The sequence below is a fragment of the Lissotriton helveticus genome, chromosome 12, assembly GCF_964261635.1.
Source record: "Lissotriton helveticus chromosome 12, aLisHel1.1, whole genome shotgun sequence".
In the NCBI taxonomy this organism is placed as follows: Eukaryota; Metazoa; Chordata; class Amphibia; order Caudata; family Salamandridae; genus Lissotriton; species Lissotriton helveticus.
This window is the reverse complement of record NC_136073.1, coordinates 198,705,296-198,777,384: the sequence shown is the minus strand read 5'-3', so window position 1 is coordinate 198,777,384 and position 72,089 is coordinate 198,705,296.

The window sequence follows — 72,089 nt, the reverse complement described above, 5'->3', positions numbered from 1 at the left end:
ATAATTAAATTACTTCCCACCCTATTCCCCTATAAACCCACAACCCGCTACAGAATAAAATGACACAATAATTTAAAAAAAATCATTAATTAAAAATAATTATAACATAAAATGACACTTTTCACACATATTATAACATAAAAACACTATAAATAATTACATATTATTTAAAAAACGATATTTTTTACTATCTAGATTATATACTTGGATATTTTCACTTTCTATATTATTTACAGTCGATATTACTTCACTTACCTTAAAAACGATATTTTGGCTGTCGATATTCTGTCCTATCGATATTTTCTCCAAACGATATTTAAAACTCGATATTCTGTCCAAACGATATTTTGGAGTCGATATTATGTCTGTGCACCTATTTAAATGTGCCTCCCTTCATTTACTTCATAACCCTCTTTAACTACTTAATTGATATCAAACATAGCAAAATATAAAGCTAATACAATAACATGTTACATTTCTTTTTTTCAATTTCTCATTAAAGATTATCTGGACAGAAGAAAGAAAGGGGACAGATATGTAAAGAAATGTGAACCTAATCACATAGAACTTATGCCTTTTTTATCATGCAATACGAGGGGCAAAATGTAGCCACAGATGGTAAAGCAGGATGAGCAGTAATACATAAGATATAATAAATGGGGAGAAGGAGTGAAAGAAGTAACACAGTATGAAATTCAAATTGTTTAGAGAAAAGTTGATGGAAGGTAAATGGTGGATATCTCCCTGAGCACTATAATCTTGTTCCAAATGAGAGAATACACAGGGGTGAGTACATAAGCTTGTCTGTCGAATCCCAAAGAAATAGTTAGAAAATTGAAGTAGGATTGTAGAGTGAAGATTAGGAGTTGCAGTGCATTTGGTTATTCCCCATAAGTGTACAAAAGCAGCTAAAGGAGAATCAGTAAAAATGGTAGAGGGAATGGGAGATAGTCAAAATGCTAAGGTAGTAGAATGGGAGAGGTAATAAAGTTGAGGTTATGGTCATTTGAATAGCCAGAAGTGGTAATCAACACAGTGGCCCACACCAAATTTTGTAGGAGGTGCTGGAGGTATTGTATGCAAAGGTTGCAACATAATTTTTTCCACAAATGGCAGTTGGAAGAAAGTGAATTACTAATTGGGCTGGATAGAAGCCACTACAAGTAGTGAAGTCACTAACCTGACCTAGGACAAGTCAAACGTTTCAGTAATTTTAAACTGAGCTCATCTCCGGGTACCTATGCATAAAACCGACAAGCGTTACTTAGAAAAAATGTCTAAAGCATTTAGAAGTAGCAAAATAGCTATAAAGAACGAAACGCATATTAATGAAAATCTCATTCCAACTTACAAAAATAGAAAAAAATGTATAAACTTAATGACACCAAAATAGCAACAATTCATTAAGGGGAACGAAAGATATGAATTTTAAAAGAATTAGGAAAAAATATCACCAAAGAGCACAACACACCAATGAAAGTCTTCAGTCACGGTAGACCAGGACCACGCATGATTTCAGGCTGACCATCAGAACCAGGCACGATTTCAGGCTGACCATTAAACAACCATGCCTGTCCTGGTCAGACATTTTTACTTGCACCGTAGTCTCTGAAATTAAAGTATAAATCCTCTAACATGACAAGGTTGCAGGCTAAATCTAAGTAAATTCTCTCGATGTCAGTCAACTATTGGATGAGGTCTTGCTGAACCCATTGGTTTAGGCACAAAAAGCACGGAGTGGAAAGTTTCTAATTTCATGCCCAGTGAAATCCTCATGTCTATCAGATACTTTTGGCAGATTTGCCCAGGCAAGATTTTTGCATTCAGACTTAGGGGCCTATTTATCTCTAGGGGGGCAAGCTGATGGTCATTTCTAAAGCTTTGGCAGGAACAGCCATCACAGCAATTCCTGGCAATGATGTTTACAGTTTGGTGCATGGCTCTGTCAGCATGACAGATCCCTGCACCAAATGCATTTACTTCTTTATTCTTTTCAAAGAAAATCAAGCAGTGGAATTTATTTTTTGAAAATGAAAAAAAAGTTTCCCTCGCCTTGAGAGTCCCTTCCCCGGTGGGCGGAGCATGTAGCAGTTTTCTGTGCCCTCTACCAACAGGTAGAGTAGTCTCTGGTGTGATTAAACCAAAGGTCCTCTGATGGGAAGCCCATTACCTTAACGGTATGATATGATCTATAGCAATAAAGTCATAGAATACAATAAAATTGTACCCGTAGCCTCTTTTTAGGATCTCAGAATCATCCAGAAGGACAAAATTGCATGCTATATCGGACACTGAGTTCCACAAGGCGGGATACATTCTCAACAAAGACCCGCTGAAACTGATTTGCTGCCATGAAGGAGCTCCAAGCGGGAGGTACCTCTTTCTTCAGCCCTGCAACGCCATCCCTTGTGAGTATTAACTTGGGTGGTTGGTTACAGTCCTCTGGAGGTTTGGAAGTCCATAATTTTCTCACCTTTCAGAAGTCCAAGTAGCCATAGTGTGCACAAGTCCCAAACACCAGCAAGCAGAATTAATATTTTTATCTGTAATCTAGTTTTCTTTTTTGTACAGCTAGAGCCTGTTACTGTGAACATAGTTTTAGGGGATTGACAGTGTACAGGCATGGTAACATTAATTTTCCACGTCTCACTTTTAAATACATACACCATATCTTGTGGACTACAAGACCTGCTTAGGGGTGACTTATCAATATGTAAGAAATGTCAAAAAGGGTTATTTTAGTAGGTCGGACTGCAGGTTTAAACTCCAGCATTCAGGCTATACTAGTGAGTCTCAAGCAATGTTTCCCAAGACACAGCCTGTGTACGGCAGAATAAAGGCTCTAGTCCACAGGTGACATTAACTTTCAATGCCATTTTCCATGGCCTTATTAGAGAGGTAAATATGCTAGTTGAGGATTAGCCAGTTTCTACATATTTTAAGGGTTTGGGCATATACACGGTGCACTGGACAGCAGTGCCCTAGTCTTCAGACTCTAAAAACCAGAAATACAATTCTGCAAATAAAGAGGTGATCATGCAAAAAGGGCTATCTATTTTCTCACAGCAGTCTCATGGCTTTATAAGTAAGCAAGGTTATTGGGAGCTGTATGACCGATCTGTCCTTATAGTCGGTCTCTTTACCTGAGACCAAATAAAAGATTGTATGCATGTTTGCAAACATACCGCAATTCCTGGCTTGATGAAAGATTCCTGTTATGGGATCTTCTCTGATAAATGATGATAATTTGGTGTCCTTGTAGCTCTTATATTCTATGGAATAGCAGTATATTGGTTTCATCACTTTTCTTTGACAATTTATTTTTACATATGCAAACATTTTCTACATAATTTGTCTATTTATTTTAAATTTGTGGGTAATTTTTAAGGAGCTACAAAAAAGGATACTTTTCCCTTCTGAAAAAATGATCTCTTCATAAATATAGAGTTGGTTAATTTCTTAGAACTTCATAACTTCTGCATTTCCTTGCCCTGCTCTATTTATCATCCACTTAGGTAAGCATGTGGAATTGAAAACCACTAAGAATATAATCACCTGGGGCCATAGTATAGATAGAGCACACTGCTCTGGTATGCGCTGGTGTACACTTTTAAATGGGTTCATCAGGCGCAGAACAGGTGATTGCGCTCATTGCATTGAACATTGTCCAATCCTAGGGCAGCTCTAAACCTCTGGCCTGGGGTAGAATATTAGTAAAATGTTGACTTGCTGTTTGAAGCTGCCTTTCTCTGTGCAGACGCCGGCCCATCTGTTTTGAAAGGAAGGCAGAGATCTCGGTGGGCAAGTGCAGTGAATAACTATACCTTCATGCTCGGGGGGGCGGGTGCCTGGGGATCCCTGTATGCACCTCTATGTGGTCACACTTAGACCATTCCCTGGCAGCTCATTTACCTCTGCGCCTTCATTTGTAATACGGTGCGGGTACAAAGGCAAAGGGTTTCCTCTTATGCCTGGTTCAACTTCCCAATGCAAATCATGGAAGATCCACTTAGGATTGTGCTATCACAACATAAAAGTTGGCACAAACTGTACTGCAGAAGGCGTCACATGTGTTTAGAGCCCCTTTTACAATGCCAAGTGCTTCGAAGGCCAAAATAGGGTGCACATGCGTGTTGCACATTTGGGGCACTTTGGATAATATGGCCCCTAATGGACAATCAATAGCATAATGGTAATGAGGATTATTTTTTTAAACTGGTAATAAAATGTTGATGACGGGAGAACATGCATGTCCAGAGGGAGAGGTGGGAAGTAATAGGAGTGTAAGGAAAGAGAGTTTGCCATGGGGAAACAAAAATAGGTTAAATCTGCATTTAAATATGTCAATTTTGTCTCAAATTAACACGTGGAAATGTTTCACCTTTTGGAAAATCTGAATGTGAAAATTTAATTAATTTGAGTAGAAAAGTAAATCTACAACTGTTGTACATTTATTTACATACTCAAGAGATCCTTCGCATGAAAGCCAGAAATTGGTTTTAAATACAGAAGTTAACCTGTAGTAGAAAATGTCTCACTTTAAAAGCTAGAACTTTGTGATATGTGCTCACTATACACCTCAAATGTGTCCTCGGAAGTAGATCGCCCAATCTCACTACTAATTGCTGTTGGCTCTGGTTGATGTGCATGTTACATAATGTTGCTTGTATGAATTTTATAAATTCAGCTGCAATCTCACGGGCTGAAATCCCCAAAATATTTAGATGTGTAACACATTTCACTATCTCTACTGGCCAAGTTTGTCCTGCATCTTTCTAGCTGGCGTTGATGACTCAGAGAACTGAAACTATGTGGATGAGTTTGAACTCATGACCTAAAGGCCATGGACTGGGGAATTACGTTGTACCACATGAGAGAAACAAATATTTTGGAAATGTTAGAAAAAGGTCAGTAGATTTATAAACGTGATGCAGATCAATCAGAATCTTTAACATAGGGGGGCCTTTTGCACATCTTCCTTAAGAATGTCAAGTGTACAACTAGTATTAAGTGGAGATCTCATATCAAATCTAAAGGGCACCCTTTGCATCTGTATGTCTTGGAAGTGCTAACAACCACCAGATTGTGCCACCTAGTGCAATGCGAAATTCTAGATGCACAGTTCTTTTTGCTTGTCCTTACAGATTTGCTTTCATAGACAGACAAATCTGACTGAATTGATCCTAAATACTTTAGAGGGAAACACAAAAATATTTAACAATGGTATTCGAGACCCAAGTTATTGGAAACTAGGCCCCGAAATTCCTGGAAAATTGTGGGAGTAGGATAACAATGTATTTAGAGCACATTACTGGCTTTTTTGTTTTCTCGAAAACTTCCACAAGCATTCAGGTAAATCTGTGTAACATGGTCGAATGCAAAAGACATTCTTAATTCAAAATTGTAAGAGAGTGTAGAGATTTTTTATGAGTTTAATTTTGAAATTGTCTCCTTAGAACCCCTTGACCCCTTGATTACACATTCTCCTCTTACCCAGGGCTTGTGTAGGGGAACACCTCCCCATACTGGCAAACTTTCTGTTTTGGTAAATATAGGATGTAAGGGTAAATATCCAGTCCTGAATCTTTCAAAGGGCACACACAGAGTAAATAAACATTAAAATCACTATGCATTCCCGATTAATCAATGATGGCTTGTCAAACCCATCTATTTTCCGATCAAAAATGCAGGTGAAAGTGGTCGTGGGATAACATAACATAAATTGTGTCTGCAAAGCACATTCACCACTTGAGGTATCTTGGCACTGAATAACAGATGTTGATTGATGCCCATTTCAATGATGCTCCTTTTGTGTACCTTGGAATGATGAACAGCTGAGTGGACATGCTGCATCTCATATTTGTGCCCATGATATTAAACATAGATCCCTGGAGCAAAAACATTAGTGTACTTAGGTACCATCTCTTGCAGAATGCCACAATTGCTTTAATACAATCTTTGCTTTTTCGACTTAGGCTTCATTCTTTTCAAAAACTGCAGTTAGTGACCGCATTTGTACCTTGCACATGTATCCGACACCTAAAAATGGTTCCCCAAGAATATTACAAACATTTTAGACACTTGTACTTACCAGTGACTGCTGGTTCCTATTCACAGTCTTTTTGCATGATTAACCCACTAATGTTTGGACTGATTCTGTAGGTCTTTTGACTCTGAAGTGCACTGGGCCCTGCTGTCCAGACCACAGTGCCTGCGTTCTGACCACTCAAATTATATGTGTGAATTGGCTAAGAACCTGATTGGCATGTGCAACTTTCTTATAAGTCCCTAGTATATAATACAAGCTATACCCAGGGTGTATAATTTATAAGTCACTAGTGGACGGCAGCACTGATTGTGCCACCACCTCAGTGACAAAGTGAGAACATGGCTGTATCTTGGTTTGCCACTAAAGCCTAGTCAGGCGGTGTTTAAACTGCCATCCCAACCTGGCAAAATAGACGCTTTTGCCAAGTCTTAACCTTCCTTTTAACATTTATAAGTCACTTAGTATTCGATAAGTCACGTGTTCCAAACACTATAAAGAAGGGCATATTCAATTTCTGTTTTAGAAATCCCGACAGTGAAAACTTAAATGGTTGTAAAGTGTTATCTTTCTTTCCACAGAACTGCAACTTTTGACCCTAAACTAAAAGATAAACGTTTTTGGGCATTGAGTCTGAGGCCCATAGACTACTGCTATTTGATGGCTTGTAGGTAACCTTGAACGGGGCTGAGAACCAAGGCTTTACTGGTCCTCTGTATTCCACCTATTCATTGACGTCGAGCCCAACAACATCCTCAATCTACAGAGGACCCGATGACCTGGCCATTGAAGAGCAAAGAAAAACAGCCAGGTTGCTAATTGCAAAGGAAAAATCTTGATTGGGACCATCCCGAAGCCTGCATCCCATCACGAGTTCCATCGTGGTCATACTGAAACTTTGTCTTTGCCCTTGAATTCTAGGTTCATAGACTACCACTAAGAGGGAAAAGCAGTGATTTACCAAACTTTTCTGAGTTTTTGGAGTAGATTGCAGTGATTAATGAAAATCTCCTTGCAAAAATGATAACTCTGGTTTACTTCCTCAGATTTTTGCCATTTTGATGTCTATTTGAAGATTTAGATACGATTTATATAAATTGGAGTGGGGTTTTTATTGTATTTTGTCTCTTATTAACCGTTTCAGTGCGCTTATTTTCTTTAAGTTAAGCCTAACTACTATGTGTTACAGCTACCCACGGCTGAGCTAAATATTGATTTAAAGAAATCTAACTTGACTTGATGCATAATAGTCTCATTATTACTAAGGGCCTGATTTCAATTTCTTACAGCAAGTTGTCATCAACTATCCCATAACACTCAAGACATTTACTATACGTTTTAATGTTGACTCATAAATATCAACCAGCTTTTGTGTATTTTTTTATTCTTTAGAAAAGTGATCACAAGGCATGATAGTAACAAGCATGCACATGCAAATTCCTTGGTTGAATCCACACACCCTCAGAATTGTGATTAACATTACAAACTTTGTGGTTGTTGCACTTCTTTCTGATATACTGCTGTCCCAGTTACATTTACTTATTGTGTGCAAAAATTCCAGTACGTTACAGTTGTCCCAGAACAGTTGTTCGGTTGGCATTCTACATTGGGGTGCACATCCTAATTCCTCAAAAGAAAAGAAAAGTTTAATGGTGGAAGTCAGTCCATTGTTGAAAATGGCAATGTATATGCACATAAGCGGCGTTCATTTTGTGTTCACTGTACCCCTTGTTGTAAGCAGAATGGATATCGCGAAACACTGACTGTGTTATCCCGCCAGCATAGACCCATGCACACACGTACACGACAGCCATTTTAGGCACCATGGCCTCTCTGCCCGTTTGTTAAACCCCCGGCACCCCTCCCCGCGCGCACTGCTCATGCATCGGCCATAAGACCCTCTCCCTCTGCGTGACCCTGCTCTAGAAGTAACACTCCTGCTTGACCCACACCCCCCCATTTCCTCCCAAGAACACCCTTCCCCTCAGCTGACGAGCCCCCCCCCAGCTGCACTTGGCCTTTCGACCTGGTCCCAAGTCCTAAGACCAAGCCTCGTGGATGTACACCCCCCCCCTTTTTCCTGCCCAGCATAACAAAACCGTGATACACCAACCGAAGTGCCCGATTTTATAGCCTGCCCAACCTTTAATCTGATCATCCCCTCCTGCCCTCGTGTCCTGTAGGAATGTCCGGCTGAGAGATCACAATCTCTTGTTACATTCAGGAGGGGAGGATGACATCTGAGCGACTGGTATGGGAATAGGCCTGAAGCTGGGATTCCAAGCATGCTTTTTCCTACTTCAAAGCGTCTTTATTGCAATAAGGAATGTTTGTGCATCATAAACATGTGTATAAAAGACGAAGCCTCAGAGAAACTGGGGAGGGGAGCACCTCCTGAAGACACTATGCGAGTGTCCGAAATGACAGGCTCTCCTCATGAGAAATAAAACTCTGTTCTTGTTTTCCTGCTTCCAGCGCCCGTCTCTTTATTTGGTAATTGTTCAAGATGGGAACTAAGAGGCGTCCTGCGCCAGCAGCCTGGGCATCAGGTGCGATATGGGCTGACTTTTCCACAATTGGCGTCCCAACGCGGGGTCCATCAGCGACATAAGGTCCGGTAAGAGAGGTCCAGACGATGGGGTGAACATCTAAACGATTGGAGTATACCTGCCTTGAGAGGGCCCTCGTCCGGCTGCCGATTGAATGAACTTCACCGATTCCGAACGGACCTCTCTCAAGTGACCTACTGTCCTGACTGGAATCCCACAGGAATGCTGCGGTAAAAACATGGAGAAAGAGAACGATTGGGCGCTGGAAAAGGGAAGGCGAAGAATTGCCCACACGGTCCGGTCCGGGTAAGGTTAAGTAGGACGTCTTTACGTCCGATTGGTAGGATGGCTTTATCCATCTGATTGATTGATTGATTGTACTTGAAGTATTGGTTCTCTTTGAGACATTCTCTATTTGCAAACAGCGATGAATAGGAACGTTCCTCTCTCTTTGCGAATAGTGAAGGATAGGTAATGCAGACGTTTGTCCCCCATTGTAATCCGTCATGCCTATCTTTCTCCCCACTGATTGTTTGTTATCGATGTTTATCGATTATTGCTCTTTGAGATATTCCCTGTCTACAAACAGGGAAGAATAGAAATATTCTGCCCCCCTTTGCAGATAGTGAAGGATAGGTAATGCAGATTTTTGTCCCCCATTGTAATCCGTCATGCCTGTTTTTCTCCCCACTGATTGATTGATTGTCTGGACATTTTATTGTTCAAGGAATAGTTCGTTCGAGGCATTCCCTGTTTGCAAATAACGTAGAAAAGAAATATTCTGTCTAATCTTTGCAAGTAGTGAAGGGTAGGTAATGTGGACCTTTGTCCTCCGTTGTAATCTCTCGTGCCTATCTACTCCCCACTGATTGATAAACTAGTTCCACCCGGACCATTTATTAGAGGTAGGTCATCTGGCTCGACCGGAGGGCACCCCTAATAAAAAGGACATATGCAACAATAACGAAGTAATCACCGTATCCTGTTAACAGAAACTTTAGCATGAAACACGCTAGAAAGAGAAGAAAAAGAAATAAGAAAGCAAAATCAGTAGGCCACTGATGAGTTTTTGATTTCGCTACAAATAGGAAAACGTAGAAATAGCTCACGATAAAACACATGATTTTGCTAGAAATAAGAAACGTTAGAAATAAGCCCGTAATAAGAAACATGAAAATGGTGAGAGAAGCCAAGCTTGACATCGCGACGGCCACGAGGCAACTAGGCTTTGCCACCCCTCACTGCTCCAAACATGTCTGTCCCACCGCCTGCCACGCCCCAATAACGGTAACATGAGATAGATACAAGTCAGCAGATACCTACCCCCATTCTGGAAACTCCCGAAGTGCAACAGGTCCGCGGCTACGCCCATCCGGAAGACGAGATCTTCGGCACGTGTAGGGCGGGTCCTGCTGCCAGCCGTCGGCCGAAGAGGTCGTCGCATAAGGGGGGCCAGAAGAGGAGCCGAGGCCGATGGGATCCGGGCGTCCCCTCCTCTTCTTTCTTCAATAATGGCTGCGACAACACGGGGGGGGATGTCTTGCCCATGCCATCGACCCCCCCCCCTCGTATCTCCTGGTCCAGCCCCGGCTTGGTATGAGCTCCCCGTTCGGCCCTGAAGCAGCGCCTTGCAGGCCACCGGGGGGGGGGATGTCTTGCCTATGCCTCCGACCCCCCCCTCTCATCGCCTGGTCCGGCCATCATGAATGTTAACGCCGAGAAAAACGGCGTGGGGTGCGCTGGGAGGGAGAGGCGGCGCGAACGAGCCTCTCCCACCTCCCCAGGTGGAGGCCCCCAGTGGCACCCCCAACGCTCCACTCACCCGACAAGGGTTCGTCCACTCGTAAAATGGCGGTCGACCCTGCAGGAGCGGGCCCGGCGTGAAGGGATGGCCCGGTTGCTTGTTAATTAAGAAATGAGTCCCACAATCAGAAGTGTTCTCCTCGACTTTGAAGATTCTATAAGAGCCACGGGGGCCTCCGACCCCCGCAGACACCCCCAATGGGGAATGACTGCCATGATTGCCCGCGGAACGATGAAAATGTAGCCGCGAGACGTCGGCGCTCCCATGCTGGCGCCAGCCTCAGTTTGAATGACTAAAATCCTGCAGACTACAGTTCGGATCAGTTCCGGTGAAAACCCAGTATGACCCGGTAGAAAAAAAATTGTTGCCTCCCTCCCCCTTTGACTGATGGTTCATACCGCCGATCCTTTCTGTTGCCCTTTAACGGAACTTTTGGACTGCCGAAAGAGGCTCTGGGCCAACCACGAGTTGGTGGAGATTTTGACTATGCCTGGATCTGCCTGGCTGCACCCAAAATGGCGCTGGTACAAATGAAACTTTCAACTCCTTGTTGTACCCCGATTGCTCAGCCTTGGTGTCATGAGATATGTATGCAGTTTTTTTAAACACAATGAATTGATATGGGATGGGTACTGATTATGTGTTCGGACAATGAATTGACATGAGATGGGTACTGATTGAACATTCGGACAATGAATTGTTGTTAAGTTTTGGCGCATCATGATTATTGAAAGTTTGAATTTCAACACTTATGATACTCGCTCACACTGAAGTTTCGATATGATTTTATTGCACTTGTCGCACTTTTTATTATGAAATCAACGACCACCGACTCCATTAGGTTTTCCACTAATAAGTATCCCCACATGTACAGTTCCAGCCTGCTCCGTGGCCGGCCCACGGGGTTGTAGGCCCGTATTTGTGCACCGACATTCATATTAAAGATTTTTGGAAAAAGCAAACGTAGTTGTCACGCGTAGATTGGTAAGTTTCGAATAAATGACCACTATTTCCGATATAACTAAAATACAGGTGAAATGGCTCAGCTCGATTAGTTAAGGGTTAAAAAGTATAGTACGCAGAAATATTGCAAATACGAATGGTCCAGGTTTTTGTTGTATGTGTTTTTCATTTTTGTACAGCCTAAAGCAACCGCTAAAGATCCTGGTATTTAGCCTATACTTTATACGCTACCTGTATCAGGAAAGTTGTTTTAAAATGCCCCTAAGTCGCCCCGAAGGAGTGCCACCTGACCTCCCTAGTACGAACGACAACGACCCCGTACCACTGTAGGTTATCCCTTTTCCTCAAAGGAAGAGCACGAGCTCGCCCCCCACTTTGCACCGACTGCCCTTTGTTCTGACCCCCCCCCCCGCACACGATCCGTAATACCACACTTGGGCGACCTATGCTATCCACAGGCTTCCGATAATCATCTCTCCCACACTAAACGGTCCACCCGGGCTTAAACGCCAAGTTGGCAGGGACTGCGTCCCGTGGAGATAGGCCGAGTATGCAGTAAGTAAAAGCCTTTTCGGGTTTATGCGCGCTAATGTGTTTTTAAAATGCTGCCCCCGCCCCCCTCCTCTTCTTTTTCCCTCTTTCTGCAGGTCACATCGGAACGTCGATTAAAGTACGAAAAAAAAATGGTGATCTAGCGGACAAAGAGATGGGAAAAAGGGGTTCGATTATGGTGCCTACACATGACGAGCGAACAATGACTATTTCTCTCCCTGAACTTAGCGCTTGGGAGGACAGCCTGAAGCGGAAACTACAAAATATGACTTCGCTTGGCACCCCGAATAATACAACCAAGAATGACGTGCACTAATGAATAAATTCCTACGTTTAACTAAATAGGGAAAGTTTAGGGAATATTCCGAGGTGAGGTTTACCCAAGTACCCTCCGCTTGGAGGACTAGGAATGTTGCCAGTGTTTAAAAATCTACTACCTCCTTTTCGCACCCTCATAGACATGAAACTCAAAGCTGCCCCATTGTTCTCCCAACTGACACCCACTGTTGCCTCAGCCCACCGTGAGCATTAGCCCGACCAGGTTAGTTCTTGACCAATTGCCAAAGGCGTAAGTGTGTGCAACCAAAGCCACCAGTGAAGGCAGCCGACGATAAAAGAGAAGAAAAAGGTAAAAAGAGCTTAGGATGCTAAGGATGCGCAGCATACAGGAAGAGATCATTTTGGCCAATAACTGTTCTATGTTTTGTCTTGGATTTTTGTATATAATACCAATAACTGTTCTATGTTTTGTCTTGGATTTTTGTATATAATACATGTACTGTCTCCCCCGCCTGAGTTTGTGTGCACGTAATGTATGGATCTACGTCGTCCCTCTGGCTGTGTTTCCGTATTACTTGACCCCTGCTGTACCTGTGTTGTGTGCGCACTGAATGGTCCATTATTGTACACGTTTCTCTCTCTCTCTCTCTCTCTCTCTCTCTCTCTCCCTCTCTCTCTCTCTCTCTCTCTCTCTCTCCATGTCATACGTGTACTGAATGGTTCGTTTAGAGTGCGGACGACTCTCTCTCTCTCTCTGAGGGTCCCCCTGTTCCCTCCTTCCTTGTGTGGTAACGTTGTGCCCCACCGGCACAAACCTAATTGGGTCTCTTCGAACACAAAGGTGTTCGGCAAAATTGACAGGAACTAAAACGATTGTAACTTGCCATATTACTACCTCTCCTTTCTGCAAAACGATAGAACCCGAGTTGGTAATGAAAGAAAGGACAGGTAAGACGACTGATGTCCCCTAATCTGGCCTTTTATAGGGGGACTATAACGTCAATGGTCTTCTGTTTTTCAGTTTGTTAGAAATGCAATCCCCAATGCCCAGATTGCCTCACCCCTCTGCACTTAAGTGCGGATGTCCAAAGCGTCCTCGCTTCTCCCGATATACCCCAGCTCCATATCAGCTATCCCCGAAGCGTAATTGATGACCTTGATTAGCCGTCGCTACCCAAGAAAAGCATGTTTAACCTCTGCCCCCCCTCTCATGATGATAACCCCCCTGCTTGCAAGAGTTAGCCGACCCCGAAGGGAAATGTAAGATTGTCAGTACTTGGGTTAAAAAAAGGGGCGAGTCTCTACCTAAGGACTCGATTTCGAGTTTGATAGAATACACTGTCGATGGGAGTCCGATTTCTCTCCACGTACGTCACAAATGAACGCCAAATAGGCTTACGAATTCAGTGGAAATGCCCTCCTACATACTCCATAAGTGATGACTTCTGACTGTGACCGATGAACCTATCCCCCACCTACTTAGGATTGGGGACGGAATTGAGATGTATAAATGTCTTCCCTGCCAGTTTTTCTAAAACTTGTTTTGTACCCATTCAAAGATACAATCACCGGAGGAGAGGAGCTGGACGTGACGCACAGCCTGGCCACAGATCATGAAGCACGTGTGACCTCAACCAAAGGTGGAGTCGCTGAGCAACGAGACGCGGTACGAGGCACCACTCTCAAACTCGGCAGATGAAGGAATGAAGGGCTGCCTTGAAGCCCTCGATTTGCTGATCCACTCGTGCCTGAAGTCCCCGTCCCTTTTGAGCCCGACTGATGGGCCTGCCTGCTCGTCGTCCTTTGCTCCTTTGGTCTCTTGGTGTGTTCAAAGATCTGATCCCACTCCGCCCTCTCTTCCCTCGATTATTCAACAACATCACCCTTTTCGCATAACTTTTGACTCAGAAAAGAAGAGCAGCATTTAGATAGAATAAGGTTTTGCCACGGAAGAAGAAAGACACGCAGGTGCCCAGCATGAGGCACCCCTAAGAAGATCAGTTAGGAAACAGGACTGTGATCTAACAGCAGAGGACTGATCGCACCCTGCAACGCGTAAGGATGAATCCGAGCTGGACCTATAGCTCCACCGCCGGTGCTCAACAGCGCCAACGAAAGAAGACGGACTACCAGAGCCTACCAGTGATGGCTCGCTGTTAAAAAGACATTGTGACGAAGACCCCCCTTCCTGAACTTTCTACCCACCCCTTGACTAATTGCTTGTATCGAGCTGAATTCCTCCCTCAACCATTTTTGTATTGCTTTCAAAAATGTTTCATCAGTCACTCATGTATTTAGTTTTCCAAAAGTCTCTTATAGCACTGACAAGACCCGAAGGTATCAGAGCACTTTTTACTGTATGTTGATGTCACCAGAGAGAAAGTCAGAACGTGATTCTATAATGTGTCGGAACATTTTTCTTGATTGACCCCGACTAAGTATTATGCCGATCTCTAGACTTGTATGAAAAACCCAACAAATGTAAACTCATATGTACCGCATTCCGCCAATCGTATCGACTGTATATGGTTACACGCAATCTGCTAGTATTGACAAACGCTATTTCATTGGCCACACATGGCTATATGTACACTCCGTCAGTTGAGGTAAACACCGAAATGAACTTACTTATGTAAAAAAGCGGCGACTGTTGAAAATGGCAATGTATATGCACATAAGCGGCGTTCATTTTGTGTTCACTGTACCCCTTGTTGTAAGCAGAATGGATATCGCGAAACACTGACTGTGTTATCCCGCCAGCATAGACCCATGCACACACGTACACGACAGCCATTTTAGGCACCATGGCCTCTCTGCCCGTTTGTTAAACCCCCGGCACCCCTCCCCGCGCGCACTGCTCATGCATCGGTCATAAGACCCTCTCCCTCTGCGTGACCCTGCTCTAGAAGTAACACTCCTGCTTGACCGACACCCCCCCATTTCCTCCCAAGAACACCCTTCCCCTCAGCTGACGAGCCCCCCCCCAGCTGCACTTGGCCTTTCGACCCGGTCCCAAGTCCTAAGACCAAGCCTTGTGGATGTACACCCCCCCCTTTTTCCTGCCCAGCATAACAAAACCGTGATACACCAACCGAAGTGCCCGATCTTATAGCCTGCCCAACCTTTGATCTGATCATCCCCTCCTGCCCTCGTGTCCTGTAGGAATGTCCGGCTGAGAGATCACAATCTCTTGTTACATTCAGGAGGGGAGGATGACATCTGAGCGACTGGTATGGGAATAGGCCTGAAGCTGGGATTCCAAGCATGCTTTTTCCTACTTCAAAGCGTCTTTATTGCAATAAGGAATGTTTGTGCATCATAAACATGTGTATAAAAGACGAAGCCTCAGAGAAACTGGGGAGGGGAGCACCTCCTGAAGACACTATGCGAGTGTCCGAAATGACAGGCTCTCCTCATCAGAAATAAAACTCTGTTCTTGTTTTCCTGCTTCCAGCGCCCGTCTCTTTATTTGGTAATTGTTCAAGATGGGAACTAAGAGGCGTCCTGCGCCAGCAGCCTGGGCATCAGGTGCGATATGGGCTGACTTTTCCACACCATGGCAAATGTGGTGTTGCATAGTTAATGTTTTTTTAATGCACTTGTCTGAGAAAGGTTTTGGCCTAGGTACAAAGCAATGAGGTATGTATATTGTCAAGATGCAAATGTTGTATGCCTTTTGCATAACACACATTTCCAAAGTGTAATATATACTTAGGAAGGGCTATGTCACCATTGTACTCTTCTGTGAGGACCTTTGTTGGTAGAAGAGTGCAACAAGTTTTCTATCTACTTTGAACTTTCTCTGAGAATCTCTGTTAGTAGAACGGTGCAACTGCAGTTTTCCTTTACCATTGCACTCATCTATAAGGACCTGTGTTGGTAATATAGTGCAACTGTAGGAAATAACAGAATGAAGGCAAAAAGTGAAGTGAATGACTTATTAAGGGCCTGATTACAACTTTTTGAAGCGTCCATCAGATTACAACTTAAAAGTATTCAGGAGGGTGGGCGACATTGCGGTTCCCATTGCAGTACCTCTTTCAAAGGCTGTGACGCCTTTAAAAAAGACACCGCAATGGGAAAGCCACATAAGGTTTCTGCCCAGCATGGGCACATGTTGTGCCCCCCTGTGTGCATACACATGGCGTGAGGCACCAGGGGCACTTTAGGGCCTGCTTTGTTTCCTCTCCACCATGGTTTTCATGGCGGTGGAACTGCCATGAAAACCGTGGCAGAGAGGAAACTCGTAATATGCTTGGTGGGAAAAGGTAGACCCACCAAACATATTGAAGCATCAGGACTGCCGCGCCACCTCCAGGGATCGGCAGTTCCATGGCAGCATTGGTGGTCCAACCACCCATGTCATAATGGGGAGGTCGGACCACCAGTGTAGCAGTGGCTGGACTACCACCTCCGTCCTTCCACAGACCGCCAGGCTCATAATTCGGTCCTAAGTATTTGTCAAGAAAGAGCTGTGACACTTAGAAAAGGCTGCATTCTACTGAATGTTATCCCTCCTTCTGCCTTTCTTCTGCATTAATCTTTTGTTAAAGACTGTTTAGTGCAGCTCCATTTCTCTCCTACAATAGAATTTTATGTAAAACTACCTCTCTTCCCTTTAATGCAACTGCAGTCCACCATTTTCTATGAGGCCATCTGTCGGTAGTATATCACAACTGCAGCTTTCCATCTCTTTTATTTTGTGAGGAAATCTTTTGGCCAAATAATGCAACTTCAGCTTTAAAGCAATTGTATTCTACTTTGAGGGCATCTGTCAGCTGTAAAGTAAACCCGCAGCTTTGACAGTTCTAGCCTAGTTGCAAGTAGGAACCTCTGGCTTTCTAAGTGAAAGGAGGACAGGCCTTTTATATATTTGGTGTATACAGAGACTTGTGTCTCCTAGTCTGCTGTTGACAAAATAAGTAACACATTCTTGCTGCAGTGCAAAGCAAAAAATAGCTTTGTGTATGCATACAATTTATGAATGAGATAATAAATTAAATGGGTGATGACAGAATCTGCTTTTCAGATATAAAATAGTGGTTCATGCATTCCATAATAAGCAAAAGGACACATCCAAGCTGGTAGAAAGATGTGAGAATAAAATGATACTGTGGGATGATCCACAATGTCCCAACCAATAGTGGAAGAAGGCTCACCTGAAGCCCCCTTGTGTATGTATGGAGTATGTATTAAATACAATATTTTTGCAAAAATAGTGCAAACATCATTACATGCCAAACTCATATTGGTACAAGTATCATTATAGGTGAAACCTGGACCCATATATACATTCTCATTATTGTATTAAATGCATAATACATTATTACAATATAAAATACACAGTCCAAGCCAGATCTATTGGCTTTACAAATGTTTATTTGCAATACTTTGAGTTTGCAATGATTGCTCACTTAAGGTCTTTAAAAACTCTGCCAAAATGAAACATATAAAATATAAAGTCTTTATGAGACAATTAAGGACCCCATACTCTTCACTGCTTTTATGTGGCCAAAATATTTCTGGACCAATGGAGACTTCTGATCAAGGACGGCATAAATATTCATGGAAATTCTGTCAGCATTTCACAGAAATACAGTAAATGTGTAGCTTTATAAGATTGCTCAAGAACCTTTAAAAGTGTGCCACAAGAATGTCTGTAATGGAAGGACAACTTCATCTTAGACTAAACGAAGACTGAAAAATAAAGGTCTGCAAAAAATAAGCATCATATAAGATGATCTACTTTCAAAATTATTTCTATGCACCTAATTCCATCATCAAGTACCTGTTGTCAAAGATTCTGATCTGATGTTACAATATTGCATTAACACATGCCTACAATAATTGGAAAAAGAGTTGGCTACATTTGGGAATGTTCAACAAGTCAACATTTTTTATGCTGATTGTTTTTTCATCTATATTTTTTAAGTCTGTAATTTCAAATGTATCACTCGAGGTTCCTTCTCTCCCAGTTCTCCCAAAGCATCCCCAAAACAACCCTGATAACTGACACACAGTTAAACTTCAATTGGTAACAAATTGCTCTTAAAAATACTCTTTACTGCTGACTATAGCATTCAATGGAATTTTTCACCTTATAATAAACAGTTGAATATCATAAGTAAATAGAGCTTACTTCAAATTTAAATAACCAATCAGGATTCACTCACATTCTACCAAGATCACATCTTACAACTCAGTTAGGGACAGGAATTATAGTATTGCAACTTATAATGCTCGGAATGCTAACTCAATGATATCTTGTTAAGAGGAAACAAGTGTTTAAGATTTGAGGACTTTGAAATGTTGTTTAATACATTGTGTGGTTAAAACACCTTTCAATTGGAAGTAACAGGGAATACTGGAATTCATGCACTTAAATAATGGGTTGGGATTTGCTATGTAGAAATGTTTATCTCTTCAAAACACAACGTTATCTCATCTTAATTATGTTAGCGAATATCACACAGTAGTTCTGATTTTTCAGAATTCATTAGAGCAGAAGAGCAGAACATACATATGATATGGGCTATGCACAAAAGAACTGGGAAATATTACTACAGCAGTACTCTCACACACTCACACATGCTTTTGGAAATTGCTCTGAAACTTCTACATTTTATTAGTATCAGTGCAAAGAGTCTTCTATTTGTAATAACTATGTCAATACTACTTGGCATTCTCAAGATTGTCATTGTGAATAGGCACTAATATGTATTTTTATTGTTTTTATTTTCAAATGTGTGCAGAAAATGTACATTTTGAGATAAATTAATGCAGTTCACATAGCAAATCCCGACAAACTATACAGTGTAAATTTTGTTCTAATCCAAGAACATTGATTGAACACATCAAACTGTAACAAGCAGCATCTGTAAACAAACGTGATCTTTTCGTTTTTGTTTGCAAATTATTGACTGAGTGTGTGGAAGCAACACACAGATATGGACAAATACAGGTATAAACTTGAAAGGATGATTGTATGCAGCAGGATGTAAAAGGTACAGTGTTCTTTTCCATGAAATTCAATTGAATTTTGTCATTAAAATGGATTACTTTGCTGTGATATTAGAAGTAAACTATCAAGTGTTGTTTTATTTCAAAATTGGAAGAAGCTGTGATTGTGTTTCTATAAGGTCAGGATATTATTTCCATGAAACAGAAATAAAGTGATAATGAATAGCTCTTCAAATCATTTACTTAGATCGTAGGTGTCCAATGACACTGTAATTAAACAGTATCCCCACAAATGTTCAAAGTGTATGGGAACATCAGAATGGTTCCCAAGCTTGTTAAGTTAGCAACATTCATGGTCAAGAAGTCTTAGATTAAAATATTACCAAGGGTCACCAAAGATGATCCCACCTAAAGGTGTTATTTAATGAACATGTTGCCATTTGTAGACACATATTTTTTCTTCAATGGTTAAATATGAAAAAACAGGTTAAGCTTTACCAAGGTGCCAGTTGGTGTTTTGGTATTTGAACAAAATGTTGAGTTGTAAATATCAGAAATATTGGAAAAAAAAGTATTGTGAATGGTACAAAAATATCATTGTGCAGAAATATTGTTTAAAGAATATTGTTCTTTTCAAGTAATATTGGTGTTAGGAATATTGTTGTTTTAAATTTTGTTTTCAATAATATAGGTGTAAAACAATTAGCTTTTTAAATATTTTATTATGTTTTTGTTCATATATGAACTTTCTATTTTACTGTTTTTGTAAAATTGTTATTATTTTTTCAAATAAAATTTGCAATTGTAAGTGATTTTTAAATATAATTACTACTTCTAATCAATAGTGCCATAGCAGGTTGTTGTGTTTTTTTAGAAGAATAGGGTGGGAAGTTAATTAAGTAATAATTAATCAATAATTATTTGTTAGTATAAGGAAACATGTAAGTAAATTTTAAGTAGTGGATAGGTTAGTCAGTTATTTGGATTCAGAAGGATGGCAGAAGGATAGAACAGAAATAAAAGCTTGGTATTTATATAGCGTTTGTTACCCCTCATGGGGTGTTGAAGCACGCTACTCCGGAAACTCATAAACTATTAGTGGTGAATGAGTATGGTGAAATATGAATGTAATTTGAGTGGTGAATATTAGTCAGTTATTTGGAGTGAGAAGGATAGCGTAGGGATTGAAGGGGAAGAAAGGTTTGCATTCATATGGCACCTGTTACCCCGGATGGGTGTTGAAGGCTTTTCTGGCGAGTAGCATGCTACTCCGGAACCCATAAAGGATTAGTATTGAAAATTAGTATAGTGAAATATGAAGTAATTTGAGTGGTGGATATGTTATTCAGCTATTTGGATAGAGAAGAGTAGGTGGCAGGATAGAAGAGGAAAAGAGGTTTGTATTTATATAGCACTTGCTACCCCTGATTGAGTTTTGAAGAGCTTTTTTGGCGAGTAGCACGCAACTCTGGAACCCATAAGGATTAGTGTTGAATTAGTATGGTGAAACATGAAATGAATTTGAGTGGTGGATATGTTAGTCAGTTATTTGGATTGAGAAGGGTTGGGAGATGTAGAAAAGAGAAAAGGTTTGCATTTATATAGCGCTTGTAACCCTGAAGGGGTGTTGAAACACTTTATTGGCGAATAGCACACTACTCTGGAACCCATAAAGGATTAGTGGTGAATTGGTATAGTGGAATATGGAATTTGAGAAGTGAGCATGTTAGTCTGTTATTTTGATTGAAAAGGATAGTGGAGGGATACAAGAGTTTTTTTTAGGTCATAGCAGTAGGAGGAGGCTTTTGGAAGAGTCAGATGGAAGAGTTTAGAAAGGTTTGTTTTGGGGGATCGGTATAGTAAAAGAGGTGTCAGATGATGCAGGGAGGGGTAGAGTAGGAGATAGTCTAGAAAGCATTATTTTGAGGATCATAGTAGTGGTACGGGGTTTGGGATAAATGAGAGAGTCAATGTAGGGGATATGCTGATATATGTATAGGGTGAGAGATAGGCTAGTGCATTGGAAAGAGTAGTAGAAAGAAGTCTGAGATGAGTCAGAAAGTAGGGCTAGAAGACATTTGAGAGAAGTACAGGCTGAGAAATAGGGTAATGCATTGTAAATGCTAAATTAGAAGAAAGTTATACATTTATAGATCCATAAGTACATTGAAAGTATATAGATGCATAAAGGAGGTAAGTATATGTTGATTAAAGATATCGATAGAGATATAGGATGAGAAATAGGGTATTGCATTGGATATGCTTTTCAGGAGAAAAGTAACAGACACACATATCCAAGTACATGGAAGGTACATAGATGCACAATGGAAGCAAGTACATGTAGACCATATCTATAGTGAAAATAAATGCTTATATACAGAGAGATATGCTGAACATTTCTGTTTGCGTATGGTGCTTATGTTGGTAAGAGCCATTTCTTGAGTAGTTTTCTGAAGATAAGGTGGTTGTTGGTGGATCTTATGTTGAGGGTTAAAGAGTTCCATAGTTTGGCTGCTTGAACATGGAAGGATGTGCCACCCATGGTTGTTTTCTTGTATCTTTGGATTTTGAGGCGAGATACCCCTTTAGAGTGGAGGTTCCTTTGTTGAATGTGTTTGGTGATTTTACTCCTGTTGAATAGCGGTCCCATTCCATGTATTGCTTTGTGGGTGATACAAAGTAGCTTGAATGTGGATCTTCTGGCAACTGGTAACCAATGCAGGGCTTTCAAGGCATGTGAGATGTGGTCTTGCGGTTTGATATGCAAGAGTAGTCTGGAAGCCGAGTTCTGAATCTGTTGTAGTCTTTTCATGGTTGCAAAAGATGATCTGTGGTAGAGGCTATTGGCGTAATCGAGTTTGGACAGAACAAGGGAGATGGTAGCTTGGACCTTGTGTGGAAATCCCAAATGAGGGAACATTTGTCACAGTTTTTTTATAGTGGCACATCTTGATCTTGCTAGTTTGTCCACTATTGGAGTCTGCTATTCCCAGACTCCAATACGTTTCTTAAAATTTGTTAAATATTTTTATTATTAATATTTGTTTACACTTTTAATTGGAAAATGTTTATTTCCATTTTTATTTGTCTTAAAACTGTTATAATGTTTTTTGTAAATGTCTTTTATTGTTTAAAATTTTGTTTATATTTTATTTGTTTGGTAATATATTTAGGGGCCCATTATGATAGAGGTCAGAAAGCCTCTGACTGAAGGTCAGGGGCTTTCTGACCCTCCATCGTCGGTTTCAATTCTGACCAGCTGATCAAGTATCAGCTGGTCGGAATTGAAACCAGCCAATCATTCAGGCTGGCTTCCGACGGGCTCAAGGAGCCCATTGACCAGTTGGAATTACAATGCACGTTTTTCAGCATGATTTCCATGCTGGGGTGTGGGACATGAAAACCATGTCAAAACGTGTGTTTGAGGGCCCCCACCAGGGCCCCCTTGTGGGTGCAGCCTCTGGTTGGGGGCCGAGGGGGCACCTATGGTGCCGCCTGTTAATCTCTGAACCCCGTGACAGGCTCCTAGAGGTGCCTGCCACAGGGTGCAGGGTTAAACAACACCACCCATTTCTCTATTGGAGCATGTATTATGGCTGGTTTATGGCCGTAATGCATGCTCCAAAGGGAAATGTTGGAATATGACTGAACGGCATTCGGTCGCATCCTAATGAGGTAGGCAGAACCGCAGTCCGGAGGTCGGTCGGTCATGTTCATGAGATGGTCTCGGGCAGACGGAAGTGCGCCCCACATTGTAATCACCCCCTTAATGTTTTGGACTTGAATTGGTAATATTTTTGATTTATGTAAAATATATTTTCTTCCAAACAGCGTTGCTTAGATGCCACCGCTGGCCTCACAGTGCTGGTGCCGTCAATGGAGCGTTACAAAAGGGGGTGGTGATGGACGGAGCTTCTGAACCAATCAAACACTCACACCCAGTCAACAGATCTGGGTTTAATCCATCACCGTTCTTTAGCCCACTCTGCCACACCAATTCAGACATGGCCATATGCAAATCAGTCTGACCCTGTGCCTCATGGGAACAGTCCAGCCCGAACCGCCAAGCCATGCCTTCCCTGGACCGGAAACAAGATTCCTAGGACCGGTTTCTGGCATTTCAGCCGCCTTCAGCCAGGCTTGCTTGAATCCAGTGGCAAAGTGAGCAAGAGACTCACGTCTGAGCATACCCTGCCAACTTATGGCGAACAAAGCGGTACAAAAGGGGGTGGTGATGGACGGAGCATCTGAACCAATCAAACACTCACACCCAGTCAACAGATCTGGGTTTAATCCATCACCGTTCTTTAGCCCACTCTGCCACCCCAGTTCAGACATGGCCATATGCAAATCAGTCAGACCCTGTGCCTCATGGGAACAGTCCAGCCCGAACCGCCAAGCCATGCCTTCCCTGGACCGGAAACAAGCTTCCTAGGACCGGTTTCTGGCATTTCAGCCGTCATCAGCCAGGCTTGCTTGAATCCAGTGGCAAAGTGAGCGAGGGACTCACGTCTGAGCACACCCTGCCAACTTATGGCGAACAAAGCGGTACAAAAGCGGGTGGTGATGGACGGAGCATCTGAACCAATCATACACTCACACCCAGTCAACAGATCTGGGTTTAATCCATCATCATTCTTTAGCCCACTCTGCCACCCTAGTCGATGGAAGCAGAAACCATCGCTACAAAAGAGTAAATTATCATTCAGCATATGAAATGAAAAGACGGCACACTAAGTAGTTTTACACGGAAATTTATTTTCACATACATTTTAGTGCAAAACCACTTGATGTGCCGTCTCTTCAGTTCATATGCTGAATGGTAATTGACTCCTCTATATATATATATATATATATATATATATATATATATATATATATATATATATATATATATATATATATATATATATATATATATAAAATATATATATATATATATATATATATAATTACTCCATACCGTTACCTCCAGGATATCTCCACATACGGACACGGACCACTCTGTAGGTGCTCCAAAATAGATTTTTGCATTGTCGCCATTACGCGTTTCGGCTGGAACGAGCTTTGTTCACATGACATGGCAAACTGAATTCCGCTTCATTTGTAAAGTGACAAGTGCAGAGTGTGGTATCCCATGTGAGTATAGCAGCCATAGGCATAGAAAATTAATGCTGGACAATACTGTTTTGGACAAGATTGTAAAATTGGTGCCATTGTGATTGTTAAAAAATAACAGTTCCCCAAGAATCTTAGGCATTTGAGACAAGAAATAAAATAACCATTATAACAATAAATTATTTGAAAACCACCACATTATATGCTGTTATTTTGTCACATATATTTGCCTGAATTGTCATCCATGCATTGTTCTGAATAGATTACATGAGGATAGTCCTCATAAATTTGCATTTGATAACTTCATGTATAATACATGTGCATGGTAGATGTCACATTGTCAGTGACACCATTCTTGACTCTCTGTGTACTCTGTTTGTACGTCCTTATCTAGTCTAGGTTGCCCATCTTTATAAAGTGCTCTAGTGCAGTAAATAAAGTGCTTAAAGTGTCAAAGTGCAGAAATGCATATTTCTAATATAGCATACTGTAGATTCTGCATTATTCTCAACTTGCTCACACCCTATTAGTAAGATGAGTTTATAAAATTATTTTTCTTGTTGTTGGCGAACAAGCCTGGCGGGAGATGAGATGTGTAATAAATGATCTCCCTCTTTTCACCAATTGCGGTATGAATACCAGTTTACGTTCTCCGAAATTATTTCGATTTGCTATCTCATTATTAGGGATTTCTAGATTTTATGTGCAAACTTCTGCTAATAAACACAACAGTCTCCAATGTGTACAAGTTACATTTTATATATAATACAACTTAAAATTGTAAAAATGTTAATCATACTAATATTGGATAAAAATAATAATTTTATAAAATCCATACACAATGCTTTCATAGACAGGTGTATAAGTCCTCTGTTGTTTTTAATCCCCTGGTTACTTGGAGTCCATTTCCAATATGTAGTGTGTCTCGAGCTTTCTGAGTTTGCTCTCTCTATCACCTCCTCGTCTACTCGGGAGATCGCATCAATGACATAATAGTTGAGTTCCTGGCTATTGGATTTGTGATACTCCGTGAAATTACGTGGTACCGGGTAAGTGTTATCTTGGTTGGATATCGCATGCATTTGTTGGAGCACTCTTTTGTGTGCTTGGAGTTTGGTGCTGCCTATATACTGCAAACCACAAGGGCAGAGTAACTTGTAAATGGCATATATATCCAATGCACTATCCGGTCCTCTTGGAGCCTGCGACCCATGAGGGATGGTGCGCCGTGCAGGCAGAGCGCACCTTTAAATATATCAACAGCCCAAAGAAGATAGATGCACACTCAGAATACCATCAGCTGTGTAACAAGTTTACTGTATAATCTCATGACGTGTTTCGACCATCAGTGCGTTCTTTATCACATACATGGATACAGGAAGTGATAGTGTTTATGCAAAATAGCATAAAAAAAGGACAAACTTTCCCACAAGTCGGCACAGCAGCGGCCATGTTGGTCTGCTGTAAACATAGTTTCTGTAAGCACAGAAATTGTGATTTTAATATATACACCCAACTGTACATGCGTGTCATCAAATCAAAATACCAATGTGTGTCCGGGTACACAACTGTACATAGTCAACTAATAAAGGACCGGTCTCTCAGTAAAAAGCACCTTTACCTGTATCCCGGCTTGCCACCGGACTTATATAATTTGAAAAGCGTCATGGGAATATGTAGTGAACTTGCTGGTAAACTTATTAGTGTTTCACATATTTTTCCTGTGGCAGATATTCTAATCAATGATGGCAAGTGACTCTCCTATATATTAGGGTCGTTCAGCAACTTTGTTGTTGGTCTTTGAATCTTGGGGATCAAGTTGGTGTTTCTTTCTCTGGCCCAGACAATTCTAATTTGAAGTTTGCCAAGGGGGCAGCGACGTCCTGTTTTAAACCTGGAATGGAAGCCCAAAACATGCCACTTCCAAATAGCAGTTCTGAAAGAACTGCTAAACCCATTTAACAATTCAAAAACTTTTTCCGAATCGCAAGGCCACTGATTTGCCAAATGTGACTGTTTGTGAGTGTTTCACGCCTTTATACACGAATCCCTAGATGCTGTCTTTAAGTATGCATTTCATTTTGTCATTAGTTGCATTTAAACACCATCTAGAACACCGGTAACTCTAAACAGTATCACAGTTGAAGTTACACTGTTATATCACCGAATTCTCCCATTTTGGTGTCCAGGCGCTTTACGATTGTATCAGAACTGGAAGTATCGGCTGATTTGATACTTATTTTATTAACCTTAAATGTAGAAGGTAAATACCGGCGTGCCCGGGTTTGAACCCATAACATTTTGGTTGAACACATCTCTGCAGCAAGTACCTTGACCCGATCAGCCAGTCAACTGGTAGAAATGCTATTCAGTTCCAAAATTTAAATTGAACATGTGCATGCAATAGATCTGTGTGGAGGAGCTATACTATATAGCACATGCTTATCAAAACCGTGGTTTCAAAACCAAGGGGAAGTAGGACATACAAACTATTTTACATATTTCAGAGAAACTACGTTTTCCCCAAAAATACATGCTTACATCTCTAGGCTGCAAAACTGTGAAGCGAAGACATTTTTCAATGGAACGTTGACGCGCTGCTTTTCAAGTTTCAGTAAGTGATGTCTTATGCAGTGATCAGTAATAGTTTGAGAATTCATAATTTCATGTTATCAATGTGTTGCTTTGCTCTTCCACATAAACGCGACATTTAAACGTCCCTGCTTTGTGTTTTTACTAAATATTACACATAGAGGAAATTTCCTGGTGCATTTTTAGCTGTATAAAGAAAAAAAGTAAATTGTACTGAATTTGGGAGCCTGATTACTGTCAATCGTGCCTTACAATCCAATAGAGGGGCAACATAATAGTATGTTTTTTTTTTAAACCAACAAGATGTCCTAACGAAGATTAAATGACTACTAATGTGCAGGTATTTGCACTACAATGGTTTCAAAGTGTATATTTGCATTATTTATACAACTGTTTATAGCGCTAAAACCAGACAGGTAGAGGTACAGAAAGGGACATCCAGAGATGCAGCGAGAGGGAGTCTAGAGACAGAGGCAAGAGGCATTCAGTGACACATTAGAGGGTATCCATATCTCCAGACGGGCGGTGTGCCTAAGTGAAAGTGGAAAATTGGCCATCATGTCTCTGGGTGCCCCATCCCCCTATTCTGGTCATCCCTCTGACTGTACCTCTGAATGCCCCTTTCTGTATCAGTGACTGCCCCACACTTCTATATTGGGCATCAGAGATAGGGTGGCCAATTTTCCAATATCACTTGGCAAGACACTTTAAATGTATGAAAACACTTTGGAAGTGTGGAGAGATCAGTAGACATTTTTCGGAGAGCGGGTTCATTTTCACAGTTTCTTACCATAACACCCTCCTCTAAATCAGGACATCTTAAAAGATATAACTTGGACAGATAGGAGTTTCCATGAACAAAAACAAAAATCTCCTAACATCTGCATTGGTCCAATATAGACTAACAGGTAAGGACCTACCCTGTGCTAAGACAAACAATCCCCCAAAAGCTGTGGGTCACTGTTGCGGACGAAAGTACCCTTCATGATTAAAGCCTTTGGTGACTGCTCCACCCCACAGAATCAAGAAAGGCTGCACAGGGGAGGAGCCAAGATGGCGACCGAGATGGCTGCGTAACCGCTCGGCTCCGTGAGCCTTCTCACCCCGCGCATACATCCTGGCAATTATCCTGGGCCGTAACGGAGTATTTATGTAGGCGAAGGATAACTTTCGCTTACCGTTCGCTCCCGAGGCTCCTGCTTGCTGCTGACCCGTTGAAATGTCCCCGGATGCTTTGCGGCCTTCACGGCGCTGGGGCCGGGGTCTTGAGTGCGAAGAGCGGCCGGCCGCGACTGCAACAACAGCGGCCTCTGGTGATGGGGAGGAGTCGGCCGGAGGGAACTGAAGTCCTGATGGCCAATGGCGACAGTGCCGACCCAGCCCACCGAGAGGAGCACCATATGGGGAGTGCGATACAGCTGCGTTGAGGGGAGTGCATGATACTTGGCCCTCATTCCGGTGTTGTGTCCGGGCACACTAACGACTTTTCCCGGAGTCAGCGTGCGGCCCCCCGGGAGGGGCGGAGTTTTTAGCCTTTTGGTGACTCTCCGCTGAGAACCCTGACTTTTGAGATTCCCGCTGTGAATCCTGTCCCTCCCTGGTGTGGGGCCCGATCCCGGGGTGAGGTGGAGAAGGACGTGGCCGGATCGGCTAAGATGGCGGATAGCACCCTCTCACGTACACCTCATCCGGGCAGAGAAGCCGTTGTGCGGGAGAGTCCTGGGATCTGGCGCCACGAGAAAGAGCCCACGTCCAGAGATATATTGGCTGCGTTAACAACTCTGCATATGACCCTGATCCGGGATGCTCGGGATCTGGGAAGAAGGATGGCCGCCATTGTTGTCCCGCCGCTCCACATGGGCTTGGTTCAATCTCAAGGAAGCGCCGATGTGCCCGCTTCTGCGTCAGTGATGAATGTTCCAGCTGCGCCTACGTTCGTGGAGACGCCGATAGACCCGGTCCTTGATACCGCTTTGGATTGCCCTGTTGTGTATGTGAGTGACTCGTCGGGGCCCTTATCTGTACGGCGGCTGAAGAAACAACATTGATCCATAGTTTGGGCTGCCCCGGCGGCGTTTCAACGATTACCGGATTGTGTAACCCTCTCTTCCTGGCTGGTGAAACTGTATTCGGACTGGGGGAAGTTTCCGGTATCGATACTGACACGGATGGATTTCCGCCAACCGTATGCGGCTGAGTGTTGGGGGCTACAGTCCCATGGCGTAATGGCGCTGCCCGGTCCGCCCGGATCGGTTGGACCCACCACACTGCTCTGTATGCCGACTGCTGAATGGCCGCATGTGGGTACTATTGATAGGAAAGGCCAGGGGTGAGACCGTATAGGACATAGTGGAACGCATTGTTGGCTGACGGTGACTAGAGGGACATTCAACGGGGATGTCATTGATTGAATTGATAATTATTGCTGGATGTGGCTATACTGACCGTGCTTTTATGATGGTAATTGTGCGCGATGGGTGAGGGGGGGGCCGGGTGGTTTGATCGAGGGCCCTTCTCCTCATTTTTTCCTTCTTTTTCCTTTTTCTATTATTCTATATTTCGGGTTCTCATTTAGGGCGATAGGCACGCTGCTGGGGGGGGGGGGGGTTGGCCGTAGCCTTCTGCAGGGGTGCAGGGTGGGGGGTAGGCGGAAGGGGGTTGTTTATTTGTTCTTTCTTTGTATCTATGGCCCTTTGTCTTTTCTTCTTTTCGGTGTCGTCGTTTTTCATGTTTCCTACAGTCTGTTTTGTTTTAAGGGCTGGGTGCTGTTCGACAAGGCCTGTATGTGCTATTTACATTTATCCTGACTCGTATGCCTTGCCCCCATGTCTTTAATTGTTTTCGCACTCTTTGCAGATTTCTGTTTCATGTTGCTCTTGTAGGACCATGTAAGACCGTATGGCAATTATTCTGATATTTTTCTTTTTTAATTTTTCTTCACTGTAAAATGAACCCTCTTGAATCCTGATTGTCACGATGTACACTTGAATACGAGTTATATCCTGGATGCTTATCTGACCCCGACTTATGGGCTGCTGTATCTTTTTATATAGCTTTGCTGATCTTTCGAATTGCCTAGCGGCCGGCTGGGATGGTTGTAGGCCCATGCTTGTATTTATGTGAAGTGCTAATAAAGGTTCACAAAAAAAAAAAAAGAAAGGCTGCACATTCTGATGCCATTATATGAAACATAGGTTCCTTTCAAAGGAAAGCTCACTACCCTAATCTCCACTCCATTTATAAAGAAATCTGGTTACGGAAACAAATTCAAGACCACCCCTTTTTAAGTCTCACTCTTAGACAGTTTTAAGCTGTCCATTGTTCGAAACTGTTTTAAGCTGTCCGTTGTTCGAAGTCAATTGTGAATAATAGCAATACATACAGTAAGCCTTGGGTCAATCCATTGTTTACCATTGGTTGGCTGTCCTGTCACTCTCATTTGCTGGCTTCTTATTTGAGTGTTACAGCAAACAAATGATAGATAATAGCAATACATTCGGTAAGCCTTGGGTTGTTCCATTGTTTACCATTGGTTGACTGTCCAGTCACTCTCATTTTCTGGCTTCTTATTTGAGTGTTACAGCTAACAAATGATGGACAGTATGCTGACAGAGCAAACATTTTCCCCCAGTCAAAAGATCTGGGTTAAATACAGCTGTTCTTTTGTCCACTATGCTACCCCAGTTTGGACCCAGCCGGTTTCAGGGTATGTCACCCTTCTTCAGCCAGGCTAACTTGAATCCAGTGGCACAGTGAGACAGGGACCCGTGTCACCCTGAGTGGGACGAGTATGCTCAGACGTAGGTCTTGTGCTCTCTATGCCACTGGAATCAAGCTATCCTGACTGATGAGGGCTGAAAGCCCAAAACCAGTCCTAGGATGCCTGTTTCCAGTCCAGTAAGTAAGGACTGGCAGTTCAGGCTGGACTGTTCCCATTGGGCAAGGGTCAAGACCGATTTGCATATGGCTTGGTCCAAACTGGAATTGCATGGTGAGCAAAAAAACGATGGATTTAGGCCCAGATCTCTGTACTGGGGTGAATGTATGACATTGTTCTGCATTCTGCCCATCAATTGTTCTTATTGTCTTCTTATTTGAGGGATTTCTTCCACGTCATGTGTGTGTGCCTCCCCTGGAGCACAGCTTCTTATGATCTTTTTTGATTGACTGCTTTTGCTACTCTGCAGTGGGGGACTATAGTTTGTAGAGTGCACAAGGCCCCAGAAGGCGGTCTTGTTAAATGTCCTCACCTGAGCCTGGTATAGTGCTATAAAGTGCCTCTTCTTGTCCGACAGCGCAGGTTGCCAGACTTAGCTACTCTGTAGTGAAGGACTACAATTTCCAGAGTGCACAGGGCCCCAGGAGGCGGTCCTGTTAATTGTCCTCACCTGAGGCTGGCATTGCGCTATAAAGTAAATCTTCCACAGGCGGGGGCATGCCTGGGCTTACGCCCGGGTGAACACTAGGACAAGAGCGGGTCCATCTGCGCCTGTCCAACATCGGACAATGCCAGGATGAGCCCACTCTCTTGGCTTCTCGTTTTGGATGAGCACCAGGCCAAAGTAGGCCTTTTCTTGCTTTATTATGATAAATCTGTGCATCCTATAATGGTGAACAAGACTTGCTACTCTGTGGAAATCTGGAGATCAGGGGCCCAATTCCTTCATACCTCTCTTCAGCGATGGGTGTTAGCTCCACAGAATTGGAGATAGTGTAAAGCAGCATAGATGTGGTTCAAAAGTAAGTGGTAATTAATAACACTCAAGCTCCAATACGAATGTCCCTTCAAACACATCCCCTGTAAGCCTACTAGATCCTGTTTTTGTTATTGTTCAAAATCCTTGTTTCACTAACGAATCTTCCATAAATACTTCTATTAACAGCTCAAACAACTTTCCCTTACAGACTCCAATGCATTTACTTTCTAAGCAGAAAAGATGCAATGACATAACCCAGAAAGAGCCTGCAGTTGCAAAAAAAAGCTCTGTTTAAAACTTGAACCCCCAACAACAATTCCATTACAAGCATAGGCATCAAGGCAGTGTTAATGTAAGTTTGCAAACCATTTTTTGCTAACTTAGAGATCTTTATGATGTGCTTCCGCAAAGACGTTCTCTCTCAAATCAATTCATTGGGCGATAAAACGCAAGCCCTTCTAACCCAATGTCAGTCTTTCCCCCCCAAAAAAACTCACATTATAACCCAGTCTTTTCCCCCCCTAAACACAGACTCTCCTCTACACACAAACGGTCCACTACCCTTAGAGCTTGCCAGTCAACAACCCCCAAAGTTGGGCCAATTAAATTACCAGATTTTTTTTCCATTCAAGACACACACTTAAAGTCCTGCGAATCATCTGAACTTGCTACTAGGACTGTTCCAGTAGAAAAGTCAATCTTAGGTGCAACCCGGCCCATAACAATGAGTGCAGTCTGGCTGCAAATTCATCCATATATCATCATACTGGAAGGGGTGCCACCTGTGCCTCTGGAAGGGCATGAGGAATGGCAAGGTTTAAAAAAAGGGTTGTTCAGTGGTGTCATTCAAACTCGGGTTTGCCAACCAACCTTGCAAATGAAATCAGTATGATAAGGAGTGTAGGTTGGGTGGGGTATTCCACGAAGACCTCCAGAGACAACTATGTTGTGATAAAGTTTAGAAATCACCACCTGGTCAGCCGATTGTTACGTCCGCTGGATCACCATACGAAAGGCCCTGGTTCGATCCACGCATTACCATTGGGCTTCTTTTACCAACAGTCCTCGTTTCAGTCATTGGCCCAGCAGTCATCTGGCCGAGGCTTCATTCTTTTTACTCCTTCCTTTACACATGTGAACTGTTTTGCTGATCCTGAGGGTATGTCAGATGTTGATAGACTGGGTGAGCCCATGGTTCCATCACCTTCATCCGTGCCTTTTAACCCTGACTTTCAAGAGGGAGAAGTACCCCGCACACCACCCTCCCTGAATGGTACACCAATTAGGAGAGCCTTTGCATCATGTCATGGAATGTTGGCAGCATAAGGAATAAACTGGACAATAAATACTGGTTGGAGTTGAATAAGGATTATGACAGAGTTTGTTGCCAAGAGACCTGGGCCCTTGGGGGCTTTTATATTGATGGTTTCCAATCTTTCTGTTTACCTGCTTTACCATCTGCCTCAGGCAGATCTGAGAAGGATTGTGGGTTTTGATCTCCCTAAGGAATGGGTACATAAAAGCTGAAATCATATCATATACTTCTTGTCCCCAAATTTTGCATTTGGTAAGGCCAGGGACTTGGGACGTTTTAATAATTATTTTTATTTCAGCTATTTTGTTAACCATTCTATTGTTTCTAAGGCTTTCAGGGAAGTTATTAATAGGTCTCACTGATGATGTGTATCCCCAAATTTTAGCAGTGTCTACCCCATTCCATCTCCAAAACCATTGCCCTAAGCAATGCCATCAACATTAGTGCTGAATCTAGAGCTATTCTAAAATTATCTACCAGAAAGACGCCTGGCCCAGATGGGGTTCCAATAAATGTCTACACACAGAATCCCTCTTTTTCGGCGCCTCTGTTAACAAATGTCTTTCGTAATGTGGAAAGCGGAAAGATTCCTAACTCTTGGAGGGATTCAATTGCGTTCCCCATTTTTAAGAAAGGCAGTAGAAAGAGCCATCTTTTTACAGACCCATTTCCCTCCTGGACTCTTCCATTAAGATCTTAAGGTAGGATTCTCCAACTACTGGAAAACTGGGATGCCGACAATAAGTTCTATTCGGAGGCCCAATACAATTTCCATCCAGGAGTTGGTACAGTCAAGAAAACTATGATCTACCTTATGATCTCTGGGAACTACGTTCATGCCAGGGGTGGGGCACTTCATATTGCCTTCACAGACCTTTCACACGCTTTTGATCTGTAGGATAGGGGCAAGCCATTGTCAAAGATAGGGAAAGCAGTGATTTACCCTGCTGTGATTGACACATTAAAACAACTGCACTAGGGATCCAAGGCTTAGGTCTTTTCTGATACAAATGGTGATTGTACTGCCTACTTTTAATCAAATAAGGGTGTAAGACAGGGTTGTATTTAACTCCTTTTTATTTCTCTTTTATGTTAATGCTCTTGAGAAGGAGCTGGCTACTACAGAAAAATGTCTTAATCACTCGCACAGCCACCATCTTTAATGATTTTAAGGGGGAGCTTAATCTGAAAAGTAACCATCAGAAATCCCACATGGTATGTGGCCCTAAAAAACCCACTCTCTCTCCCATAATATATAGGGGATCCTTATTTTACAAGTGTATCATTTTAACAATCTGTGGGTTTTGTTGTCAGGGTACCTGAGTTGGGACAAACGTCTGAGTCAGAGAGCCTGTAAACTTGAAGGGGCAATAGAAACAATATTTAGGTTCTCCAAGAGACTTGGGCACAAGCCTGTCAAAGAACTTATCACTCAGTATAAGAGTGAATGCCTTTCTCTGGAGTTATAAGGGGCTGGTGTTTGGGGCTGCATCTCTCTTAGTAGCCTCCAAACTATTGACAACAAATGTTTATGTAGGCTATTTGCAATACCTACGAGCACAGCTAGCATTATTACTCATTTGGAAGTCTCCCTCTCTTTTTTGAAGGACATAGTTCAGGTTCTTCCTTCATCCACGTGATTATCAAAGACTGCTTAAGACAAGATCTTGTGGCCTCTATTCCATGGTTAGCTTACATCCATAAGACCTTCTAGAATCATAGGAGGCCAAAACCTTTCCTTTTTCTAAACAAAATTGCCTGCATTACAAAAAAATATGGTGAAATCCCATTTTCTATCTCATATGCTAAATGTCAACCTATGACTACAGTCTCCCACTATTTAGATCTAAAGCATCTTCATCTCCTTTGGGTTACAAATCCTGAATGTAGATTCTAATTGACCCACTTCAGATTAGGCACTCTACATTTTCTGGTAGCCCATCCTCAGCAGGGCATTTGTTTTCTCACCTTACCACCATGCCCCTGTGACTGCTTTTCCAAACAAGCACAGCCACGATTTATTTTTTTGTATGGTTTTTGCACCAGGCAGATGGTGAATTTCTTACATCCCTAGATGTGCACCTTTGGTTCTAGTTCTTTCACTGCGTGCTTACAATATCTCCAACTTTTAGAGACTGTTCTCTGTTATCTGTTTTAGGTTCTGTCCATCAATCTTTTAACATCAGAAAATCTTTGAATTATATCAGCGTCAGAAATTTAAGCTTTATTCCTTTTTGTATATGACCTTAGGTGTCCTGGTAGCCCATTACTTAATGTGTGTTCTAAAATGTGAACCCATGGTTGCGATATTTTTTTTAAATAAATTGGACCTTATCACTTTTTTATCCTTCTTAGCAGCCTGTATGTATTTATGTACTTTTGTTAGTTATCTTGTTATGGTTATTTGCAGAATAAAAGATTTGAACTGAGACTGACTTGTATCTTTCAACTGCTTGCACTCAGGGAACTACTTTTTTTAATTTTAGCATTACGTAGGAGTGCATGTATATTCTTGCTATTTCCCTGATGTGGTGCTTTTTACCTCAAATCTCTGCTAACCCCGTACTCTTTGTACTGCTTCATCAACCACCCTCTTTTGCCATTGCCCCCGCTTTCTCTAACATTGATCTTTACCATGACCCCCCCACCTACTCCTCTGTTTCTGCTCCACACCTCCCCATCACTACATATTTCTTTTTTTAAAAACAGGTTTTGGAACGTCTGATAGCTGCAGTTAGCTGCTGGGTCGCTCCTTTTTTATTTTATTTGCTAGTTCAAGATGGGCATCCACCATCTTCAAATGGTAAATCAAAGAAAACAATGGCGGCCACATCAATAACTATGCATGCCTGTGTGGTGATCAATACGCATATATCGCTTATCACAGTGGGTCACCAAAGCATACTGCTGCATACATACTTAGTGGCGTATGCAGGTAAATGCATCATCACACTCTTCTTTTTTTCTAATGCTGTTTAACATTGACAACCAAGATATTTTATCTTACTTTTTGCCACTGTGGAGCAGCATCGGCAAAGCCAGTAGGTCTCCACTGGCAAAGCATTGCAAATGCTTGATTTTAGGAAGTGGCTGATCTTATCAATGACCCACATACTTTCAACAAGAGCCCCAGTGTTGCAGTAAATATTAGCTGCTGATAATTTACTGCAAAGAATACAGTATCATAAATTGCTTAGCTTGTAAAATTATCCAACCGGTTTCCATATTCCATACTTTTCACTGCTTTCAATTTTTATAGTTTTTTCAAAATTAAGCATCAAAAATACTTTTAAACGTGAAGGGAAAAAACAATAAAAAGGGAGACCAATAATAAACTCCATTTCATTGCTAGGATGAACAGTTGTGCCCTTCTTCAGGGAAGTCAAATTTGATCTACCACTGTTGGAAAGTGGATTATTGGTAGGGGCAAATGTAGGTCTGCCACTGGCAATAAGGCCACTAACACATGATAGGACTCAACATAGGTCTTAAAAAATTATTCACAAGCTCAACCCTTGGTAAAGTGGCTGCGAGCAGATAGGCTTAAACTCAAAGAAAGGTATGTAAAGCATTTAAAAACACCAATTCCGTGAATAATTAAGACACAACACATAATAAAAATCCAACACCAATTTCTAAAAATAGGAAATATTTTTATCTTTAAAATGGCATCAAAACTCAAAGATTTAGCATTATATAGCACTTAGAAACATATAGTGCCTTGTTGGGATATCTGGTCGCGATAGACCAGCTCAAAGTCAACGTTTCAGGCTGACTGCAATGGAGCCCTGAGCAGCTACCCCTCGTGGTAGGTCCTGGTCACAGTTTTTACCTTTGGACTTAGAAACTTTTCTGGAGCTTTTCTTTCCGGTGTCCCTCGAAGCTCCCAGCCAGTCCAGATTCTGTGAGGGTTCGCCTGATTGCCTTGCGATGAGCTTCCGGTGAAACTTACGGAAGTCCGACCTCCAGAGCGTTCCAGCGGTCCAAAAGCCAGGATCCAGGCTGACATGCGGTTAAAGGCAGGCGGTTGCTCCCGGTCACCTTTTCTCCATGAACGTAGAATCTTTTACAGAGCTTTTTCTCGTGGGGTCCCGTGATGCTCTTCACCAGGACGGATTCGGTGAGGGTTTGCCGGCCTCTCATTTCTTCCTCTCCCAATCAAACTCTAGACGTGGGACCTACGGAGCTTTTAGCGGGATGTACCTGTATGGCTTGGCCAACTCGCGGTTGAGTCGGTCCCCTTATAGAGCTTTTTTTCAAAGTTGCTCCCAAGTTCTCCAAACTTCTGGAACTTCTTCCTGAAGTTCCCCAAAGGGTCCCAAAGTGTCTCAAACTCAGTCCAAGGGTCTGGAAGCTCCAAGTTGAGGTCTTCAGTTCCCACAATCCACTTGGACAGAGCCCTTACAAATCCACTTGGGGGTGATGGTCCAGGTGACCAGGTGAGCTCTGTTAATCTGTAGCTTGCAGGGAGTCCACTCTTTAGTTATTTTTCAACAAGGTAATCCACGGGGCTGTAGTTTCAGCTGGTGCAGTCTTCAGAGGGCAGGCCTTAGAATTTTGTACCCCAACTTCTCAGCATGGCAACGTCTTCCTTTCTTAAGTCTCAATCAGCAGATCTGAGAGATTCTGCCCCTCTCAGCTACTTATTTCAAGTTCTCTGGGTCAAGAAGGAGGTCACTGCTGACCAATGGGAGCAGGGCAACTCCCCATGAATATGACCACATCCTGTAGAGTGTGGAATTATTTTGTCTCAGAGAGCACCAAATCCTCCAAATTCATAATGGCTGATTTTCCAGCAGGGATGTAAGAGCTGGCTAAACACACCCCTAGGATGGTTACTTTTCATAAACTCTCCCCCTTGCATCATATCTGTGCATTCCTTCCATAAGCCTAGCTCTGGCTGAGGTAAAAAGTTTAGAGTTGTAAATGACACTAAGGCCTCCTCTTCTCTTTGAAGACCATGGTTTACAACTCCCCCCCTGCTCTAGCATTCCTGTGTAGCAGCACACTGCCCTCCCAGCAGAGCTAGTTAACCATAAGGGCTCTTTAACACCGCTTCAAGGCAGTCTGGCTAATCCACATAATTCTGACCAATCAGGACAGACCACTGGAAGGCGGAATCTGGACTTACAAACCAGAAAGTCTTATAACTTCTTGTATGTACACTTTAGGAAACATTCAACCATATATTATTCTTTAGTTTATTAATACAATTCGGGAAAGTCTTTGAATAGTACTTCTAGCCCTCTCCTATCAAGAGTTATTAGTTAATAACTTCCTGCTATGTTAACCTATGTGGCAGGGAATTTGCAATGGGAAAAATGGCTTGGGCCATTTTTCCAGCACCAGGTCTTATAAAAACCTATTTTAGAAGTACGTTTCTTATATCTACAGGACCCCACCCCATGGAAAAACTAGGGGAGACTTTAGGGGTCCTGAACCTATAGAAATATTGCAGATCCCCCCTCCACAGGGCTCCTAGCATCAAAGTCAAATTTGGGCAGCACTTTATCACAATGTGGGGAGTGAAATATGAAATTTCACTTAACACAGGGCATATAAAACTCATTTTATAAGGGTCTACTTTATAAATACCTGACCCCCCACCCCTGGGACACCTAAGGGAGACCTGGGGGGTTCCTAATGTGCCAAAACATTGTAGGTTATCCATTTTTAAGTGCCCCAAACCCCAAAGTTGAGTTTGAGTGCAATTTACTTTTTAAAAGCAGTCATGCCACCCAGGGCTACGTTTAAACTGAACTCAGGCTTCAGCAGTGCACACATGTAAGTGCAGAAAAAGCTGCTGGCCTCTAAACTGCCATGCCCTATTGTGGGCTAGGGACTTCTAGGTAGTTTAATCCCCCTTGCTCTAATATTTAATAGAGTCTGATGGGGTAGGTAATGCCAATAACAGGGGTACCCCAACCCTTAGTGTACCGTAGTGTATGTAGGTGTTTTCATTGTATTCTAAATGTGTCTCAGCATAGCACTGGCCCTGGACCTGGTTAGGCAGAGCCCAAGGACAGTCAGAGTCAGATACCACCAGTACCATTCAGCAAAAGTTTGGGGGGTGCCCAGGGCACAGGATGACTTTGCAACAACCACATATTACCTTTCATATAAATTATTACTGGCCAATATTTTTTAGATTATTCTTTCAAGTAATTTGTTTAGCAACAGCTGTTTATCACAAGATTAATATAAATCAAGGAATTCCCCCTGAAAAAAACACCCTTGATGTCTGTGAGCAAAGAGCAGGAACAGGAAATTCAATCTGATGTAACCACAAATCGTGACTTCCCACCATAATATCACAGTTAACATGCACAGCAATAAGCATACGGAAGGCGAGAGCACAATATATCAAATAATTATGTCTCTTTCAAACATGTAAGCTGTTGGAGCATTAGGACTTGCTTATATATTGCATGCTGTTTTCAAATGATATTATTATTCAACTCTTTCTAACAAAATCTGCATTTGCCATTACATACTTACTAACATAAAATTCCTTGCAATTCTTCTAAGTATAAATCCCTTTTATCTAGAGATCAGTGCCCTATGTTAGACTGTTCATTTGCCTAAGGCAGGCAGATCAAACATTTGCCAACTTATTAATAGTAGCCTAAGAACCCTATGGTAACCCACTCCCCAAAATCACTCTGAGGATCAGTCCCTCAAGAAAATAGGAATTAGCTGGAGGTTTTGCCTACTTCAGCAGCCAAAGCCTTCTCTGTAAAATACAACAGGTCCAATGTGTTCCATTGGCACAATGAAGAAGACCTATTCACAACCTTCAGTTTGTAGTACTCTTAGTAGTACCCTATTAATACTACCAACAACCTACAAAATGTTATTCACAAACCTCTCCGTGGAGGTTCTGCCACTCCCTTTCCTATTTCCTACTGTGCAGCATTCCTGAACTGACTGCAGAGCCTCTGTACACGTGGGGATACATTTTAGTAATAACAGGGAGGAGTAGCTAGAAAATGATTAATACTTACTACTAAAGGGGATGGTTGAAGGGAGGACAAAGGAGGGTTAAAGGGAAGCCTAGTTAGGGGTTTAGGGAGGGAGGGACAGTCATTCAAAAAAGAGTAAGCCTTTTTCCATTCACAAACGGCATTTCTAAAGTTACTACAGCCAAAAAGGATCCCAAATAGTCATAAGTGTACGCCTCCTCAGAGCAAGAGTAAGTCCAGCACCACACATGGCCAACCACTGGCAGTGCAACACCCTGCCACAGAAAACAATAACAAACTGGGGCAGGACACGCACTACCAAGTACTCCAATGTTGTAACGAAGTAGCGTGCTACTGGGGAGTCACTCTCTACTTCATAGAGTGTTAGACGTATATCAAACCAAGTTGCATCTCCTGATTAGGAGTTGTCCCCCTGTGCACAACTATGATGACCCAAATAGAGATGGGGGAATATTTAAACACAAATAGATAGTCCTCAAAATGAACAGTTCTGTTTTGTTGTTGATATTTATTTACATCAGAAGATGATATTCATTCACATCAAAATTCGTTCTTGTTAAAGAGAGACATCAAGTAGATAATGTAACATCAATCCCAATGCGTTTAGGGCATCCCAGTACCCTTCGTCAGGGGCAAAAGCATCTATAAAAGAAATAGGTAACAGCACTTACATGAAGAATGTACCCCTATAGATATAGATGAGTGTGGGTCGCACAGGCTCATTTAAGTACTTTTCATCGTGCACACTAATCGTTTTTCCTCAGTCCATCAGTCACTGCACTTTTCACCAGTTACCCCACTTTTCACCATATGGGGAGATAAGTTCATATAAATTTTTGATTCCTGCGTATATCTATAGGGGTACATTCTTCATGCAAATGCTGTTACCTGTTTCTATTATAGATGCTTTTCCCCTGATGAAGGGCACTGGGATGCCCGAAATTCATCTGGATTGATATTACATTATCTACTTGATGTCTCGTTTCAACAACAAATTTTGATATGAATGAATAACATCTTCTGATGTAAATAAATATCAACAACAGAACATAATTGTTCATTTTGAGTACTATCTATTTGTGTTTAAATGTTCACCCATCGCTATTTGGGTCATTATAGTTGTGCACAGAAGGACATCTGCTAATCAGGAGATGCAACTTGGTTTTACAGAAAAAAATAAACCATAGAAAATAATGTTCAATTAAATTAAACTATTTAAAAAAGTCAAAATATTAATATATTTAATTTTTGGAAAATAATTACCTAAATACAAAACATATCTTTATTGTATTTTCTGATATCTCGTAAAGACCATTTTTACTTTCAAATTAATGTAATGTTTATTAAAACATAAGTAAATTAGTTTTTATTAATTCTATACATCACTTTTAATAATTAATAATATAATAAAAATATATATGTTTTCACTTTAGGTGATCACGCTACTGTAAAGTACATGGAAAATGTAAAATATTTATCACACTTGAAGCAAATTAATAGATAAATGATGTTAAAAATGATTGTTAATTAATTTATATATTTATTTTAAACCTATAACAAAATTCGATGTTACAGCCAGCCAGCATCAGAAGCTCACCCATCAGCATCCTTTCCTACTCAGTCAACATGCAACTTACTTTCCCTCACAGTTAAGATACCCAGCACCCGGAACAATTTCACTGCCTGCATGACTAAAATTGCTGACTGGATGAAGACCAACTGCCTGAAGTTGAACCCCAAAAAGACCGAAATCCAAATCTTCAACATGAGCACATCCATGGGTCTCCACCTGGTGGATGACAGAGTTAGGACCATCATCTACACCCACCAAGAACCTCTGAATCGTGGTTGACACAACTGCAAATTTGACATGACCCCCCCCACCAAGTTAATACTGTCACTGCCTCATGCTTTTACATCAGGACGATACTGAGAAAGATCTTCAAATGTCTGCCAATCAACACCCAGAAAACCTTCACTTTTTCCCTGGGTACAAGCACGCTGAACTACAGGAGCACCCACTATGCCTGAATCAACAAGCAACTCATCAAGAGGCTGCAGAACTCAGTGGCAAGAATCACTCAACCTCTCATGCCGTAAACACATCTGACCTCACATACACTGGTTACCCAGACACAAATGAGCACAATTCAAACTCCTTACCCACGCGTTCAAGGCACTACAGAACTCTGGCCCAGCATACCTCTACAATTGCATCTGCTTTCACAAACCTTCCAGACACATCTGCTCAGTCGGACTCCTACTCGCACACATCCCACACATACAGAGAACCAAATCCGGAGATCAAGCCTTCTCCAATACTGTTGGTAATGCATGAAACAACCTGCTGCTATACATCCAAGCCACCTCCTCACTTATTGAATTCTGCAAGAAGCTGAAGACCAGGCTTTTTGAGTAGTTTCCCTTCGCCCTAGCTTGACTGTACACTCTACACATCTATGCAACATAACATTTCTCTATCCTTGCTATCAAACACCATGAATTTCAGAGATGTCTGTAGGTTTTGATAAAGCTAAATGATAAAGAATTAAAATGTAGTGCCAGCCCTTTAGATCCAGATGTGTACAAATGGCCTCCATCTCTATTAACAGTTCTGTAAAACTTCGAATATTCTTGCAACTTTAAAAAAAAAAGAGAGATTAGCATAAATTCCACAGTCATCACTTTCAGCAGTGCTTGCAGGATTAGCTGCATTTCCTTCAGTATCATTAGAACTTTAGGAATGTAATGCTATCATTCCCCCAGATTCTCAATTACATATTTTGAGCTCCCAATTACCTTAAAATGTTTGCGGTTCTCAGTTCAATGCACGATCAGTCATTTCCAACTCCTTTTGTTTTTCTTTCATGGCATCTTTCTCTTTCATTGAGGTTCAAATGCTGCTTGGGTGAGCGAGTGGGTTTTTTAGGGCCACATATCATGTGGGATTTCTGGTGGTTACTTTTCATATTAAGCCAAATAAATATCGAAAGGCTGAAACATCGACTCCTAAACATTATGAGCCAAATGGGATACCAAACAGGGTACAAAATATAGGTTGTAATCATGAATGGTGACCTCTAGTGAAAATAAACAAAATGCAAAATAGAGTTTATCATCCTAATGGATGACTCTGTGTGGGAAAGCAGCAAAATGCAAGTCTATTTCTTTTACACATGTGGAGCGATAATAATTCCCTGATTTTAATGATGTCTTTCTTCATCCAATTAGGACAACAAGTTATGAGCATTGGTGCCTTCCAAAAGCAAATCCCGGGTGGAATAACTATGTACTACGATTGCCTAGCAAGGATGCTATCGAATAGAAGGTCTTATCGTTCAAGATGACTACTACTAATAGTAAGTCTTCTGAGAGTCGTATTCCTCCATGGGACATATAGTCCCTATCACATTTAGTCAGGTGCTTAACATTGTGGGTACCTCTAAGATTCAAGGCTTCTGTGCAGATGGCACCCCGAATGTGCATCCCTCCATCCTTGCAAGTTTCAAGAGCTTCGGTGTTGTGCATTGCACGGGATCAGCACCTAGAAGTGAGCACATCCAGCACCACATCCTAAGAATTTGCAGGTCAGACTGATTACAAATTGGCAATGGCAATTTTACAGTTCATTCATTAGCACCTAAATTCTGAAAGAAAACTCGCAGGTTCCAAGGAAAGCAAGTAAGTGACTGAGAGAGGGTAAATCATAACTCTGAAGAGTAAAAAAAATCACATTTTCAGTCAACTGATTTTCCTCTGAGGCAGTGAGAGAGATCTTCTACAAAACCCTGATTCCGGTTGAAGTATTTATGTCATTCCAGAATTGACAATACATTATGAGGACATTTTAATATTTTAAAATATTTTTTAAACTGACAATTTCCTATTTAACTTCTTTTATAAAGCCAGTGGCACACTATAGAAAAGTACGAGACAACCTATTAAATTGTATTGTTTGAGGTGTTATTATAATAATAGAGCGCGTGCCTTTCCATGTCTTTCATTTGCAAAATACTACAATATTTCTTCGTGCACGTGAAGCATCTAAAACTGAAAACTACCCATTCACTTTCACCTCCTGCCAGTAAATTGTAATATATTTTGGTCTTTGTTAATTATGCATAGTACTCTACAAAACCACTTTTTAGCATTAATGAAAGCAATTTGGCGTCCTCAGGTTTAACACTTGCGTCCTTACATTTATTAACCTTTAAATTAGAGATTTGCCTATTTCCTTTGTCTTCTGTAACTCCCTAATAAAAGGGGCTTTCCACTTCATCCTTTTGAATCTTAGAGTGGAAAGACTACTGAATCTCCAAGGTAGAGACAAAGGGGATCATGCATCATTGCTTTTGCGGTCATAAAGGGGCAGATTCTGCAAATCTGCCCATGTGCGACCGCAATCTTTGCATTTGGGATGCATCATCCCAAATGCAAAAATCGCAACTGAAGGAATCGATAAAATTGCGATTACTTTAATTGCGATTGCATTTAAGGAATCGCAAATTGCGATTCCTTAAATGCAATGCATTCAATTAAAAATTATTGCAATTTTGCACTTAGGAATCGCAAATCACCTTCAAACTAAAGTTGATGATAATTTGTGATTGATTTGAAAAATGCACTGAAGTGCATTTTTCAAAGTCACATTGGGGCATGTGTGGGCGCAACATGTGTAAAAATTGGAATTTCAGGGGTGCAACAGGGTATCCTTTTGGAACTTCCGCCCTTGAAATTGCAGGCACAATTTGCGAGTACCTATGGAGTACTCGCAAATTGCGCATTCAATTCCCATTGATTCGTATGGGCCTCTAGGCCCATAGGAATAAATGGGAATCAGTTCCTTAATTGCAACTCGCAATTTGCGAGTCGCAATTATGGAATTTTAAGGAATCGCATTTTTTTATGTGAATCCAACATGCATTGCATTTTGCGATTTCTAAATAGCGAATCGGTAAAATTCGCTATTTAGAAATTGCAAAATGCGGGATTGATGCATGTGGCCCAATATTACTTCGAAATTGTATCCCTGACAATCAGTATTATGAGGCATGCACTAATGGTTAAAGTTTATGAAAAAACATATTTTTGTGTGTCACATTTAGGCGCATGCTTTTGTTAATTTTACTGAATTTGTCTAGCAATGTGTGTTCACTATATTTCCCAATCTAACTTTTTTTTATATATATCTCAATCCTAACCTTTCCTTATTTTAAATCTCTTTCTTGTAACATTTATCTTATTTTCTTCTCTCTATAGGCGATGTGGTGTGTGATATTGATGAGGGAAATTCATAGTTTGGTCCCTTGAATTTATGAGTTATAGTTTTCTACCTTTCCTTTCCATTTTTATCTGGTGTAGGGCAAATTATTTTTATCATTTATATGAGACACTGGGTAATTTTTCTTAGAGTGATAACATATTTTAAGTACGGCACTATTCATGTGGATCTGACACTGGGACATAGTTTCAATCATCAGATTGAATTACATCATCAAATTTTTGCAGCTCCAACACACTCTGTTACTTAATTTTCCATAAACTGTAGTTTCCCTAACCAATCTAAGAACCAACAGTTCTTAAGACAACCCCAGGTAGATATACAGTATTGTTCATTGTATGGAGGGCATCAGCTAGTACCGTGGTTTGTTTATAGTCACAAATAGCAGCAAAAGGTTTTTGGCATATTATAGAGTGCATAGGAAGGGATTTTAATGATGTCCTAAGTATGATCTTCCATTCAAGGACAGCTGTAAAACTTCTTTTCATACCCTTTCTGCAGGGAAATTGCCAACCTGGCATGTTTAGTCAAGGTGAATATGCATTTGCCTGAATCACCACAGCCAGGGAGCAGCTCTCTGTGACAAAATCATTTGTCCTGCATTCAGGGCTCTTCCCACTTAGATTTTTAGTACCATTTAAAATCTTGTGGAGATGTATCAAGATCTATACACTGTCAGCATACAATTAGCTGACATTGACACACACCTGTACTCAGTAAAAATGGTATGTGGCACTGCAGAATAAAAAGGAAAATGCAGATCCATGTGGCACACCACTGGTTACTTATCCTGTCACGAAACTACTATTTTGACATTTCATTGTTAGCATTTTGTCACCCAAAATGATTCTGAATTGATTTGATAATACTGAAATTCAACACTAGTTCAGTAAAATATTTGTCTAAGCCTATTAACACAATTCTGATATATATAGAGAATTAGGAGGTCATTATGATGGCAGGAAGATTGCCACCACCGACCAACAGTGGTGATCCGCACGCCATAACTCCCTGCTCGACCACCAACTACCCCAGCCATATTACCATGGCAGGGGGTACCGTGGCGGACTGTCCGCCGCTTCTCCGCTGGCAGGCAAACATCATGATTACCTGCCAGGCTGAAAAGGTCCACAATATGGTGGCGGTGGCTTGCAGGCACCATATTATGATGTTGTTGTGGGCATGCCTTTTCGTGGCAGAGACTCCGCCATGGAAAGGCATGTGGAGAATGTCTTTAGGGGCCCATTGGGGGCCCCTGTGGGCGGTGGCTGGCTGCACTGGGGGGTACCTATGGTACGCCCCTTCATTGCCATACACAAGGTGGCAGGCACCGCGCGGCGACTTTAACATTGCTGTGGGTGCTGTTTACAGCACCGCCCGCCGCAATGTTAAAGGCAAGAATGTGCCCGCCAGTGTGCCGGGCGCATCCTAATTTGCCTCGTGGGACCGCTGCACCTCTCGCGATTGGTCCCATTTTCCATTACGATGGCGGGCGGACAAAGTCCGCCCGCCCGCCATCGTTAATGGTGCCCTAGTCTTTTAATTGTTAATTTGATAATTTTTATAACTAAGATTGATGAGTGTTCATCTGTGGAAGACTAAGGACTCAATACTACAGCATAATATATCCTTACTTTTTTCATTACAAACGTTCACATAAAATAGCTGAGAGGATTAAAAATTATTTTTGTTCGTAGGGAAGCCTCCTGATACTTCTCCCAAGTTTTTTTTTATTCTGTCTCTAAGTTAATGTTGTCTTATTTGCAAGGCTGTGTTGTTACCATGCTATTTCTTGTCTCACCTTCATATTCACCTGAATAAATCCCACTAATTTCTGTCTAGGTTTAATTAATTACTGACAAGAGGGACTCGGTTGTTCCTAAAGATCAAGGATGAAGAGTATGGTCAAATATAAGGGAAGAAAATAAATAAGAGGGTAGTGCTCAGTGGAGGGCTACCCTGGGAATCCCATTAGTTGGAATTGAATGGCCTCACACACCCTTGCGAGTGTCATGCTTCATCATCGGCCGTTGCTCCTCGTTGGACAGGCGGTGCAATGTCCAACGGGCTCACCTCTAGGAGGGGCTCTTTATCGGAGATCTTTTTTCCAACAGCCTGTGGGTGAAGTGTAAGTGAGGGGCCAAGTGAGGGGTGGATAGTGTAGGTGGGTGCGTTAAAATATAGCTCGAGGTACCAGAGATCAGTTTATTCTGGTGGTTCCCGTGCTATATGTTAAAACCAGTGGGTAGCCTATGATCGCCAGAAATAAGGTTCTGTATCACGATCTAGGACTACAATAAGTTCTGTGAGGTCGACATGTTTCTCGCTTTTGCAATTGAGCTGCGATTCTTCAGGACCTAATATAATATATACATCTATCTCAAGGGATGACCTAATAAAAGTATCAACCTCTAATACATATATTTATTTACTGTTGTACTACCTGGTTAGGACTGCTCTTGCCTAGAGGAGACAAAAGAAAGAGTTACCAAAATACAGAGTCAACAGTTTCCCATATTTGACCGTGAACACACTGTGGTTGTGTGGAGACAAGTGACTCTGTGGCAGTGACATTGAGTGCGCAGTGACCATTAAGTATCAACTGTAATCACATTTACCACATGTCACCTCTGAAATAAGATTTAAATTAAAATAGAAAATAAAATAAAGTAAAATAATTCAGCAGCAGTTTCTTCATGGTGTCTAAATAGTAAACATCCAAGGGGTTATGTAGTTACTCACCTAAAGGTCAAGGAGTACAGGTGTCAACAGTACCCGGTAGGTGTGACTTCAAGGGGGAGAGCCAATAGGAGTTTAATGGCTATAGGGGAGACAAAGGCACGCAATTCTAGTTTGTCAGTATTCCCTACAGGTCAAGACAACTCCAAGTTCTGAGAGAAGGGAGGGGGTGGGGTTATGGTTTATGCCTTATGATTTGTACTCTTAGTATTGGACATTATATTGTAGAGACACTCCTCTACCTTCAGTCATCTACTTAGTTTCAAGCACTCTGTAAGGCAAAGGTACACCCTAGATCTAGGGGAGCACCTCAGTGTAGTTCAACCAAGCCCTACCGACATTTATCAAATGCTCTCCAGGTCGCATTGTAAGCTCGCCTGGTTGGTGTACCAAATGCAGCGATGTACAAAAATCCGCGTTTGTAATGAACGCGCCAGATCCACCCAGTGTGTGCCTGAGTGAATGGCCATCCACATCGGCGCAAAAACGCACCCGCGTAGTATTCGTGATGTTGCCCGCTCACTTCCACTCCCAAACTCGGAGATTCAGAGGCAACCGTGCACGTGAACTGTCTGCACGAGGAGGCGCACACACACAGCCAGACAACATGTGAAACAAGTAAGTCTCTTTCTCGATGCGTCCTCAACTTAGAAGCACCATTACTTACTTCTCGAGGCCTTGGTCAGGACTGCTTTGCCTACCCATCGCTACCGGGATCCGGATAGTAGTGGATTCCTGGTAGTCGGATTGTTATATCGAAGGTAATGGGCGTTACCAGTGTGTCTAGTGTGTCACCTGACTAGTGGCGCTATCGTGGGCGCCATCTTGGAACGTGCAAATAACCCGATAGTTACGAGCAAAATACAACAGGCTCAATCAGCATGATGGACATAGATATGTTTTACCTGGTAAAGTTCATTATACATAATGATCACTAGTGTAGGAGACGTTACAAACAGTGTTGGGTATGTCGCGTGATGAAGCATGACACTCGCAAGGGTGTGTGAGGCCATTCAATTCCAACTAATGGGATTCCCAGGGTAGCCCTCCACTGAGCACTACCCTCTTATTTTCTTCCCTTATATTTGACCATACTCTTCATCCTTGATCTTTAGGAACAACCGAGTCCCTCTTGTCAGCAATTGCTATTTGGGGCTCTGACTCTGGTTGGACCTTCCATTCTACCTTTCTGGAATGGTAATTTGAGCCTCAGGATCAACAATTGATCCTTTTCTCTTTACCCCTTCTTTTGATACATACTTTGCACGGCTAACCACCGTGGGGAATATATCTCTTGGCGGGTAAGTGTTCCTCTATCCCTCACATCTCTCTGAGTCCCTGACTAATATATCACGGACTGGGTTGACATACTATTCAGTATTATCCCCCTTTTTTTTTTTTTTTTTCCTTCTCTCCTTACATCTCACATCACCAATTACCTTCTACCATCTCAATATGGATGGACAGGGACTCAGCTTTGGTGATGATGACGCAGCAGCTATTCACAGGCTTCCATCTATGTTGGGCATGGACCTAGAAATAGCAACAGGGAGTAATTCCACAGATTGGAAAGCACTCTCTGATATGAAAAGAGAGTGGGTCAGAATCACTCTACATGGAGCACTTATGGCCGAATACTTTAAGGCTAAAATAGCACCTAATGGCCTCATTGTTAAAAACTTCCCCAGGATTTTCTGGGAGGACGGCCAGTTCAAAATAGAGTGGTCCCTCATCTCTTGGAAGTGCACACACGACTTACTTATTCTCCTGGTGAATACAGCCAAACGTTTGGCTGATGAGCTCCTTACTAAAATCCAAGCAGCAGAAAGTGCCCTTAAGAGCTCTGGACAGAACACCGGTTTTAAGACTAAGCTAACAGAGCTCAACAAAGAAATCACAGAACACAAGGATTTCTTAATGAAACAAAAAGTGGCAAAACTACAAAAAGATATTGAGCGTTTCTCCAAAGAGAAAGTGTATCCATATCTGAAGAATGACTTTATTCCGGCAGGGACAGGATATCTCTCCGACTCAAGCGCTACCTCTTCAAGGCGAGGTTCCAATAGTGATAACAACTCGAGCGGAGACGAATGGCAACCTAGACCCCGAAGAGGCAATAGAGGAGGGAGACGGGCACAACCCTTTTATCAACCTCCCCCCTATCAAGGTCCTCCAATGTGGCAATTTCCACATTTTCAACATCCCATGACCTCCTTTGGACCTCAGTACCCCCCTCAGTTTGCCCCACTAAGCATGAATCAGCAGCCTTTTTTAGACAGAGGTTGGGGCAGAGGGCGCGGGCGCAGGCGAGGAAACGCTCCGGACAAAAGGGTGCAGTGGGAAGACACACAAACCCTAGGGATGGAAACAAAGAGCATGACAGCAAGGAAGTGAGTTTGGTTGTGAACCTATCATCACGCCAACTTACAAGACCAGAAGAACAAGTCCTTCAGAAAGGATTGGGCTTTGTACCCACCCCAAAAATAGACAACTTTGAATTGACTTGTGAAATTCAAAAATTCTTCAGGAAAGTCAGACTGAGAGCTTTCTTCGATGGGAGACCAGTCGAGACACGTTCTGACTCAGGTCTTCACAATCCATCTACCTTTACACCACACAGTGGGATGATACCCTACGAAGTCCTAACATATGAGCAGGCTGTGCTCAAGGACATTAGGGCTTTGGGACCGTGTAAGAAATACCACAATCTGTCCAACAGAGAGACACAGATACTCAATTCATTGGGTAATGATGTAACCATCACTATCAAACAGGCAGATAAGGGTGGAGCCACGGTTTTAATGGACACAAAAGACTATGAAATAGAGTGTTTAAGACAACTCGGGGATAGACGCTATTACACCCCTATCCCAACTGACCCCACAGAACGACTTAAAACCACCATAACAGGATTGGTGGAATCTGCAGAGTGCCAAGAGTGGATTACTAAAAAAGAGGCAGAATTCCTTGTGAAGAAAGACCCAAGAGTCCCATACTTCTACACCCTCCCTAAAATTCACAAGGGGACAACACCAGTACCCGGACGCCCAATTGTCTCGGGGATAGGCTCTGTTTTGGAGCCTTTATCACAATTTTGTGACTATTTCCTGCAGCCATTAGTGAAGAGAATACCTTCCTACGTCCAAGACACCAAAGATGTCTTACGCCTCCTTGACAACCTACAGGAGGACATTCAAATTGACTTCCTGATCACCCTAGATGTGGAGGCCCTCTATACTAACTTCCCACAGAGGGCCACACTCGGGGTGATAGAGAGGATTCTCGATACGGAAGTATGGACATCAGCAACACCACCTTCATTCATTATGGAATGTGCTGATCTCGCCCTGACAGAGAACTTTTTTGAGTTCAAGGGGCAGTATTATCAACAGACCCAGGGCACGTCCATGGGCAGTACCTTTGCCCCTTCGGTGGCCTGTCTATACATGGCAGATTTCGAGGAACAATACATCAATGGACCAATGAACCCTTACCACTCAAACATCATACTATGGAGGAGATTCATTGATGATATCCTCATACTCTGGACAGGGACATCACACCTGTACCTTGAGTTCTTTACGTGGTTGAATACCTTGAACAATTTCCTTACCTTCACAATCACTGCTTCAGACTCCAGTATAGCATTTCTGGACCTTACCATCAGACTGGAAGGGGGGAAGGTCAACACCACTATGTACCGGAAGCCCACTGACCGGAACAGTTTATTACTGTTCTCAAGTCACCATCCAAGAGCCTTAAGACTGAACCTTCCCTTTGGGCAGTTTTTGCGGGTTAGGCGCAATTGTACCAACCTTTCAGACTACAGGAATGAGTCTAGTATTCTTTCACGGAATTTGAAAGAAAGAGGTTACCCCACGAGGGAGATCTACAAAGCACAAAAGCGGGCAAAGAACAATAATAGAGAGGCACTTCTGGAGGACAATGCCAGAGACAGTTCAGATAATAATCCATTGACTTGCGTGACTACTTTCACACCCATCTCTAATGACATTAAGAAAATTGTCAAGAGACACTGGCAGATTCTCAACACAGGAGAGCTAACTCTCGAGACCCCAAGGTTTGCCTTTAAAAGGTCCACCAATATAAAAGACATGTTGGTCCATACCAGACCGAAACAAAGTACAGTCCGCAGACAGAACACACTTTGGCAACTCCCTCCAGTTAAGGGACATTACCCATGTGGTTCCTGTAGTGTCTGCCCCTTCACTAAAGTCACCAAAACCGTCGAATTAACTGAGACATTCACTTGGGAAATGCGAAACCACACTAATTGTAACTCCTCCAATTGCATCTACTTGCTGAGGTGCCCTTGTGAGTTAAAATATGTGGGTATGACCACTCGACCCGTCAAGATTCGCATTTCGGAACATGGAAGGAATATACGATGTAAGAAATCCAACACTAAGATGTGTCGGCACTTTCTGGAACACAACCATACTGCTGACTCCATAAAGTGGCTCATTCTTGAAATCCCCAATATAAGATCTAAACAGGACTTATTTCATAAGGAACAGCGATGGATACATAGGCTATCCTCAGACAAACAGGGACTTAATGAGGATATCCCATGGAGTAGCCTATGACCACATTGATGCTAACACTACTTCTCTGTGTCTTTAATATGGGTCTATATATTATTCCCATGTTCTGTTGTATATAGTCCTGGCACCATGACTTTGTCATGACTCTACCAATCCGAAGACTAACTCCACCAGACTATTACAATAACTAAATACCCCTCGTAATGTGTGGACATTCGCTGACAGCGCTCTTGAAATCATTGCAAAATACAACTAACTCCTGTTGGTGTACACATATGACTGTACATAGACACAACATGGTTGACTTCCCATTCTAAGATGGCGCCCACACGAGTGCCACCTATCACGCGACATACCCAACACTGTTTGTAACGTCTCCTACACTAGTGATCATTATGTATAATGAACTTTACCAGGTAAAACATATCTATGTCCATCATGCTGATTGAGCCTGTTGTACTTTGCTCTTAACTATCGGGTTATTTGCACGTTCCAAGATGGCGCCCACGATAGCGCCACTAGTCAGGTGACACACTAGACACACTGGTAACGCCCATTACCTTCGATATAACAATCCGACTACCAGGAATCCACTACTATCCGGATCCCGGTAGAGATGGGTAGGCAAAGCAGTCCTGACCAAGGCCTCGAGAAGTAAGTAATGGTGCTTCTAAGTTGAGGACGCATCGAGAAAGAGACTTACTTGTTTCACATGTTGTCTGGCTGTGTGTGTGCGCCTCCTCGTGCAGACAGTTCGCGTGCACGGTTGCCTCTGAATCTCCGAGTTTGGGAGTGGAAGTGAGCGGGCAAGATCACGAATACTACGCGGGTGCGTTTTTGCGCCGATGTGGATGGCCATTCACTCAGGCACACACTGGGTGGATCTGGCGCGTTCATTACAAACGCGGATTTTTGTACATCGCTGCTTTTGGTACACCAACCAGGCGAGCTTACAATGCGACCTGGAGAGCATTTGATAAATGTCGGTAGAGCTTGGTTGAACTACACTGTGGTGCTCCCCTAGATCTAGGGTGTACCTTTGCCTTACAGAGTGCTTGAAACTAAGTAGATGACTGAAGGTAGAGGAGTGTCTCTACAATATAATGTCCAATACTAAGAGTACAAATCATAAGGCATAAACCATAACCCCACCCCCTCCCTTCTCTCAGAACTTGGAGTTGTCTTGACCTGTAGGGAATACTGACAAACTAGAATTGCGTGCCTTTGTCTCCCCTATAGCCATTAAACTCCTATTGGCTCTCCCCCTTGAAGTCACACCTACCGGGTACTGTTGACACCTGTACTCCTTGACCTTTAGGTGAGTAACTACATAACCCCTTGGATGTTTACTATTTAGACACCATGAAGAAACTGCTGCTGAATTATTTTACTTTATTTTATTTTCTATTTTAATTTAAATCTTATTTCAGAGGTGACATGTGGTAAATGTGATTACAGTTGATACTTAATGGTCACTGCGCACTCAATGTCACTGCCACAGAGTCACTTGTCTCCACACAACCACAGTGTGTTCACGGTCAAATATGGGAAACTGTTGACTCTGTATTTTGGTAACTCTTTCTTTTGTCTCCTCTAGGCAAGAGCAGTCCTAACCAGGTAGTACAACAGTAAATAAATATATGTATTAGAGGTTGATACTTTTATTAGATCATCCCTTGAGATAGATGTATATATTATATTAGGTCCTGAAGAATCGCAGCTCAATTGCAAAAGCGAGAAACATGTCCACCTCACAGAACTTATTGTAGTCCTAGATCGTGATACAGAACCTTATTTCTGGCGATCATAGGCTACCCACTGGTTTTAACATATAGCACGGGAACCACCAGAATAAACTGATCTCCGGTACCTCGAGCTATATTTTAACGCACCCACCTACACTATCCACCCCTCACTTGGCCCCTCACTTACACTTCACCCACAGGCTGTTGGAAAAAAGATCTCCGATAAAGAGCCCCTCCTAGAGGTGAGCCCGTTGGACATTGCACCGCCTGTCCAACGAGGAGCAACGGCCGATGATGAAGCATGACACTCGCAAGGGTGTGTGAGGCCATTCAATTCCAACTAATGGGATTCCCAGGGTAGCCCTCCACTGAGCACTACCCTCTTATTTATTTTCTTCCCTGATATTTGACCATACTCTTCATCCTTGATCTTTAGGAACAACCGAGTCCCTCTTGTCAGTAATTGCTATTTGGGGCTCTGACTCTGGTTGGACCTTCCATTCTACCTTTCTGGAATGTTAATTTGAGCCTCAGGATCAACAATTGATCCTTTTCTCTTTACCCCTTCTTTTGATACATAGGTTTAATTAATGACTTGTTTGCACTGTTCTTGCTCCATCAATCTCTCAGACTCTTTCCCACCTATGGAGTTTATAAGAACAACCACTTTTGCTTTAGGTTTCTGAATACGTTTTCCTGAGTCCTGGACAGAATAGTACATCTAAACATCGAATTAACTAAATGAGTATGCTATTCTGAGTTTAACAAACTTGCCAATGTTTGGAGGGGATTGGGTTATGAAATATGTGCAGTTTGAACATCTCTGCAATTCATAGAAAACAACAGGTCAAATGGCCACAGACTTTTAACCATGAGGACATTAGTGAAAACTGTGTCAGTTTTATGATGCTGGAGAGAGCCTTCAAAACCAACTAATGTCAGATATAAGAAATGAAACTTGATGTAATAAGTGTAACTCTTTATCTTCAGAATGTGAGCAAAGAACCTTTTAAATAACTCAGGTGATAAGCATGTGCAGATCTGTTTGTCATTTTGAGCGCATAGTTTTATATTTTGTAGGACAATTGAATTAATTATTGATAAAAGCTGCTAATACCCTTCCCAACAGTACTCATGTTATTCACTTTAGAAGGATGTAAGGCTCTTTATAAGTTTCTGGATTTGTGTAAGTGACATTCAGGTTGCCACATATATATAGCTGTAGCAGGTTATGCACCCACAAAGCTTTCAATGGAATCTCACCTTTTAAGTTGCTGATCAGATAAAAGTCTCTGTAGCAGACAGTCGACCTGCTGAGCAGTCTTAATCTGGTTGGGGCTTTAGAGTGGAATGCTATACTCAGGTCTCTGAAGCCTGTGTTGTCAGCCATCTAGCCAAATAATGCCATTTGTAACTTGTCACATAAAGGTACAATCAGACCTCTGTAGCTTAACCCAGTGACCAGTTTTATTTTACAGGGATTAGAATCTGAGAGTTGCAGGCCACACAAGCACTGTCCCATTGTCCATGTCAAGGGTAAACCATCTTATTCTATTCTCTTTCACTATGGAACACATAGTCCTGTATTTATGATGGAAATGACAAAACCCCGAAAAACTAAATGCAGAGAATAAACAAGGAATGTAACACTTGCTCTCCATCTCTGGTCTCAAATCCCACCATCTTTTTCTGCCCATTCCCATACACCCTTGATAGTTCCCCGTTGCCAAGCCTCTTGATAGTCAACGTTTTGAAATATTTTGGATGGCTCAGAGACCAAATCCAAATTAGACCTGTGGCTCAGCTCAGTTCAGCAAATATTTTCTATGCACGTTTGGGAAAGTCTGCAGAGCAATATGTTTCCTAGAATTACTGCAGCAGCAGATGAACTCATTATGATCTAGTGCAACAGAATGTAACCAGTCAATTGAGGTTTTATTGATTTTACACAAAGACTCTAATGGGGTCAAATATGTCCATATAAAACATTGCCAGATAAGATACTTTTCAATCAACAGGACAACATAGCGTCTCATAAAATGATTGGGGTGAGTTATTTTATCAATGTATTCCTCCGCACTGTGCATGCTTCCATCAAATTGTATCATGATGCTGTGTATCATATAATAGTTATGCCAATCAGAATGTAGAGCAAGATAATTTTCCACCTCAGGCTTGGGGTTTAAAAAGTTTTGGGGGGCCTGATCTTGTCTCCATCTGGCAAGAATACGGCAGAGGATTCCTGTCTGTAAGCCTGTCATCGAGGTAGGGTTGCATATTATGGAACCACTGCACATAATTATGCCCCCGCGATCCTCCATCCTCCAAACCTCACTGATGGTGTTTCATTTTCCAGTAGGAATATAAAAGCCTGGTGGGTGCCACACGCTGAAAGGGAATCTCAAAAACAGCTATATGAAATAAAGAAGTAAGTGCACTACTATTGTTCTCTTTGAATTTTTTCCTATTTAGTAAATGAAACCTGTGCTCTAGTGCTAAGTTGAACTATGCAATTGTATAATTTCTACATCACAATAGGTCTGACACTGGAAGAGTGCATTTATTGTGAATATGCCAGTGAACTTGTGAATGGGCATGTGAATGAGTGCAGTTATTTTTATTGAGGACTAGCTTATCCGTCGCGCGTTGCTGCGATCGATCTCAGAAGAAAAGAAATTTAAGGAAACTTGTTATGATAACATTCAATTTACATTGTGTCATTTTTCTTGAAACTTATTCATTTTAATATGGAAAACATTTCAAAGTGTTGTTTTAATTCAGTTTTTTTATTTGAGTGCTTGTGGATACACGATATTTTTTGTTTTTCCGTCTGGTGCGTAGATGAATAAATCAGAAGGTTTTCCGACACGTGAACTGGCCACATACAGTTGTCCATGTGAGAAGCACGGATTCTCCAAATCTAGTCCACACACTTGCAGCGATTGTCCTTGGGCTTTGTTGATGGTCATTGCAAAAGCGGGTCGCACCGGAAAGTGTAAACATTCAGTATTGGAAAGATTATGAGGGCCCTGGGTGGCCGGGGGGCCAATATTTAACCAAATTTTTTTTTGCCAGAAACCTTCGCTGGAGTCTACTGAACGACTTTTAAATATTTAAAAGAAATTAAAAAAAAAAAATTTTGTTTTTAGCCAGAAACCTTCGCGGGAGTGTACTCAACAACTTCCTAAAGTTTCATGCCGATTGGATGAATGGTATAGTAATGCATAAAGGACAAACGGACATACTTTGGCTTTTATATATATAGATTGACTGCGATCACAAATAATGTCTACATAGCTTGCTTCCATTAGACCGCTCAGTTGTTTTGCGGGTCAATTAGCAAAGTCTCCATTAAATTCCTTGACAACTGAACTCAACCTCAAACAACTGCAGCTGACAAAGCTGAATATTTAGGAGACTAAGCAGCATTTTTCCCTTGGGGTTGTTTATTACCACAGGCGCTCCTTCCTGTCGTGTCAGCAAAGAACCAGTCTGGTCACAAATCTCAAGCAAACGCACTATGAGTAAAATCTTTTCGGGTTGTCAGAGAGGAAATTCTGTTTACATGAACACAAATACCAAAACCTTAAAATACTGAGCTCAAAACTCTCCCAGATGGTCATCTGTGCCAGAATCAGTCAGATCTATTTACATAAGTTCATCTTTTAACATATTCACTTTCGATTTGCATGCCGCATCTCTGTGGAATTTATTAGATTATGTGTTGATGTGTGGTGTCATTCATTCACTATGAAGTGTGATATGTTTATCAATACTTTCACAAAAAAACATGACTTTGCGCTGTTTTCGTTCTCATATTACGAAGGACTGAGCAAACAGCTGTTGTTTTATTTTAAAATGCATTACAAAGTCTGGGGTCTGTAATATTTCTAATTCACTTTAGTAATCAGAAATAAATGCATGAAAGTCAATATATGGTTGAAACTGGTTGCATAATTGTTTTCCTGCAACTTGATGCATTTTGAATTGTACTAACCCCAGTAAATCATTCGACATGATTGCTCATATTTTAGAACTTTCTAATATTTCATGCAATCTTTTGGGATCAGTGTGAGACTTACCATAGTTAAAATAAATGAATGAGAATACTGAAACAAACTATACAGAAAATATAATAATATATATATTGCATTGTACACAATGCAAGTGGCCTACACATGTAATATTTTGATAACTGGGATCATTCGTTATGTCACAAAGAAGAAATACAAAATAATCTTTACTTCTTTAGTACTCCTTAAATATTGTGACACCCTTTGGGCCTTTTATATAGATGTAAGATAAGACCCAATTTTAATCATCTTTATTATATTAAATATTTGAAATCATTTAATGTTGTAAAAGTGTGTTATGGGAACTGATTTTGAGGGAAAGTATTCACAGTCAATATTTCTAGATGTGGATTTAGGTTTTTATTCTATTTGAATTATGGGTGTAACATTAATGCAAAATTTGCAATTTGTATCAATAAAATTCAAAGTTAACTTAAATAGTCAATGTAACTTCCCAGCCATAGCAGAGAACTCTGCACATAAAAATATAGGACAGGCTATCTTTTTATGTGCGGAGTTCTCCGCCTTAACTGCAGAGTCTCTGTATTCATAAAATTACTTTAAAATCGTAATCTATGAATACTGAAAGAAGACAAATTTACACAAAAGTGTGCGTTTACCTTTGTGAATCAGGTCCTAGCTACACCGCAGAATTGCAGGTTACCATATGAGACCACATGCAGCCTTGCCAGGAAGATGAGGGAATATTTGATGCCCAACACTCAGAGGCATCACTTAACCCCTAGAAATGACCTCCCTGTAGAAGGTGGAAGAGAAAGGGTCTAGGACCTGTCCCCAATGGCGGATGGCTCACCGGAACTCAATGGGCCCTCTCCACAACAAAGAATGGGGGAATTGCACCTTTTGGCAGTAGGTCATGCAACCATGTCTCAGTATTTGCCACTGCATGAGCTCCTTCTGCTGCCTCAGGCAGACACACTACCTCCATGTTGCCATGCTAGCCAGGAATCTTCACTCGGGCAGCACTGAGGGAAATCCCCTGTACACCCAAAAGGGCACTAACAGGGTGCGAGGAAAGGCAGCACCACCTGGTCACCTCCTCCGATCTAACAGTGGCGACCAGATTCTGTGTTCCCCAGTGCCCCGGTGAGTAATGGTGGATCAAGCTGCATGCCCAAGAGCCTGGGCCCGAACGACCTCCATGCCCCTGGCACCTGCCACCACCAATGGTCGATATCAGTGACTTGAGCCAGTTAGTGGAGTCCCCCACCAGTCTAATGTGGTTTCCTTGGTGATGTGGATCAGCCACTGCACAGGGATTGCTCAGGGCACAGTGTGCCCCACCCACATGCACTAGGTCTGGGCCTGACACAACCCCTGAGCCTTCTCTGCTCCCCATCCCACCTTCTCATCTGGACATCAACACTGGGGCTCAATCTGCTGTGCTCTCTCCAAATCTGTGACTCAGCCAGCAGGAGCCTCAGCCAGGCTGGATTTCACAAGTCAGGGTACAGCAGTTGCCACTGAGTCCACAGGGGAACCTCCTGATGCAGGTGATGCAACAGGGCCCCCTAAAGCACAGAGTCCTGGCGCTCCTGCCACACAAGTTTGGGACAGCTCAGGGCCCTCACCCTCCACAATGTCCATGCAGCGCCAACTCCTCTGGTTTGTGATGCAGGAAGGACTGGTCCACCATCTGCAATCTCCTCCGTGCACCCCTTTGTGTAGTGGTGGTGCGTGTTATGCAATACCGACCTCCCTATGCTGGTTCGCAGGAGTGCCTCTACCAATCACAGCTCCCAGAGGCACTAGGTGGTCTCATCACAGGTCAGCAATGTGTCTCCATGCGACCTGCCAGACTCTGCCACCAGTGAAGGGCGATCGCCGACCCCTCAATGTATACCAGTGGGGCCCACTGTCTTGGGCCCAGCTCGGCCTGCCTCCACCGTCAGGCTGCAGTAACTTGATAGCACTGGGGCCTCCCACTCTGGGTCTCAGACGCAGGCTTAGTGAGGCATCCAGGCCCTGGGGACAGTCCGCGCTTCCAGGCATCAATCACCATGGTGTTGCAAGGATTGTGCAATCAGAATTACTGCCTCACTGTTTTTTCCCTGCAATTCACCACTTTTCGAAAATGAGGCCGTGATTCTGCACTTCCTCTTCCCCTGGCACTCTGGCTGGTCTTCCTGGCTGTTGGTGGGTTTGAGGGGGTTGTTGACCTGTGCCGAACTTGGTCCTGGCTGCTCCACTCTGGTGTTTTTATATATTTATTTCCTTAGACGTGTATTTGTAAGCGCTTTTTGCCTCTAGAGGCTGAAATGTGACTTTGGGTTGACTAACATGATTTTTTTTGCTGCTAAGTGGCTGGCTATCACATTTTTAATGCTAATGTGTATTTTTCAATCTCCTTGATGCTAGTGTTAGCAACAATTTTCCCAGCGCTAGCTAATCCTAACTCCATGTAGTGACGTCTTGTGAATACGTAGCAATCATTGCTTTAGGATTTGGTGATCGGCAATGTTAAACAAAAATGGCGCTACGCAATCTCAAAACTGCTTAGTGGCAATTCTTGTAAATATGCCCCCAAGTGTACATTCATCAGTTAATCAACAGTGGAGATTTAGTAATTGCAACTTACTCTAATTCAATTTTTTATCTTTACATCCCTTCCCATCAGTACCAGACAGCCTGGCAACCCACCTGTTATCACTATATTTACAAGTTGCCGCAAAGTCCCGTTAGTGCCATTTTTCAGCGTTAATGTGATTTTTTCATAGCGCCACTTTTGTTAGCGTGACTTCCAAAAATGAGATGCAAGGTAGGCGTTCCTCAGGAAAAACTCCTGCAAAACAAATAACACAATATTTACAAGGATTTCCTTGTATGTCGCTAAGAAAGAAAAACTGCCGCTAAGTCCCATTAGAGGCAGTATTTTAACATCCGAAATTAGTCAGTCTTAAAAATGGAGCAAACACACTTAGGGCTAATTTAAGAGGTTTTGATGCAGGATAAAGCTGCAAGGAATCTTGCTGTGCTGTCCTACTACAAAACAAAAGGGCAGGAATGTGCCCTATCAATGAGATAGGGTGCATTCCTGTCTTTTTCCCCTATTTTGGAGCACAATGGCTGCCATGCATCAATGTAGGAGTCCTTGAGCCATGGCGCAAGGGTGTTTACATTGCAGAGCTGATTGATGTTGTGAGGGAAGGGACACTTTCCTGCTCAAAATCAATCAATCAGGGTGATTTCCTCTTTCTATGTGTTCTGCAGAATGCTTCACACATAGAAAAAGGAAAAATAGATGAGAAATTAAAACATTTATCCTCGAACTTTTGGGGTGATGTTAAATTCTGACCCATTTCCAGGTTTGCAGTTTCTTGTAAATCTGGGAATGCTTCAGATTCCATGGGTTTTAGGTGGGAACACCCACTGCAACAACCATGGAACAACCACGGAATGCCCCTTTCATGCAGTTTAATGCGTGAAAGGACCACATATTAACAAGGCTATGAAAAGCCATGTAAAGTGGCTTTGACCGCTACCGCGCTAGCGGGTTTTCCCGCTGTGCGCTGAAATTTAAAAATCGCGCGGTTTGTGACAAAGCCAGCTCGTCATCCGCGTAGCGCAGGTAACGCCCATGACGAGCTGGCTTTGTCATCCGCATCGAAGGGGTTAAGTGGCCTTGTGAATATGCTGTGGCATATTGCACCACTGGAATGTCAAAAAAGTGGTATTCCAGCGGTGCAAAAGTGCTTAGGATAATAGAAGAACCCACACAATTCATCCTTGGCTAGGCCAATGACACCATGGACCTCATGCCATTGCAGCTAGGAGCACTAAGGAGACCACCACCAACATCACCCCCTGTCATGGATCACTCACCTGAACAACTGCTCCATTCCCTTTGGGTGACGCCTGGACCTGATGCCATCTTAGTGCTGACCTCGGTAGACCGGAAAGTCAGCAACAGGAAGCTGGAGACTGGGAACCGCAGAGACCCACAGACTCTCAGGAGCCATCTGGAACCATGGAAGGAGAGATGCACAACCAGTCAACTGTAAATTAGCTCATCTGCCATCTGAGGAGCCACATCCGGGGCCCGCCTGGACTCTGCACCGGATGGCCCCGTCACAGTGTAGCCATTGTCACTGAGGAAGCGTTCAGGAGGAATGTCTGGATCCTGTCTCTAAGTGCAATCACGAATTGGTGCCGCTGCATGCAGTTCCTTCAGCCTCTCTTTTATTACCTGTTCCAGATATGGGGTGGCTTGTAGTTATGTCAGGAGACACCTCCTCCTTCTATACCTCCCACTACAACTGGCTCTGCAACTGACAGCTTGTTGCGCAGACCCCTCACTCCCTGCCCACAGCACCTGGTGACCAGTAGATTCCAGCGAGATCCAGACCGGTTCAGTGGCGTCACAGAATTGTGTGTTACCATTTGAGACCACTCGCAGCCTTGTCGGGAAGAGGAGGGAGTTTTTGATGCACAACCCTCGGACCCATCGCTTAACCACTAACAACGAGTCCCTCTGCCTCTGCACTCACATGGTATAGTCAGGGAAGAAAAGTACAGTTGTGTTATCCACTTATACCTCACCAAGCTTGTGAACCTCTCTCAGGCCAGCGTCACACTCCCTGTAGGAGGTGGAAGATAAAGTGTCTAGGACCCAGTTCTTGGTCCATGTCGTGTACCTTGTCAGTCAGCTTGCGCTGATCTGCACACTCAAGGGTGCAGCCAACTGTTATTTTGTCGATGAGGCTGTCAAAGGAAGTGCACTTTTGTTAGAGGGAGGTACCTATTTTCTCCACAGCTGCGAGTACAAAGTCTAGTTTGGAGTCTAGTGTGTCCGATGTCACTTCCCCCGGTGGTCAGTGACCCCCTGCCCCTCAGTTAATCAAAATGGAGGAGCTTCACCCCCATGTGCAGGTGGCCCATCATTGCGCCAGATGCCCAGGCACTATGTATGGCATACGCTGCAGTGCAGCCAGCTGGTCCTTCTCCTATAGTCAGGCATATGCTAGCCAGGAATCTCCATTCAGGCAGCACCGAGGGAAATCCCCTGTACAAGCAAAAGCGCTCTGACAGGGGGTGATTAAATGCAGTAACCCAGTCACCTCCTTGGATCTAAAAGTGGCAACCAGATTCTGTGTTCCTCAGTGCCCCAGCGAATAATGGAGGATCAAGCTGCGTGCCCAAGAGCCTGAACCCAAACCGACCTCACATGGGCCCCTGACATCCGCTGACACCAATGGCCGATATCAGCGACTTGAGCCTGTTAGGAGAGTCCCCCACCCGAATTGTGTGATGTACTCGGTAATGTGAGTCTGCTGCAGTGCAGGTATTGCTCAGGGCATGTTGTGCACCTCCAATAGGCGCTAGGCCTGTGTCCATCATGAGCCCCAGGCCTCCTCTGCTTCCCATCCCACCTTCTCCTCACCTGGACATCGACACCAGGGCTCAGTCTGCCATCCTTTCTCCAAATCTGTGACTCAGCCAGCAGAAGCCTCAGCCAGGCCAGATTTCACAAGCATGGGTACAGCAGTTGCCGCCAAGTCTGCTGGGGAACCTCCCAATACAGGTGATGCAACCCTCCCACCTGGCTGCCAAGACCTGGAACTCACTCCCGTCCGACCTGCGCCTGACCCAAGACCACCTCTCCTTCAGGAAGAAGCTCAAGACCTGGCTGTTCGAGCAGTAACGGCACCCCCCCCCCCCTCCCAGCGCCTTGAGACCCTACGGGTGAGTAGTACGCTATATAAATGACTTGATTGATTGATTGATTGATGCAACAGGACCCTCTTAGGCATGAGGTTCCATTACTCCTGCCACTCAAGTTCAGTGCAGCTCAGGAGCCTCACCTCCCACAGCGTCCAGTCAGCGCCACCTCCTCTGGCCTCTGATGCAGAGAGGTGTGGCCCACCATCGTCAATATCCTCTGTGCACCCTGGTGTAGTGGTGGTGGGCGCTATGCAATGTAGATCTACCCACGCCGGTGTGCAGGATTTCCTCTACTGATTACAGCTCCAAGGGGCAGCAGGTGGTCTTTACCCACAGGTTAGCAATATGCCTCCATGCGATCTGCCAGACTTCAGCACCAAGTAAGGGTGATCGCAGACACCTCAATGCATATTACCATGGCCCACAAGCTCAGGCCCGACACAGCCCGCCTCCACCGTCAGGCAGCAGTAACACCACAGCAGCAACGCCTCCCACTCCGGGTCTCAGACGCAAGCCCAGCGAGGCCTCCAGGCCCCGGGGCCTGTCAACGCTTCCAGGCATCGTCCACCATGGTGTCACAGGATGGTGCAATGAAAAGTGCTGCATCAATTTTTTTCCCAGGCGATGTGTCACTTTTCATAAATGAGGCCCTGATCCTGCATTTCCTCTTTCCCTGAGACTCTGGCTGATCATCCTGGCTGTTGGGTGATTTGGGGGGGGGGGTTATTGACCAGTGCTGAACTTAGTCCTGGCTGCAGCATTCTGCATTCTGGTGTTTTTCTTTCCTTAGACATGTATTTGAAAGCTCTTTTTGCCTCTAGAGGCTGAAAAGTGCAGTTGGGCTGCCTAACGTGATTTTGTTTTGTTGCTCATTGGCCGATCGCCACTTTTATAACACTAATGTGTATTTTTCTATCACCTTGATGCTAGTGTGAACGTCAATTTTACCAGCTGCTAGCTAATCCTAACACCAGGTAGTGACATCTTGTAAATACATTGCAAACAGTGCAGTGGAGAAGTGTGGCTCACTGGTTAGAGGAGGCAGACCTGGAAGCAGAGTTCAGCCCGGGACCAGGGTTCAATTCCCAGCTCGGCGGGGTCTTGAGTCCTAAAATGTCCATGAACTTGACAATTCTCGCTCCGGTGCCTACTCGATTCACGGGTTCACACTCTGCAACTCTGGGCAATAGCTTGCTTAATCTCCACAACGGCCCCTCGCGGCGGGATGCCTGGCTTTCACCTTGCGGATACCCTGCCGGGGTTATCTCACAGGGGAATACCAGGACGGGTTCCCTAAGCAAGCGCTTAGAAACCGCTTGGTGATTTGCGCTATATAAATTCCTGTACATTCCTGTACAAACATAGTATTAGGATTTAGGCGACCAGCAGCGGTAAAAAATATTGTCACTAAGCAATGTCAAAACTGCTTACCAACAATTTTTGTAACTATAGCCCAGAGTTTTAGTTAAAAGGAAAGCATAGTTGCCTTTTTTCCCAGCAGTCCTTATATTGTATGGAAATGAGAAAGAATTGGACTTAGGATACACTCTTTGTTTACAATTCCCCTCAAAAAATGCTCTAATTGCAGTCAATAAAATATTTACTTGTGCATCGATTCCCTTGAAAGCATGTTATAGGACTACATATAAATCCTACACATTTTGAGGGATTTAATTACATATTATTTGTTAGGATCTAATGTATGTTTTTAGAATATATATGTCTCACCAAGCGAACAAACATTATTAATGTGTAACCCCAAAGGGATAAATACTGAGTTTGACAAATTTAAAATACATGTTTTCCTTGCTATTTCATTAGTCCTCCTGTCAGGCAATAAATATCCTTAGGATCTGATGGTAGTAACGTAGGCCTGACCAGGTTGCAACGTATTATCTCAAATGAGTGTTTTCCAAGTGACATATGAGCAGTAGTACTACAGTAGTACTCTTTTTCATACTCTTCATGCAAATTAAATTGAACATGAAGGATCTGATCGCATTAGAGAGGTAAAGACAAAAGTGAATGATTATATGAGATTATGTATGTTAAGAATGGGAATCCTTTACTAAATACAGCAATAGCTGTGTGTGTGTAGGCGTGTGTGTGTGTGTGTTTGTGTGTGCGTGTGTGTGTGTGTGTTGTTGGATGCTCTACACAGGAGCTGCTCTCCACCTCGACTCGGGAACTACCCAGAGTTCTCTGCTTCTTTATTGCATAATTTATGTGGCACTCTAGCCAGAAAGGTTATTAGTTTGACTTATACTGTGTGCTCACTTGCGACTGGACAAAGCTAAACCTCTCTGAAGAGCTATAATGATAGCAAAACCTGTGTCAGGAGTTAGTTTTATTCATTCAATGTTGAGTCGAATGGTTATATACCAATCGAAAGCTGTAACACTGGAGTTATAACAGGCTTTTGTCATTTTACAGCTCGGTGTGGAAGGCACTATGCTAATGTTATGCTTAAAAACTTTTCTGCAGAAATGACTAAAGACTTTGTCACTGTCGATCTCGGCATGGATGGCAGTATGCTAGTTCTATGTTCGGAAACTTTGATAAAAAAAGCAGACATTTGAGGTGAGCAAATTCAGAGTGTTTCTTGTATCAGAGCACTTTACATGAGAACAGAACAGTTGTACAGAGTTACATCAGTTACCATAGCATAGGAAAAACATATAAGAGTCATTTGGAGCATAGAGGGTGGGTGGAGGAGGGGGGGTTGAGCCAGGGTGCAGGAAAAAACAGACAAAGTCAGGCAAACCGAAAATGGAAGAACAAAAATCAAGGGACGCTCAAAATCAAAGTCCACGTGCCCAACAGTCCGAAGTGGGTCACTGAATTTCATCGTCCAGTGCCAGACTCGCTCTCTGTGCCCGAGCACCAAGGGTAGTCGAAGGGGCAAAAGGGAAGGAGCGGACTGAGTGGCTCGCTGTAGCCATCCTTCTCAGAGGGGGGAGTAGGTGTCCCAACAGGGATGGTCGAATTGATGTCATGTAAATGCAGGCAACACCAAGACGAGGACTGGCAGCTTGGAGGGAACTTTGTAGCTAGTTGAGGCCGACAAGATGGGGGATCGGGACACAGACCCATAAACCTCCAGCACAAAATGGAGAGACTACAGAACAACAGACATCCAATCTCAAAGTCAATGAAAGAATCTACCTCATGGAGATGAACTGGAGGGGGGAGGCGGCCATGGGATCTGACAGGCAGAAAACCAGAAAAGAATCACCGATTTCACTCGAGGTATCAGGGAAAACATTCGGCACAGCATCTCATATATAACTTGCTGCTATTGTGACTGGACATCTACTCGAGGGCCCACTCAGTAGCCCCGGGAGGGTGTGGCCGCTACGGGGTCGCAAGGGCAGAAGGCCGGTAAAAAACTCCACTCTCACTAGGAATTTGCAAAGGAGAAAAGTCTCAGGGACACAGTGCAGAAGATTAATTGAAAATAACCTTGCAGCTTTGTCAGTAGAGTACGGCTCAAGCGACCCAACAGCAGTCCCAGCGGGCGAAGCGGAAAGCCGAGCAACCAAGTCGATGCCCCGAAGGTAGGTGACGGCCAGAGGGGTGATCCCCAGCCCTTCTTCTCTCAGCTGCATAGGCAGCTCAACCGACCAACGGCCTTGATTGCCTAGATATCAGCTAGGGCCAGTCAGTCCTGGATACTCTGTGAGTGCAGAAACTGGTCATTGAAAAGTCTCTCTGGTGTGGAGCAATCACTGGACAGCCTTCTACAGGTCCCAGGAGGATTAGGGTTCAGAAAAATGTTTTTCTCCCCTGGAATTATGTCCATAGGAATTTCCTAGCCAGGGAGCTCCCGGCCGGAGCTCCTTCCCGCCGGTCATCTTCGATAATCCATAAACTGACTATGGTTAAAGGGCAGGAGCCCCGAAATGCATCAAGCAAGAAGAAAACTTTTGGAATGCAATGTGCTGGTTTTATGAATAAAGCTTTGATCAGAAGATTTCACTGTTGTGGGCGTCTTCACTTCAGGGCAAGTTTTTGTTTGGATTTTGTCATGGCAGCCTTGCCGTGGAAGACTGCACCACCACAAACAAAGTAAGGTGGGGCTGCAGCGGCTTGGAACTGCGTCATCCTCTGAACAGCACAGTGAATATTTAATTCTGAAACCCGATTTGCAATCTGAGGCCCACTGGGGCAGTTTATATTTTAAATGAAATTACTGAAAAGACACAGAACCCACTGAAGTGAGGAATTTGCGCAAACACATACTACAACTCCCAGCAATTTTCAAACAGCATGTAGAGAGGAGAAAATGTCTGAGAGTGCTTCTGTGGACGACAGTTTATGCCTATGATTAAGGCGCAGAAGCCCCGAAACGCCTCAGGCTAGACGAAAATCTTTGGAATGTAATGTGCTGGTTTTATGAATAAAGTTTTCAATGGAAGATTTCACTGTTGTGAGTGTCTTCGCTCCAGGGCAAGTTTTTGGTTAAATATATATATATATATATATTATTTTAATGACGCCCCAGGGGGGCTAGGTCCCGGGAGCATTTCCTAAAATATAATAGCGGAGGCCCGCTTGCTCCCCCGTAGCCCTGGGACCACCACCTCCCCAGGGTTTCACTCATGTTGGGAGGGGGGCGCACAACCCCCTCTTGGATCCCGTGATGGCCCTGGGGCGAGCCACCCCCCACTGCCGGCTCCTGCAGTGTCCCGGGGTGCCCACTCCCAGGACACTGCCATTTGCTATGACAGGGAGGGAGTGGCGCGGCTCCCACCCTGTCATAGGAAACTTACTTTGGATTTTGGAAGCGAAAGCAGGGAAACCTGCTCTCTCTTCCAAAATCCAAAGCGGATTGCTTTTCCACACGAGGAGCTGCATGTCAGCAGCTCCCCATGTGGAAAAGCAATGCCGGCTCCCGAAGGAGGCAGGGTGCCGGCGGGACCGTGGGGGCATTGGGGCTCCACCCATGGTCCCCAACAGAAAGGGCTGGCCCCAGGGGATTGGGCCCCCTGGGGCTAGAAGTGGCCTGGGAGGGGGCCACGCAGCCCCTCCGAAATAAACCATTTATTAAATAATGGGGATGGGGTCCCGGGGCAAATAGAGGCATCAGGGGAGGAGCCACTCATCTCCCCCTCCTTAAAAAAATATATTTGTGGCCATGCCCCAGGGGATGGGGTCCCGGGGCTGGAATTGTCCATAGGAGGGGGATGACGTAGCCCTCTTCTTGTTTTTTTATTTTTTTAAATAATTAACATATTGGCATGATTCGGGGATGGGGTCCCCGAAGCAAATGCAAATTAGTGAAAGTGGACGTTTAAAAAAAAATTGAGGCGCGGCTCTCAGCGCGGCCCCCCCTCCCCGTGTGAAAGGGATGGTTGCGCGGCTCTCAGCACAGCACTCAAGTACTTCTTAATTACATATTATTTGTTAGGATCTAATGTATGTTTTTAGAATATATATGTCTCACCAAGCGAACAAACATTATTATTGTGTAACCCCAAAGGGATAAATACTGAGTTTGACAAATTTAAAATACATGTTTTCCTTTGGTATTTCATTAGTCCTCTTGTCAGGCAATAAATATCCTTAGGATCTGATGGTAGTAACGTAGGCCTGACCAGGTTGCAATGTATTATCTCAAAATGCGTGTTTTCCAAGTGACATATGAGCATTTATTGGAGGAATGCTTTTGAGTAAACATTAATGGGCTTATTCTCAAATGAATTTATTAGTACCAGAAGTAGTACTACAGTAGTACTCTTTTTCATACTCTTCATGCAAATTAAATTGAACATGAAGGATCTGATCGCATTAGAGAGGTAAAGACAAAAGTGAATGATTATATGAGATTATGTTTGTTAAGAATGGGAATCCTTTACTAACTACAGCAATAGCTGTGTGTGTGTAGGCGTGTGTGTGTGTGTGTGTGTGTGTGCGTGTGTGTGTGTGTGTGTGTGTTGTTGGATGCTCTACACAGGAGCTGCTCTCCACCTCGACTCGGGAACTACCCAGAGTTCTCTGCTTCTTTATTGCATAATTTATGTGGCACTCTAGCCAGAAAGGTTATTAGTTTGACTTATACTGTGTGCTCACTTGCGACTGGACAAAGCTAAACCTCTCTGAAGAGCTATAATGATAGCAAAACCTGTGTCAGGAGTTAGTTTTATTCATTCAATGTTGAGTCGAATGGTTATATACCAATCGAAAGCTGTAACACTGGAGTTATAACAGGCTTTTGTCATTTTACAGCTCGGTGTGGAAGGCACTATGCTAATGTTATGCTTAAAAACTTTTCTGCAGAAATGACTAAAGACTTTGTCTCTGTCGATCTCGGCATGGATGGCAGTATGCTAGTTCTATGTTCGGAAACTTTGATAAAAAAAGCAGACATTTGAGGTGAGCAAATTCAGAGTGTTGCTTGTATCAGAGCACTTTACATGAGAACAGAACAGTTGTACAGAGTTACATCAGTTACCATAGCATAGGAAAAACAGATAAGAGTCCTTTGGAGCATAGATGGTGGGTGGAGGAGGGGGGGTTGAGCCATGGTGCAGGAAAAAAACAGACAAAGTCAGGCAAACCGAAAATGGAAGAACAAAAATCAAGGGACGCTCAAAATCAAAGTCCACGTGCCCAACAGTCCGAAGTGGGTCACTGAATTTCATCGTCCAGTGCCAGACTCGCTCTCTGTGCCCGAGCACCAAGGGTCGTCGAAGGGGCAAAAGGGAAGGAGCGGACTGAGTGGCTCGCTGTAGCCATCCTTCTCAGAGGGGGGAGTAGGTGTCCCAAAAGGGATGGTCGAATTGATGTCATGTAAATGCAGGCAACACCAAGACGAGGACTGGCAGCTTGGAGGGAACTTTGTAGCTAGTTGAGGCCGACAAGATGGGGGATCGGGACACAGACCCATAAACCTCCAGCACAAAATGGAGAGACTACAGAACAACAGACATCCAATCTCAAAGTCAATGAAAGAATCTACCTCATGGAGATGAACTGGAGGGGGGAGGCGGCCACGGGATCTGACAGGCAGAAAACCAGAAAAGAATCACCGATTTCACTCGAGGTATCAGGGAAAACATTCGGCACAGCATCTCATATATAACTTGCTGCTATTGTGACTGGACATCTACTCGAGGGCCCACTCAGTAGCCCCGGGAGGGTGTGGCCGCTACGGGGTCGCAAGGGCAGAAGGCCGGTAAAAAACTCCGCTCTCACTAGGAGTTTGCAAAGGAGAAAAGTCTCAGGGACACAGTGCAGAAGCTTCATTGAAAATAACCTTGCAGCTTTGTCAGTAGAGTACGGCTCAAGCGACCCAACAGCAGTCCCAGCGGGCGAAGCGGAAAGCCGAGCAACCAAGTCGATGCCCCGAAGGTAGGTGACGGCCAGAGGGGTGATCCCCAGCCCTTCTTCTCTCAGCTGCATAGGCAGCTCAACCGACCAACGGCCTTGATTGCCTAGATATCAGCTAGGGCCAGTCAGTCCTGGATACTCTGTGAGTGCAGAAACTGGTCATTAAAAAGTCTCTCTGGTGTGGAGCAATCACTGGACAGCCTTCTACAGGTCCCAGGAGGATTAGAAGTGTGGCTCACTGGTTAGAAGCGGCAGACCCTGAAGCAGCGGTCGGCCCGGGACCAGGGTTCAATTCCCGACGCGGCAGGGTCTTGGGTCAATGTCCGCGGACTCGATAATTCTCGCTTAGGTGCCTACGCTAACCATGGGTCCCACTCTGCAACTCTGGGCAATAGCTTGCTTAATCTCCACAACGGCCCCAGCAACGCCGGGGATGCCTGGCTTCACCTTGGGGTGCCCTCTCACAGGGAAAGCCAGGACGGGTTTCCCAGCGGTATACAGCGCCAGGACACCACGTAACGAGGTAACAGTGCGCTTTACAAGTATACATACATACATACATACATACATTAGGGTTCAGAAAAAAATGTCTCCCCTGGAATTATGTCCATAGGAATTTCCTAGCCAGGGAGCTCCCGGCCGGAGCTCCTACCCGCCGGTCATCTTCGATAATCCATAAACTGACTATGGTTAAAGGGCAGGAGCCCCGAAATGCATCAAGCAAGAAGAAAACTTTTGGAATGCAATGTGCTGGTTTTATGAATAAAGCTTTGATTAGAAGATTTCACTGTTGTGGGCGTCTTCACTTCAGGGC